Below are 71,508 nucleotides of genomic sequence, written 5' to 3'. Positions count from 1 at the left end.
GAGGTGGAGCGTGAGGGGTGGTTCCCTATTTTTTATTTATTTATTTTTGTTGTTGCTGGGAGTTGGAACCCTATTAGTTAGGTTGCTTAATATTTATGCTAAGTACTCTTTAAAATACCAGAATAGGGAGGATGGTGTAGGTTTAAGTTTATTAGATTGATCAGTATTGCTGAACTATGAAATATATATTTTTTTGCATACAGGTATAACAGAATAGCTTTAGTGTAGTTGTTGTTTTAAACTTGAGTATGAACTTATACAAAATGCAGCAAGATATTTAAAAAACAGTTTTGTTGATTAAAAAACACTATATCGGATTCATATCGGTATCGGCAGATATCCAAATTTATGATATCGGTATCGGACATAAAAAAGTGGTATCGTGCCATCTCTAGTCCTTATACCTGTCACAAAAACAATGAGGAAAGCCACCAAAGGCAGACGGCAGTGGAAACACTGGACTGATGCAGCAGCTTTACTCCTGTGCTGTTCTCCTCTGTCTTGTGGCCGACAAACTATTTTTTGCACTGGCACAAATAATTTGTGGGGCACCTTATTGTGACAACTAATTGTTCTCTAATTTTAGTGTTAGTAGTATTTTTAAATAGCTGTACAAAAAAATGCCAGATGTATTATTTTTAGGTAAATGGTTAAATATAACTTTATTTCTACCTTAATCTACAATTTATATTTGCATTTCAAGTTATGAAAATAATTCAATAAACATGTCTGTGGTTTTTACAGTAAAAATAGAACTTTCTCCTACTCGGTTTTTATATTTTTATGTGATTTCAGATCAATTGTGTTAGTACAGTATGTCAATGAAAACATTACTGTAAGTTCAGACGTGAGATTGTGCTGAAAAGAATGATGCCACAGAAGGCACGAGAAGAAAATTTAAAGGTGAAATACAAAGTAGTGAAAAGTGGCCAATGGTACCCTGGACCCCAGAGGCTTAACCTGAAAAGTCAGGTTTCTGTTGATGACAGCGCAGATTTAGAGGTAACTTTGGGTTCCCTCTTGTTCCTCTAGCACAAAGTGCAGTTAGCTGCAACATCTTTCTAAATTCTTCTTTTACTGTCATTTTCTTAAACTGACAGCCCATCAAATACGTGTGTCTACTGTCCATTTTTATAGTTGCATACTATCCTAATAACAGTTCCAAAGTTATTTCTACAGAGAATTTACTGAAAATTAGAAGCTCTATTGTGCCACATCAAACCTACAAAGGCAAAGTCATTCATTACTCTGTTAAAGACTCGTACTGGGAGACATGGTCAGTGCAGTTTAATGTCAGAGAGATATTCCTGAAACTGCTGGATAAACAGACACTCACTCAAGAACGAGTAGCACAGTTGAGGTCATAAAGGGCAGGAAGTTAAACATCACTATACCATCTGACATGCTGGGGAGGGGAACAGAAACAAGGGAATGTCTTCGATCATGCTGTTTAGGACAAGGCTTACAACTTGAAGCACAACAATGGCAACATTTAATGAAATCACTCTAAAATATAAGACATTGTAACAAAAAAGAAACATTGATGAAGCGTCCAAAAAGCCCCATGGTGAGTAAAATCCCAGAGAGAGCGCAGCTTTCACACCTGATCAGCGTGCTTGTATGAGCGAGGCTTGTTGTGTAAAGCACTTTGATTTCTCCTGGAGAGTAGAAAAGTGCTGCATAAGAGTCAGTCCATTTACCATTAAAAGATGTATGGATGTTCTGCTTTGTCATTTCATAGACTTGGTCACTGGTACTTTCTTATTATAAGGATGCTCCTGCTCTGCTCCCATTCTACCTGCTGGCTCTTTAAAACGTGTGGGAAGTTTTGTCTTTGGTTCCAAGATTTCTTCCTTCTGTCTGTCCCCAGAGTTGGAAAAAGAGCAGTGAGATTTGCAGGCCTGCCCTCGTGCAGCATCAAATAAAACTTAATGAGCTAGTCTTACAAAAAGAATTGTACAGATTTATTTAACAAAGCTTGTTTATTTCACAAATTAATAGTAAGACACAGAAACTCAGTATTGATATGGATTAAACCTGCGAGAGCGAGTTACTCACAGCATGCATTACAAAGCGAGCACCTCATTGTTGATGCTGCTTTGTTTGGTGACCCTGTGTTTGGTTGGTGAGTAGGTCTGTAGGCCTTTAGACTGCAGGGTGACTCAGGGGAGAACCACTGATAACGCGTGTTTGCATTAGGACTCCAGCTGCATTTGTTGTTCTGTTTTTACATTTTGTTATCTTTAAAAAGTAACCTCATTGGTTTTTGTGCTGTAATTAGTAATGTGAGTATTTGGTAACAGAAACAGAACTAATGCAAAGTGAAGCTTTTTATTGATGAGAATGCACCATGAGATGTGTGTGTGTGTGTGTGTGTGTGTGTGTGTGTGTGTGTGTGTGTGTGTGTGTGTGTGTGTGTGTGTGTGTGTGTGTGTGTGTGTGTGTGTGCGCTGGTTTGGACACACACTGTGACTGTGAGCACTAATGGCTCTGCAAGGCTTAGTGCTGTGAACTGACAGAGCAGCAGTTTCCTGACTGCAGGGATTTACCCATGCTAGCAGGGCTTTAGGGGTCTCGTTCTCTCACCCTCTCTCTCACACACACACACACAAATATCTATATCCAGTTTGTATTTCCTGAGAAGGCGCCTTGATATTTTCTTGATGTGTCTCTTGCAGTCATGCTCCATTTTAGTTTTGACTGAAAGAAACAGGGGCTGCAAATTGATATGTTTCTTTTTTGGAGTTCCACAGGGTTCAGTGCTAGGACCAATTCTGTTTACATTATACATGCTTCCCTTAGGCAGCATCATTAGAAGACATAGCATACATTTTCACTGCTATGCAGATGACACCCAGCTCTATCTGTCCATGAAGCCAGATAACACACACCAATGAGTTGAACTGCAGGAATGTCTTAAAGACATAAAGACCTGGATGGCTGCTAACTTTCTGCTTCTTAATTCAGATCAAACTGAGGTTATTGTACTCGGCCCTGAAAAGCTTAGAAATATGGTATCTAAGCAGATTCTTACTCTGGATGGCATTACCTTGGCCTCCAGTAACGCTGTGAGGAACCTTGGAGTCATTGTTGACCAGGACATGTCCTTCAATGCACATATTAAACAAATATGTAAGACTGCTTTGTTCCTGTCTTCCTGACAGGGACTAGAAAGAGAGAGCAGATTTCTCCTGTTTTGGCTTCCTGTTAAATCCAGAATTCAAAATCCTGCTACTCACATACAAGGTCTTAAATAATCAGATGCCCTCACCCGTTGGTGCATTGATGGTTCTCGGTGTCCAGGGCTGGATGTTCGGGTTTGTACTGGCTGACTCCCGGGGGCTGCTTGGCGGGGCCTGGGGCTTTCCTCAGCTCTTTTCTGCTTTTAAGATTAGGCTTCAAACTTTCCTTTTTGCTAAAGCATATAGTTAGGGCTGGACCAGGTGACCCTGAATCCTCCCTTAGTTATGCTGCAATAGACGTAGGCTGCCGAGGATTCCCATGATGCATTGAGTTTTTCCTTTCCAGTCACCTTTCTCACTCACTATGTGTTAATAGACCTCTCTGCATTGAATCATATCTGTTATTAACCTCTGTCTCTCTTCCACAGCATGTCTTTATCCTGTCTTCCTTCTCTCACCCCAACCAATCACAGCAGATGGCCCCGCCCCTCCCTGAGCCTGGTTCTGCTGGAGGTTTCTTCCTGTTAAAAGGGAGTTTTTCCTTCCCACTGTTGCCAAAGTGCTGCTCATAGTCAAGTCAAGTCAAGTTTATTTATAGAGCACATTTAAAAACAACCAAGGCTGACCAAAGTGCTGTACAGTAAATACAGATAAAAATACAATAGAACACAATTTCGTAATAACACCTCGCTGATAAAAATAAAATAAAAATATATAAAACAAATTAATTAAACCTTTCTAAAAGCCAATGAAAAGAGGTGAGTTTTAAGAGCGGTTTTAAAAGTTTCTAGGCTTTTGGAGAATCTGACGTGAGGAGGTAAACTGTTCCACAGTCTGGGTGCAGCCACAGCAAACGCCCTCTCTCCCTTTGTCTTTAATTTATACCTGGGAACATCTAAAAGCATCAGGTCGGCTGACCTCAAAGATCTCCTGGGGCGATAAGTACTAAGGAGTTCTGACAGGTAAGAAGGTGCAGTGCCATTTAAAACCTTAAAAGCCAGCAATAAGATTTTAAAATCAATCCTAAAGGCAACTGGGAGCCAGTGGAGAGAGCAGAGAACCGGAGTGATGTGGTCTCTTTTTTTTGAACCGGTCAACAGGCGAGCGGCAGCGTTCTGCACCAGTTGAAGGCGATGTAGACAGGAACGATCTAGGCCAGCATAGAGGGAATTGCAGTAGTCTAGCCGTGAAGTAATAAAAGCATGGACCACCCTTTCTAGATCGTTCCTGCAAAGGTAAGACTTGACTTTGGCTAAAATCCGCAAATGATAAAAAGATCCCTTGACTACGGAGCTGATTTGTTTATCAAGTTTAAAAGCATTGTCAAAAATAACACCAAGACTCTTAATGGAAGAAGTGCAATCGGAGGTTAGGGGTCCCAAAAAGTCAAGAGAGAAGTTGGGATCTTTAGGAAGCCCAAACACAATGACTTCAGTTTTGCTTTCATTAAGGTGTAAGAAGTTAAGAGTCATCCAAGTCTTAATGTCAGACAAGCAGGAGAGTAGCGGCTGCAAAGAAACATTGCAGTTCAACCTCAGAGGGAGGTAGATCTGAATATCATTGGCAAAGATGTGGAAGGACACATTATGTTTACGGAGCACATCGCCCAGAGGGAGCAAGTACAGAATAAACAACAGGGGGCCTAGTATGGACCCCTGAGGTACGCCACAGGTTAAAGGAGCTCTGGGAGATGACAGTTCACCAAGGTGAACAGAAAAACTCCTATTATTCAAATAGGACTGGAAAAACTTTAAGACAGTGCCCTTTAAACCGACACAATGTTGAAGGCGGGATAGCAGTATGTTGTGATCAACAGTGTCGAAGGCTGCTGTCAGGTCCAGGGTTACTAAGACAGCAGCACAACCAGAGTCAACAGTTAAAAGCAAATCATTAAAAACTCTCAGAAGGGCGGTTTCTGTGCTATGCCGAGCTCTAAAACCAGACTGGAACTTCTCATAGAGATTGTTATTGTCAAGAAATAGCTGGAGCTGCGTGAGGGCGGCTCGTTCCAGTACTTTAGACAGAAAAGGGAGGTTGGAAATGGGCCTATAGTTAGAGAGTAGGGATGGATCTAGATTAGGCTTTTTAAGGAGAGGTTGAACAACAGCGTGCTTGAAGGGTGTTGGAAAACAACCAGAACTGAGGCAGGCATTGATCAGGACCAGAAGGAAAGGTCCGACTGAGTCCAGAACCTGCTTCAGAAGCCGAGAGGGGATAGCATCGGTGGAACAGTTGGTAGTCTTAACCTTGCAGACTATTTCATGCAGCTGAGAGAGAGAGATTGGTTCGAACTGATTAAAGGCAGAATGGCACAAAGAAAAAACACAGGGATTGGAAGGTGGAGATGGAATGACAGACTGCAGGGAGGAAATCTTGTTTACAAAGAACTTTAGAAAGTCATTACAGAGGGTGGCAGAAGGTGTGAGGCTGGTGGATGTGTAAGGATTTACAATGGAATTTAAAACACGAAACAGAGTCTGAGGTTTATGGACACTACTGCTAACCAGGTTTGATATGTAGGAGGACTTGGCCTCTTTAACGGCTTTCTGATAGGTTGAAAGAGAGTCTCTGAGGATATTAAAAGAAATGTGCAGCTTGTCCTTTTTCCATTTTCTCTCAGCACACCTACAGGTGCGCCTGAGAGCACGAACAGAGTCTGTAATCCAGGGTTCAGCGTGAGCTTTGGGACGGAGTGTTTTTAGGGGAGCGATGAGGTCCAAAATAGAAGTACATGTTGAGTTGAAAAGAGCAGTTAAATCTTCTGCACACAAGGAATCAATCCAGTCCACCGTGGAGAGCTCAGAGTTGCTAAAAGCAGCAGAAAACTGAGATGGTACATGGGTATTGATGATCCGGTGACGGCGTGAAGGAGGTTTAACTGCAGCATCAGAACAATGTGCAGTGGCAGAAAATAGAACAGGAAAATGATCGGAGATACACGCACTCTCACAAATTTCAGAGATGTGGATACCCAAGCCGTGAGACATGACAAGGTCCAAAGTGTGACCCTTCTCATGTGTGGAGCCAGACACACACTGAGTAAGGTTGAAGGAATCCAACAGTGAAACAAAGTCTCTAACCAGGGGTTTAGATGGACAGCACACATGAATATTCAGGTCACCAACAATAAGAAAATGATCGAAATCTACTGAAAGCCCTGAAAGGAATTCCCCAAACTCACTGATAAAGTCCTTGTTAAATTTGGGAGGACGATATACCACTGCAATCAGTAACGGAGTGGATGAGTTTAGTTTAAAAAGCTGTAGTTCAAAGCTGGAAAAAGAGGAAAAAGAAATCTGATGGCAGTCATAAACAGATTTAAAAACACAAGCGAGGCCTCCGCCTTTGCCAGAGGACCTGGGAGTGTTTAAAAAACAACAGCCTGGAGGAAGAAGCTCAGAGAAAGCCACAGTCTCACCAGCGCGTAACCAGGTCTCCGTCAGGAACATAAAATCCAAGTCGTAAGAAGAGAAAAAATCCTTGAGCAGAAACGTCTTATTGGAGAGGGATCGAGTGTTGATCAAAGCCATAGATAAGGTGAGATCAGTAGCTGTCATCGGGGTTGATATGCGGGTGAGTGGGCGTAGGTTAGAGTTTGTAGCACCAAATCTGCGGATCCGTGGCTGTAGGAGAGCCGATGACCGAGGACCCGGAACGGAAACAGCGAGCGACGGACCCGGAGAGTCACGCAGGAAGGGAGCAAACACCAGGCGTGGGCCGGAGATGGCAGAGAGTCGCCTACCAGAGGAGAACGCCGCCGCCGGCATGGCGAGGAGTGAGCCAGATGACCGAGGGAGGCGCGGGCCAAGAAGCGGGCCTACCGGTAAAGCCGGAGCAACAGCAGGGGGGGTCATATGATTGTTGGGTTTTTCTCAGTATGTGTTATTGTAGGGTTTACTGTACAATATAAAGCACCTTGAAGCGACTGTTGTTGTGATTTGGCGCTGTGTAAATAAAGTTGAATGAAACTGAAAACTTTTTTATATATGAGGCTGTTTGTATTCCTTGCTTTTTTATACTTTCCCAGAAGTTCTCTAGTTTATTGTTTGAGTTTTGTATGTTGTTTCCTATTGCAGTTGCATTTTTATTCTGTTCCCTCAGCACTCCCTATTTAATGCTTTTGTCTCATTTCCCTGTTTAGGTCATGCTGTATCTTAAAAGCCTCTGTTTGGATGTGTTCCTTGTTGTGTTGCGCTGTGTGTTCCAAGTGTTTTTCCCGATATTCCCAGCCATGGAGGGCCCACAAGCCTATATATTCTAAGGGGGAGTGGTCAGTGATGATTGGAGCAGACTTCAATGGACTGGTGAAGAGAGCAGAGATGAAGAGGCATTGTATCAAGGACAAGAAATGCAAAAGGACAGATGGAGTGAGTGGAATTGCATCTGCGATCTGGGAGAGGCAGTTCAGAACACAAGTCATGATCAGTAAGCAGCAGTATGGCTTCATGCTGAGAAAGAACACTACAGATAGTAGAACAATATGAAGAACCATACGTATGAACCCCTTTACTCTACACAGGCCTCTGGGCTTCAGTGTCAGACGTTGCATCACTTGTAAAAGGCCTCATCGGTTCATGCTCCTCGTTAAAGTCTCGTACTTACCTCAGTTTCTTTGTGCTTTTAGTCACCTCGTCCTACCATCACCACTCACCTGCAGCTCAAGATCCTCTGAATGCTGGTGTCCACAGCAGGGCTCTGGTTTTGTTGCTGATTCTTCACCTCTCAGGTTCACACCATTCACCATTTCCACCTGCATGTCCTCCTGACACCGTCTCTTGTGGATCTCTGGAAAAACAAGGATGGAATCTTCTCACTTGCTCAGCACTCTAGGAGCTCACCTGGCTATTCACCTGCCCCAGAGCCTTTTACGCTTCACCTGCCAAGTAAGACTCCAATATCACCTCTCCAGTCTAGCTCCCCCTGCATCATCTCTAACCACACTCTCCCTCTGTTCACAGCTTACCACGCTCACTCCCTCGCCCTGTGTTTGAGTGAATAAAACTAGTTGAAGGTCCGTAGAAGCAAGACAGAATACATGAGAGGGAGACAGATGTACCAGCAAAGAGCACAGGTAGTGAATAATTTGAATACGTTTAAAAGCCTGAGATAATCCAAAGCAACAGACAGTGCACAAGAGACGTGAATAAGGGAACGTAGGCAGGGTGGAGTGGGTGGAGATGGCTAAAGGATAGCAGCAAGAAGGAAAGGGAAGGTAAGAGGCGGGAGTGAGCATGATGGATAGGATTAGAAATGAGTCCATCAGAGGGACAGCTCAGGTTGAGATATTTCGAGGCAAAGTTAGAATGGCGAGGCTGAGATAGTTTGGACGTGTGAAGAGGGGGGAGAGGGGGTACATCAGACAAAGGATGATGAAGATGGAGCTGCTAGGCAGGAAGAAAATCTCAGATAAGACTCATGGATGTAATGAAGGAGGACATTCAGAGGGCTGGTGTGACAGAGGATGCTGGGATAGGGTGAGATGGTGGCAGATGACCTGTTCGTGACACCTAAAGGATTTACGGCAGTAGGACAGCAGCTGAAATACAAGTAAGCAAACTGTTTCCTTCATTACACTGTCTTATTAAAAGTTATATGAGGTTCTTAGAGTCAGTTAAAAAACAGCTGCAATTATCAACAGAATGTGAAGAAATATGAGAAATCCTATAAAGACTTGTGTTTTGACTGAGAGCAGACTGGGAGTATGTGGTGAGTCTGACAGAAAGCTGAGCAGACACACAAATGGCCTCTTTCTTCACTTTTAAAGCATATTGAGATACATTAACAACACAAAGCTGGGCACTGTGTGACATGGCTAACTGTAAAAAAGTGGATGATTCAAAATATTAATTCAAAATGAAGGTGGTATATTAGCACAAACGCTGGTTAAAGGCAGTGGCGTACATTCAGTCGGTCGAGTGATTTGTCATAGAGGCTAATCTGGAAGCGCTGCTACAGGCGTCCCTGCTCACCTTTGTCTGTGTGAGTAAACAGGAGTGCCCGTCTCCATCATCAAGGCTTTCTTTGTTAATGTGCTAAACAAATAAAGTTTTTACACTGCACTGTCACTCCTCTACATCACACATGTTGGCCAAGGCTAATACGTAAACTTTGGCTACAGTGAAGCTTGTTTCTTTGCTAATGCTAGTCCTGTTTGCACACAAAGCACAGATAATAACTGATCTCAGAGCTGTGAAAGTAGAGCCAGTGCCAGCTTGTCATGCACTGCACAGTAGTCTCCCATCAGCCCCTGTCAGAGACCAGAGGATTACAAACCAAAGTCAGCTTGAGAAGCTTCACAGACGCAGCTTTACTTCTAAGCACTGCTTGCAGCCACAAGATGGCAGTAAAGTAAAAGATGGATGCAAATTGGTGTGTAGCTTTGAGGTGAAAGGAAAGAGACTTTCACTGTTGTATGTTTAAAATGAGAGCTGAGTAGCTTTAGTTTGAGAGGGCCATCTGCTGCTCAGGAGGTTGGCAGTTCAATCCTTGGCTGCATCAGTTGGCCTGCCAAAGTATCCTTGGGCAAGTGTAGAGGTGGGAAGTGATGAAGTACAAATACTTTGTTACTGTACAGTCAAATTTTCAGGTATCTGTACTTTTCTTAAGTGTACAGATACATTTACTCCCCACATTTTAACACAAATATCTATCATTTCTACTCCAAACATGCTCGTTACCTTTGCTTTGACACATTCGAGAGGAGTCATTATTCCAAGTCACATCAATCTAAGCCTAAAAGGTAACATGTGAAAGGCAGTCCTAAAAGTGCATCAATCACCAGGTGTTATTGCATACAAAGTGATGAAAGAGGCAAAAACATGTCATTTATGCAGCACCACCAGTGCCTTTTTGGCACAACACCAGTACGAATGTAGATGTCCATAAGCTGTCACAGCACTGCAGCTTGCCCCACAGAGGAGGAGCATAAAGGGAGTAAGGGAGTCACAGTTTATATTACCATTTACTAATATAGTCTCATCACATTAATAAAACACATATTTGTCATTGTGTTGCTATGTTGCCTGATGTGCTAATCTGATGCTGATCATTACACTAATGGAGACAGGAGGAATGTTTACAGAGAGGACCACATATTTAAGGGCAGGGTGGAGTTACCTGGTTCCCAACAGACTATTTGAATAATGCGAAGCAGCAAAGGGTGGAGCAGAGTTTTGAAGTGCTTCAGTGTGTCTGTGACAATAGGAATAGATGTGTAAGTGAGCATGTTTGCTTAAACCTGAAAAGTGGCACACCCCTGTCCCTGATGAGCTGTAGCTGCACACGCCCATCACTGTGTGTGTGTGTGTGTGTGTGTGTGTGTGTGTGTGTGTGTGTGTGTGTGTGTGTGTGTGTCAGAGACAGCAGACAGCAGAAAGTGTCACAAAGTTTCTCTGTCTGTGTCCCATTCTGGAATTCAGATGGGTGTGGTTTCATCTCTCTGAGTATCGGGACAGGGTGAGGTCCCACTTTTTGCACTTTTATTTCATTTTTGATGCATTTGTAACCCCTGATATGATTTAATAAAAAGTTTACTTAACTGGTGTATGTATGTGTATATATATATATATATATATATAGGGAGTACAGAGTTGGGAGTTTGCCTCGGAAGGTTGCTGGTTCGAGCCCCAGCTTGGACAGTCTTGGTCGTTGTGTCCTTGTCCTTGTGTCGTTGGGTCCTTGTCCTTGTCCACTTCACCCATTCTTATTCTTATAACAGTTGATGGGTACATGCTACTTCGGTAGTGCTGTCACGGTCTGTGGATGCAGACTGTGTGGAGGTGAGATGGAATCTAATAAGGCTGGTAGAAAAAAATACAAAACAAAGTGCAAAGGCAAAACTAAACAAAACCCTAAAGTGGATAAACTAAAATTAAACACAGAAACACCCTGAATGTGAATCCTGGACCTGAGACACGGACTCCTGGAACATTAGTCATGGGAAACACACAACCTGACATTGAGAGACAGAGGACTTAAATAGACAGAAGGGAAACGAGGGAAGTGAAAACACATGGGGAACACAGCTGACACCGTGTTGGTCAAGTTACTTGAAAAAAATAATCAGTAACTAATTACCGATTACTCCCCCCAAAAAGTAATCCCATTACTTTACTGATTACTTATTTTCAAAAGTAATTAATTACTTAGTTACTTCGTTACTTTTTAAAAACATGATTTACAACCTGAATAGGTGATAAAGCGATAGATCTTTCAGCCCAATTCTACTTTTTCTACATAATCCATCATACAAAATGTAATCAAATGGAAAAGTCTCTTTTTAAAACTTTTATAGTTTTATTAATTTTAATCTTTTAACTTTATGCATCAAGCAAAAATTTAATTATATGCAACATTCTCTGATTGGAAGAAGTTTGTTTAACATTTAAACCTATTTTCTGCACATTCCAGCACATAAAATAAAATATTTTGTGTGTTTACACTCAGTCTTTCAAATAGATGCAAGTAAAACACAGCAGAAAATAAAGTCAAAGACTCAGCGGTCCTGTTGCTCTATTTTCACCTGTAAAGCAGGAGTGGGGTAGGCGGAGGTTTACCCTGGTGCAGGTGTGCCGCGGTCAGTGGAAGAATCCGCGAGTTTCTCTGTGAGTTTCCCATTACGTCATAGCTACTCGGTGCTTGTTTGGAAGTTTAGGGGTTTTTTCGCTGTAAAAATAAGTTTTCTTCCCACGCACAGCGGACACTAATGTTTTTGTCACTTTTTATGGAATCAAACTCAAAGTAAGGTCAGTACTTCCATGCTTTAAACGCTGCACGCTCATACTCTCTCTGCACTCGATATATGATCCATTGCTGATCTGCACACAGCTGTTGTCACTAACGGCGCACTCGCTTACGTCACTGTCGTGAGACATTCTCGCAAAAAAAATCACGGTTTTAGTAACGCAGTAACGCAGCGTTCCTACGGGAAAGTAACGGTAATCTAATTACCGTTTTTGTAATAGTAATCCTTTACTTTACTCGTTACCTGAAAAAAGTAATCAGATTACAGTAACGCGTTACAAGTAACGCGTTACTGCCCATCTCTGGCTGACACAAATCAACACAACACCACAGGGAAGCAAAACTAAACACACTGAACATGGAACACGAGACTGTCAAAATAAAACAGGAAACGCAGTGAGACGTAGACTGTGACAACACGAGGTTGACAGAGGGGTCGAGGGGACACGGGAGACAAAGACACGACTAAGACACACAAAGAACGAGGGAGACTTAAGCACGACAGACACGACCGACTCACACACTGAAGACATGGCATAGACAACAACAAGCTAAACCGACAAGAACTAAACAGGGAAACCAAACTTAAACACAGAGCTAACTGAATCCTAAGATATGTAATTATATAAATTAGAACATAATACAAAAAAGGCACAAAACTCTAAATATTGGCTCAAAATGACCCAGAACCATGACAAGTGCACCCTTCAGTATAGAAAACACAATGACCATAAAAGGTCCTTCTCCTAGATCTGTGACAACAGGGCTCAGATTAAAAAGCTCCCAAAGCAGGTGTTACATGAAGGCAAACACGGTGATTGTTTTCAAATGTTCTGCTTTATCATTATTATGTGAAACCAAACCTTGACAGTGGTGGAAATATTGACATGAGTACAGAGAAAACATTTGCCTTTTACTGTAATGTGCTGACTACTACCAATTTACCAACATTACCAGAATTTATCACCATTTCTCTACTGTGCTGTGTTCTCGATCCGTCTGTGTTTTCCACACCTGAGTTGTGACGTACTTCTGAAGTAACACCCACACCCTCAGTTTACAGGTTCCTGACTGAAAAAGCCTCCTGGTTATCCGTGCAGGGTGGAAGCTGAAGTAGCCAGGTGCCTGGACCCTAGACCCCAGGGTGCTCCCAGAAGACACAGGTTCACCGCCATCCACTGGTTTATTTCAGTGGAATTGTTTTAGGAATGAATTCATTCATTTGCACTACTACGAGTGGTGAGTCCAACTTTATTACCCATGTCGTTGTCCACGGGAAGACAGCAGGACTCATGAGACGCAGGGTTGGGCCCCAAGGACAACTTCACCTGTGCTGCTGGCTCCGTCATGATCGCCATCTACCTCTGAGCAGCAAAGCACTGATGTCATAATGAAAAAAGCAAATAAACAATAAAATATACAACAAATAATTTATAAAGCAGCCTTTAAAAACTATCAAAATGATAAAACCACAGTCTACACTTCTTAAAAAGAACACCTCACCACTGCATGGCACCACACCTGGCTTCACCCACGCATTTGAAACTCTGTTGGTGTCATACCTGTCATTCCAGCAGAGCACCACCCTTCCTGAATGTGACAGCCATACACACCTGAAAGTGTCACACCTCTCTGGGGAATGTGGACTGTGGGCCTGACAAAGGCATGGATGTTTTTCCTCCTCATACCTGCAGTGCAGTGTGACTGCAATATAAACTGTTTTATCATTCAGCGGGTCAGGTTTCTGCTTTCTTCTCAAATCTCACTTGACTTAACCATGCATGCTTTGTCATCTTGGTTTGTCATGCTCATTTAATAAGGCCTGGCCCTCCTCTGTCTGTTACAGCAGTGTTGAAGAGCATTCAGTTCTATGTAGCAGCATAGTTGGGCTCATGACTTAAACTGGTCACAGAAATGCAGGTGTATTTATTCCTGTACATGGACACATCCTCTTTTTCCTCGCTATAGTCAGCAGAACTGAACCAAATGTCTTTATATATGCAAGACGTATGTATTAGAATCCTGTGAGTCAGGTTGTGCTGTGTGAGGCAGCAGGGTAGGACCCGCAATACAAACAGATGCAGGGCTGAACTCACTGCAGCTTTGTTGCTAAACTTCCAGAATAATATAGAACTAAAGCTGCAGACAATATATGCACACAGGAAATCAGGGCAGAGAGGAAACGCCAGGGGAACACGGCTGGACATAATCTAACTGATGAGACAGCAGAAGCAAAACAGCATGATGCACAGAGGACAAATGGCTATCAGAATAAAACAGGAAGTACGAGAAACACACACTGAGACTCAGACACACGACTTTACGTGGGAAGACAATAGCACATTTGGCAGACCGAGCCAAGAGACCGAGAGCAGTAAGAGAAAGTGAGGGACAGGAAGAGAACGACAGAGGCAGACACGAAAAGGAAGCAAAACAAACATGAGACAGAGAGGGAATAAACAGAGCAAACAAATGAACCATTAACAGGACACTAGACACAGGAGGACAGCGAGCACTGAGGGAAGATATATGTCTGTGTATAACAGAAAAAGACTACGACAAACCATCCAAACACCAACCAGCTGTAGAATTCATAATAAAAAAACTGCACTACAGCGGTCCCTCGCCACAGTTATGTTCTCAAAGTAACCTGCGATAGCTGAAACCTGCACAGTAGACAACGTTTTTTTTTACAACTATTATAGATGTTTTAGGCTGTAAAACCCCTCACTACACACTTTATACACTTTTCTCAGACAGGCGTGAACATTTTCACACTTTTCTCTCTTGTTTAAACTCTTAAAGTTCAAACCGTTGTAGAAAAATAAGTCCAGTATTATAGAATGAAAGCAAAGGCATGAGCTGATGCCTTTGACGGTGCAAAACTTTTGGTCAACATTGTTGTTTGTTGGGGAGGAAACATACAAACATACGGTGCAGCACTTCAGAGTCACACTGCTGGAGATCGAAGCTTGAATGAAGACTGGCGACGGAAACGGAGACCCTCAGGCGGCTGGTATATTTACTTTGTGCTTTCAGTGTTTATATACCATTTGCATTACTTTTAATGAGACTTTTGATGAGACTCCATATATTAAAAAGCTTCAGTTTTTACTTCTGCTCTCTCAATAAATGGTAAAGAGTCCCAAACTAGCTTCTCGTCCTCAGCAGACTTGGACGAGAGCTGCTCTCTCGCAGCCGGCCTGAGATGAGGAACCGTACAAACATCTGTCACCTGGCTGAGGTGGCGACAGAAAAGCAGGATGGATGGAGGACACTGTGTGGACTGCTCTGTAGAATATGAGAGAAGCAGCTGTTTTATTCTCTCCTTCCTCACAAAGGTCAAAGGTCAGATAATCAGGTGATTCAGTAGTCAGAAACCTGATGTAGCTGAAAACCTGCTGGCATGGGGGTGTGGTCTCTTTCCTCACCTAGCCTTTAATAATAATAATAATGGATTGGATTTATATAGCGCTTTTCAAGGCACCCAAAGCGCTTTACAATGCCACTATTCATTCACTCTCACATTCATACACTGGTGGAGGCAGCTACAGTTGTAGCCACAGCTGCCCTGGGGCAGACTGACAGAAGCGAGGCTGCCATATCGCGCCATCGGCCCCTCTGGCCAACACCGGTAGGCAAGTAGGGTAAAGTGTCTTGCCCAAGGACACAACGACCAGGACAGAGAGCCCAGGGATCGAACCAGCGACCTTCCGGTTACAGATGCGATTCCCAACCCCCTGAGCCACGGGGGCGACCGTGGCTCAGGGGGTGACCGTGGCTCAGGGGGCGACCCCCGTTTAGCAGCTAAGCAAATACATGCGGCTAAGCTGACCCTGAAGCTTAGTGTTTCCCCGGTGCTCAGTCACACGTCTCTCCTGACTCATGCCTGTGCATATGATCAGAATGCCGTTGTCCCAGTCCAGCAGCTTAGACAGACATTCCAGTCGTGGGATACTACAGCATTACGCCCTGCTGGGATCCTGCAACTCTTTGGATACTTTAGCAAAAGCTACGGGACGTACGGTGAACATAATCAAACCACGACAGAAATAAAGGACGAGACCTCTGAAATAAGATGTGTAATGCTGCACAGATGCTCGTTAACAAAACACACCTGATAACAACACAATGCATCACGTGTCAATGCTTTTACAAGCAAACTATGAAAATTGCAACTTCAGAACTGTTACTCTATCATTTATCTTTCAAACATCTCTGAAGAGAACATTTACATTTTTACTTCACTTCCCAAGGCTGGGGAGACCTGCTGCTGTGTGCCATGACATCAGCACGAGACCAGAATAACTAACTGAGAAACATGGAGCCCGGGAGAAAGATCAGGGAGACAGAAACAACCATACATGATGGACCACGCAGACTGGAATGAACAAGACCTCACAACCAGGAATGATGAAACCAGGAAGAACAAGCAAACTAAACAATACTAAGAAACGTAGAAACATTCGGATGAATCGTTGATTGACTCTTGGAGTCATCTTGTTAGTCCGGACTTCGCTGAAGAGGTCCACCACTGTCCCAACTTTTCTTCTTGTGTGGATAACGGCTCTCCTGTGGTTTCCTGGATTCTTAAAGCTTTACAAAGGGCTTTGTAATTCTTTCTACCCTTACAGATGTCAGTCACTTTATTCTAGACTTTTCTTCAGATAGTGGCATGATGTGCTGCTTTTAGAAATCTTTTAGCCTTTTAGGTCTATTTAGGTGATTTCATGATTCATCTGGCAGGAATCTGGCCTGGGTGTGACTGAATTTAGCTTTCCAAAAAAATGTGGTTAATCTCACACAATTCATGATTTAACAAATGGGGGAATTCTTTGTTCCACACAGGACAGGAGGTTTGTGTGGGACAAGCTTCTGTCCCTTAATGAATGACATCATTAATTTGGGTTGTCTTTGTGCAACGATGATCCCAAACATGTAAGTTTGACAGATATGCAAAAAGCCATGCTGAAGGTCACATTCTGATAAAGAAAAAAGATCAAATGAACTGGACAGACTGGCCTAACAGCTGAAGGCTCTGCCTTGTCTAGGAACCACAAATAAACCAGCAGTCTGAGAGAGAAGGGCTCTGTTTTAGATAATATGGTACTATGAGGTCTTTGAGATATGACAGGAGCAGGACTGTGGTCTTGGACATACTAATTCTCATTCCTGCTGCTTCACACTCAGCCCTGAACTGGAGGATGGTGGTGAAAATGGAAACTTTCCATCTAGGAAATCTGTCATAAGTCATGAAAAGTGACACTGTAAGGGTTTTTTTTTTTTTTACAAAGAAACTTTAACAAAACACACTGAACATTTCAAGAACAATAAAATCAAACTGAAATGAAAGTGAAAAAAGAAACAAAAAGAAACCAAATAAACTCAGCAAAAATTAATGAAAAATTTAATTACTGAAGGGAAGACTGAAGATACTGTGAGTTCAACTCATACTCCCAAAGTTATGAATATGGCTCTTATTTTACATTAATCAGTGCAACTCTTAATCTGTGTCTCGGAGTCAACAGGCATATGTCCTTCAATGTGCGTAAGGCAAATATGTTTGTGCGATGTCTCTAATAAGGAATATCCTCTCACAGCGAGCTCAGAAAACTAGTTCATTTACTTCGAGGCTGCACTGCTGTCATTTGTTACTCTCAAGATGTCCTAAACACTCCTCTTATCCACTGCATGTCCTTGTCCTGTTGTCCTCCCTTCATGCCCAACTGCAGCAGATGGCCCCGCCCCTCCCTGAGCCTGGTTCTGCCGGAGGTTTCTTCCAGTTAAAAGGGAGTTTTTCCTTCCCACTGTCACCAAAGTGCTTGCTCTTGTTGGTGCTTTCTCTATATTGTAGGGTTTACCTTACAATGAGGCACCTTGAGGTGGATATTGGTGTGATTTAGCTCTACATAAATAAAACTGAATTGAATCTTTGAGAATTTGAGCCTCCTTCAGTCAAAGCATCCTTTAAACTGAGGCTCATTTTATGGAAGAACAAGAACTCACATGATGGCAAATCTGGCAAAGTCACAGTATAACAAAGTCACAGTATAACTCATTTTCAGTCTCACACTGGGGGTTAAATTCACACACAGGAAAAAGGTCAAAATACATTTGCTTCTAGTCAAATTGCTGACCCGACTCGCCATCTTCTACTTGGAACCCTCTACGACTGAAACCTGAAAACTGCTGGTCTTTATCTGAAGACTCTGAGAGAAGCTATGCAAGTGTGGTGGGGACCCAGGGCGCTGGTGGGAAATGGACTACTGGCCATCAATTCCATCATCTCACGCCCAAGACGCCGATCGACATTGCAGCGTGGAATGTCAGAACTGGTCACCATGTTGGGCAGAAGGAGATCATCGCCCGTGAACTTTCAAAACTCAACGTCTCAATAACGGCCCTATCGGAACTTCGGCTGACTGGAACTGGCACTGTCTCCTTCGAAGTGCCAGCCATGGACGAAAAGATGACGTTGTATTACTCGGGCGGCGACAAAAGAGAAACCGGAGTCGGCTTCATGGTACACCATCGGTTCTCTGCGAGCGTCGTGGCCTTCCAACCCATATCTGACCGTATCGCCGTCCTAACTGTCAACGGTACAATCAAGCTACTCCGAAATGAACTCCGACGCATCTAAAGATGATTTCTATGATCGCCTGCAAGACGTCCTGGACTCCCTACCTCAAACCGGCATGATCATGATCGCCGGCGACATGAACGCCCACGTCGGAGAAGACCGCACTGGCTGGAAATCGACGATGGGAAAGTTCGGCCATGCAAAAATGAACAACAAAGGGCTACGATTGCTGTCATTCGCCGCCACCAACAGACTGGTCCTCGGGAGCACGCTATTCCAACACTCGCTCAAGTACCGTCTGACATGGCGCAACCCAAGAGGAAACGACTCGGCGCTACTCGACTATGTGCTCATCAACACCCGGTTCCGATCATCCTTGCAAGATGTCCGGGCGATGCGCGGACCCGACTGCGGCTCTGATCACTATCTTGTCCGTGCCAGAGTGCGCCTGAAGCTCCAACGAGCGAAGAAGCCGACACCCAAACTGCCCAGGCTGGGCTGGCATCACCTCAACAACAATGACCGCTGTCAAGAATTCCAGATCGCATTATCGAACCGCTTCGCCCTCCTCCCCCTGAGCGACGATGCCAACAAAGAAGAGCAAACAATATCGGAAGCCATCTTGGACTGCGCCAAGCCGCTGTGCCCACCCGCCCGGCGTCGCACACAACCGTGGATCTCGGACAAGTGTCTCGACCTGGTCGTTGAATGCAAGAAGGCCAAGCTAACTAACTTTGAAAAGTATCATCGGCTAAACTGTGAGGTGCGGCTGAAGATGAAAGCAGACCGTGAGGCGTACTGGAACAAAGTCACCGAGGAACTTGAAAATACGGCTGAACGACAAGACTACAGGGTGTTGTACCAGACAATACGTAGTCTCAGTGGCAAGTGCAAGACGATGAATGATAACATCAGGAAGGTGGATGGCTCGTTTGTAAAGTCAACTGCAACGGTGGAAAGAATACTTCAATGAACTCTACAATCAAGATCCGCCCCAAGGTCCGGCTGCAGCGCCGCCCATCATCAACCCTCCTAAGGTGCCGATGTCTGATGCAGAACCAACGGTAGAAGAAGTCAAACTCGCAATCCATTCGCTAAAGAACAACAAGGCCGCTGGCCTTGATCATGTGGCGGCAGAAGCCCTCAAAGCTGGAGTAGAAGTCCTCGTCATACATCTACACTCGTTATTCAAACTGATCTGGACATCAAATATGATACCAGCAAATTGGAAGAAGGCGGCTGTCATTCCTATCCTAAAGAAAGGCGACAACCGAGAATGTAAAAACTACCGGGCATCAGCTTACTGTCCATCGTCGGCAAGGTCCTTATGAAAATAATTCAATCACGCCTTCAAAAGCACTGTGAGATGACCAGCCGGGAAGAACAGGCCGGGTTCCGACCCGGACGAGGCTGCAGCAACCAGATCTTCACCCTACGTCGACTCATGGAGGAACGGATCAGATGTGGACGCCGAACAGTCATCATCTTCATTGATTTCAAGTCTGCGTTTGATTGCATCGACCGGCCAGCCTTGTGGAGGGCTTTGGCAGCCGAACACATACCCGTGAAGATCATCGAGCTACTACAAACCGCCTACGATGGCTCGACCAGCCAGGTACGTATTCATGACGAAGTGTCCGAAGAATTCCCCATCATGACAGGGGTCCGGCAGGGCGATGTGGTGTCACCACTGTTGTTCAACATCATCATCAATGCGATAATGCGCAAAGCATTCAAGGGCCGCCGCGGAGTCCAAGCCTCGACCGATCGATTTATCACCGATCTAATGTTCACTGACGATAGCGCCATTTTTGCCGAAGATGACACCGAGGCAACTCACATCCTCTATGACATCGCCCGGCACTCCAAACTGTACGGCCTCAAGGTTAACGCCGAGAAGACCAAAGTCCTGACCACCGACAGCTCACCAACGATTGTCCACCTCGACGTTGTGCAGATCAAACAAGTCCAACAATTTCAATATCTGGGGTCCTTCGTCGAGGAGAAGAAAGTGGCATCATCAGTAGAGATACACTCCAGAATTGGGCAGGCGGCGGCAGCATTCGCTTCCCTGCGCTGGTGCGTTTGGAAGAAGAACAACATCTCATTGGCGACAAAGATCCACCTTTACCAAACCCTGATCCTGCCCATTCTACTTTACAGCGCAGAAACGTGGACAATGCTCAAACACGACCTGAGCAAGCTCGAAGTTTTCCAAATGCGTTGCCTTAGATGCATTCTCGGCGTTTCCCTTCGTGACCGTCATTCGAATGATACCATCCTCACCAGCTGCGGCAGCCAACCGACGATCGGCGACCTAATCCAGCACTGTCAACTCCGTTGGTTTGGCCACATTTGTCGAATGGACCCGAGCCGCTACCCCCATGGCCTACTCTGGTTGACCCGCCCCACCGATTGGAGGGTGCATCGAAATGCACCAAAGAAGACATGGATGAAACAAATCCAGGATGATTTGAAGGCCCTTCGACTTGACCTCGAGCAGGCAAGAACCATCGCCTTAGATCGAAAAGCTTGGAAGATAATCGTTGGTCAAGCAAGAGAACCTACGGCACCTACAGCAGCGTAGTGGTTGCGCGGCAGACCACCGCCGCTGGTCGCCCGCTAAGGACAAGAAGAAGAAACTCTTACTGGAGCATCTGAAATAATGCCAAGTGTGGTCGTTCACCCTTTTTCTTGGTTTACAATAAAACATGCTCAGAAGGCTGCTTGAAATGGACAAATTAATGAGATCCACCCAGCTGTCAGAGTGCTTCCAGGTTGCATTTTGCACTAGAGGTGTAGTTGCAGGAAGAGCTTGACATGTTGTTCATGTTTAAGCGTCTCTGTCTCTAACTCTCACCCTGTCAGCAGAGGAATGCTGTGGTGACGGGGTGTCAGACGGGTTAGTTAGTAGTTAGTTAGTCAGGTGTGGAGGAAGTTGTCAGAGGGTGGGGAGCCAGTGAGTTGGTGAGGTCCCAGACAGGAAATGGGCTCACAGGAGTAACATAGAGCAGACAGTCTGGTCAAAACTGAGTCCTGGAGCTGTCCTTACGTACTGGCTGCTGCTGAGGATGGTGAGGTGCAGGTGGTCTGACTGAAATGTGGGAGGTCCAGGCTCCACCCAGGGGTGGGGCAATCCCTGCTGGACTAAAAATGTTCACACCTCAGTAACATCATTATGAAATTACAGCCATAGCCATGAATGAGGTCATACATTTTTGTTACACATGTAATCTACCTGGCATTGAGCGACTGAAAAGAAACTACAGTGCAAGAAAGACAATGGGTCACGCAGAAATAAATAATCTAGGGAAGGTTCAAATGATAACTTTGCATCTAACAAATGATATTACAAAACATGTAGCAGTACTGCCCCGTAGCATGAAGGCTCTGCCTTTGCACCTGATGCTCATGCTTGTCATTTATGGAGCGAGGGTGATGGGTCTCTCTGTGTTAGCCCTGTGAAAATACTGGATGGAAACTGATAAGTAATTCATGATTAATTTCATCTGTAACATGAGTGGAGGTGAAAAGAGGAAAAAAAGGCTGTAAAACATCAAGAGTCAAGAAAATATGATTGTAAACATACAAATGATTTCATCTTACTTGAAGTATTCTGGAACTGGAACTCCGAGTTTATGTAAAATAGAATAGAATAGAATAACCCTTTATTGTCACTATACCTGTACAAGGAAATTGTGGGCACTCCACACCAACTGTACAGGAATAAGCTATAAATAGTAAGACAGCAGGAATATATACAAAACACGGGGAATATGTACAAAACAAGAGAAAGGCCCACAATAGAAGAACAGGTTGAAAGGATTTGGTCTGAGGCAAGTCTATGTGTGAGTGGCCTGAATGATAGGGGTTACTGAGGCCATGGCTCAGACTCATGGGTGGGCAGCGGTGGGCTGTGGGGCCATCGTGTTTGTTAAGAATCTAAACGGCCCTGCTTGTGAGTGTGTGGTGTGGGGCCTGATTATGAGGGTGGGGTCCATTATGAGTTCTTTTGTTTTAAGGATTGTGGGACTGATGCTGGAGAGAGAGAGGAGGTGTGTCGGGTCATGTTTACTGTCCAGTGGATTTCCCAACATGTCAGTGTGACACCTGTGGGTCATTTGCCACATCAAGAGAAATTTGGCAGTTTTCATGAAAGGGAAGAAGTGTTGAGGAAAATGACACACACACACACACACCTACACACACACACACCTACACACACACACACACACACACACACACACACACACACACACACACACACACACACACACACACACACACACACACACACACTTGTTTAGGACCACATACTCATTTTTATTGATAACAGCTTTTATTTTCCAGCCCAGCAGAGGAACGACACGTCTTGATTCCAGAAGGATGGAAACACCGACTGTGTTTGAACACTGTGCAATCCTTACAAAGCTTTAAACAGGAAAAGACTAAAGTGACAGTGTTAACACAGGCCAGGACTACATTCAGCTGATCTTCACAAGGCAGACTGTCCATAATCCCAGGTAAAATAATACTTGCTATTTCAGGTGAGTTACTGCAGGTTCTAGATCACATGTGTAAGTGAAAGCAAACGTCTTTTGCTCTCTGGGTGCAAACTGTAATGTACTAAAAAGGTGCATGTTACTGATGAGCTGATAAAGCTTTCCATCTGAGAACACCTTTGGTTCAGTGGCCAGTGAAACTTGAATCAATGTAAAGGCTAAGGCCATGCTAATGTTCCTGTTACCACACAAAAGTTACAAACTTACACTACAACAGATGAGAACACGTTATCAAACCTCTGAGCTTTTACAGCCAAACTATGAAGGGAACGATACTTTGTTTCAAATAATCCTGCACAAACCATTACAGCTACTTTACTGGCTCTTTTGAACATGTAATGCAAAGCAGAACTATGCTAAAGACTAAGACAACATTGTACTGGTTCTTAATGATCACTTTTCTACTCTGAGCACTCAAAGCACTTTACACAACATGCCTCAATCACACAAGAGCTGTCATCTATAGTGCTTCCTATCTCACATTCACACACACTCATAGCACGATGGATGCATCAGGGAGAAACGTGGGTTAGCACCTTGCCCACGGATATTTGGCACGCAGACTGGAGCAGACAGGGATCGACCCACCAACTTTCCAATTAGTAGGTGACCTGCTCTTACACCTGAGCACACCTCCCACATTGTACTCCATTATTAAGGAGTATTATTATTATTAAGGGTCAAAACTGCTGCTTCAGCCTTTTCCAGGTTTTCAGTTATTTTAATCTTTCACTTAACTCCCAGAACTTTATTGTAGTGCAATTGAATATTAGCTTCAGCCACAGAGTGCATCTGGGGTGGTTGTGCCTCAGTGGGTTGTCTACTGACAGATAGATAAGTTGCTTAAGTGTAGAAAAAGCACTTGTATGTATGCGTGTGATTGGTACTTTGAGCGCTCAGTTAGGGTACAAACGTATCGTCCATGTACACAGTGGTAACACTCTGGGAACATCTAGCATCTGTCTTGTTGGGTTAGTTCAGTTTTCCAAAAAACGAGCCAAATGTACAGTCACGTAAAAAGAAAGTACAGGACATAATGACAACCCTTTATTCCTTAGTGGGCTTTACAATGACGCAACATCAAATGAACAACAGCACCTTAACAGCGACTTTTACTTTTAACCACTTTAAGGCAAAACGAGTGTGTGAAAAACTAAGGCTGTACAATGCTCGGAGAAAAGGCCAAAATCCAAAAGCTGCATGTCACAGTCTTAATGCCTAAAGGTTAAAGTTCATGACAGTATGATTAGAAAGATACCAAACAAGTACGGCTGTTTGGAAGGGCTTCCAGGAAAAAGCCTCTTCCCTCTGAAAGGTGGCAGCAGGATTACCTTTGCTATGCACAAACCTGGACACCAAAGTGGAATAGTTAGTCTCTGATGCACAGAGAGAAACTCAGACTGCTTCACTGGTTGCCCATAGAAACCAGGATCAACTTTAAAATCTTAGTTCTCACGTTTGCATCCATAACCTTGGCCCTCTATCTCCGCTGTTTCCTGCTCTCTCAAGTCTTTCACTCATCTTGTTGTTCCTTCTGCTCATCTCGTCACTGTGGGGCGCCGAGCTCTCACTCGCTTTGCTCCTCGGCTGGAGCTCGCTTCCTTCAGTCTTAAGAAATATAGATTCCCTTATTTAAGTCACAGCTCAAAACCTACTTGTTTAAACTGGCTTACTCGCTTTAATACAGATCGTACTCGCTGTCAAATCTTGTTTATTTGTTTTTTTCTTTTTAATTTGTTGTTTTTTGTATTTTAATGTATTAGAATCTATTTTAATCTACTGATTTATTGATGTCTTTTTCTCTTTGTAAGGTGACCTTGGGGTTTTTGAAAGGCACCCTCAAATAAAATGTATTATTATTATTACCTAACACCACCTGTCACCATGATGGAGGAGGTGCAGCCACAGGACCTGGGAAAGCAGTAACTGAGTGGACCATGAACTCCTCTGTATAACAAAGTATTCTGTCCCACAGCCAAAGCTCGGACCAACCTAGGTCACCAACAGGACGACGATCCTGAGCTCAACAGCAAACCGACTGAAAAAAGTCAGGGTTTGGCAGCAGTCCAGACGTCAAGCTGACTGCAGACAGCTGTCCATAAATAAACACCTACAAACCTCCAACAACTCACTGGAGGTTGTATTCAGGAAAAGGGAAAGGTGCACTTTTTTCTATAAAACTGGATGTCAAACAGAAAACAAACTAACAAATAAAGTGAGCTGAATCAAAAAGTCGAAAACTAAAGTGTGGATGTTGAAATGCCTTTACTCTGTATCTGAATTCCTGCAGTCACACTGTCACTGTCGCACACACAAACACAACACAGCAATCACACAGAGCACAGTGTCAAGTCTGACTGGTTCAGCCAGAGCTGTCCTAGCTGCCACACCCAGAGCCAGTCATGCACACAGGACAGGTTGTATTTTCAGATACATACTCTGCAGGAAAAGGCAGTGAACAGAGATCCAGCTGTCTGAAACTGGCTCTGATTCGCAGTGACCCCAATACTAAGGTCACTGAAACGACCTGTAGCAGCTGGGGCCAATGATCAAACCTGCACATGCCACTTGGCCAGAGATCTGCAGAATATGAAGAAACACCTTCAACTTTGATGTTCCACAAAGTATTTCCAAATAGTTTTTGCTTTATAAAAGGGAACATTGTGCTGCTAACAGAGGTCACTCCCCTAACACCCAAGCGTGGCTGCTATGAGTCAAAGCTAAGATTTCCCAGCACTTTAAATAACTTGTGGGTGTGCCAGGCCTGCAGGTGTGCTGCTGATGTTTATATGAAAGAAAGAAATGAGAAACCTGACCAGGACACCCCGCTTTTACACAGGCCCGTGCTGCAGTGGCCATTCTGCAGCTGGCACTAAGCTTTGATACAGCAGCTGGTCTGCTGCATACCTGAGGCAGCCGTGCTGGTGTTACAGGTGCAGCACACAAACTGCTGATTACTCCCAACTGAAACTTTGAAACGGACGCGCCTCGTTTTACTGTAGAATTCATTCACTTTTTCAGTGGAACACACAACGTGTTTGCGTGGGTGTGAGAGGGGAAGGCTATGAAGGCGGGGCCTCGCTCTTTGGACCCTCCCACCCCTGGCTGCTGACAGGTAGAAGGTCAGGCTGGAAGCGCTGACTTCATTGGCTCTGGTACTCTGAGCTGGGACGGCACGCTCTGATAGTGAGAAGGGCGCGTGGACATATCTGACTTTGACACACAGCGACGCAGCGAGCGAGCGCAGCCGAGACTCACCTGTACTGCTGGGTCTGTTTCTGTGGAAAGCCGCTGACAGGTGACCTTCATCATGCTGAAGAAGAAGACCAAGTCCACCACGATAACGCAGCCGAAACAGGCGTAAGTAGGAGCTTGTTCCTCTGCGCTCGAGCCCTTCAGAGCGGCTCGCGAGCTTCATCTGTCCTAACTTGTAGTGATTTCTACACGATCAGCGGACTCACGCCACATCTCAGACAAAAGGATGGTTAAATGATCACACCGGGGTGAGCCCGGCTGTGCTGAAGCTCGGAGTTTATATGCGCGTATCGTATTACTTGTTTGTGCACACAGAGCGGTCTTAGCGCAGCGCTGTGCGCTAAACCAGCAGCAGATGGAAAGAACGCGGAGCTGTCCGTCCAGGCGCTTTAACACAGGCTCGGATCATTGTGTCCTGATGGATCGCGGGATGTAAACGTTCTGGTGGTGTCTGTATGAGCTACAGTCAGACGGGCAGGGCCGAAACTCGGCGTTAGACTACATAGTTTGTGCATTAACTGGAGAGTGGGTGTGGCCGATAAGCCCTGGTTAGTTTGCGGTAACTGGTTCGATAAGTTTTCTGCTGCCCTCCTTAGAAACACAATGTGAGAGGAATTCCTTGCAGCCTCGCCCATAATGTCACTGCACCAGGGCCAGTCACTTCAGCTGTTGTACTGGCGTGGTCCAGGGTACATGCCGTGGTGAAAGTGAGAAAGTGAGCGTGTTAAATCATTACAGAGCGCTGGCTTAGAAACAGCACAGCCAAGCAGCAGGTATCGGTGAGAGATGTTTGTCCTGCTGCCACACCTGCGCCAACAGCAAAGGAGTCTTTGTTTTGGTGTTGTGGCGTCATGTTCGTGTGAAGCATGTGTTTACACCAGCACAGTGATTCGTCCGTCTTAGTGCATATCGTTCATTATAGTCACTCGTGCCCTGTGATAACCACCAACAGATTGCAATGGAATCTGAGTAATGCAGCTCCACCCCTCTTCATGCTGCTCTTCTTGTTCAGGTGTAGGTGTGCGTGTGTGAAGGATGAGCCAGGTTTTAAGCCAAAGCCCAGCAAACAGAGACGACTGTAAAGGCGAGGCGGCGGAGCTGGGGCTCAGACCACCGACCTTCCAGTTGGTTAACAACATGCTCAGCACATCTCAGTGTACACACAGAGAGGAAAGGGCTCGGGGTTTGCAGCGATGCTTTAGTGTTAGCAGCAGGCTTCCACACCCTGTGTGACCTAATGCTGGAGCGTTCTGGTTCTGATTTAACCAGCTCCCTGTGGAAACACGTGAGTTGTGTTTGTTGAGCGCCAGATCCTTTTCAGAACTAACACAGCCTCAGTGAGAACACTGTGTTAAAGCCAGCGACCTCCCCAGGACCCAGAAACACACAAAACAAAGCAGAGCAGCTTAAACTGTTGGAGCATTGCAGATCAGCACAGCACTGCTTCTTGTTTGGTGATCTGACACTGTGCACTCTTTGGTGACCACAGCAGGGTGAGCTCACATCTGTTCTGGATTCACAATGAAAACAACGCTCCACTTTTACACAAGTTTTATGCAACAAGTGGTGCCAATCATGCAGGAGCACAGTACAGACAGTACAGGCGTTCATGTTCCTGTGTTCTCACGTATTTGGTGTTGTGATGTTTAGAAGACGAGTGTGTAAAGTTGTAGATGAGACGTCTTCTTCATGTTTGTCACTACAGTCAGAAATCCCCCTCAGTCTGTTGGGTGTTGTTTTGGATGAGCTTGCCCAGAACAGCTCGACAGTGCGCACCAGTTCAGACTTGTTTGTGTTAAAGTAAAAATCAGCTCAGGTTTGAAAGTACTGCATCGAGCATTATGTAACGTGTGCGTGTGTGTGTAACAAAAACTCGCTGGGCTAGTTTCCCCCATTTTAGGGAATATGTCAGCTACCTAATGGCAACTTATCCACTGAGATCGGAGATTCACAGCATTCACAGTCAGACTCATGAGCTCTGATGTTATCAATCAACACACTTTATTAATCCCTCAGGAAACGATGTGACTATAGTTGCTCCAAGACAACAGCAGTAACAGACTGGACTAAATTAAATAATACAACTTATTACAAAGTTACAAGTATGAGAAGTGGCTCTAATATATGAACAAACGGCTCAATTATAAGCATCCAGAGTATTGAAGAGATTAACTTTATACGACTGACGTTTTACTCTGAACTGTAAAACTTTCTTATTTTGGTGTTTTCACCGTAGACGATGTACAAACAGGTGTAACTATCGCACTGTGTGCTACAGTGATGGATGCCTCAGATGGAGGAGCTGTGCAGGGAGATGACCACAGGACTGATTTCCTGTGTTGTTCAGTGGTGGCTAACGTTTGCGCCGTACTGTAGTGAGTTGTGCTCATTTTCACCCAAATTGTCACTGGTCATTGATTGCTGTCTGACACCAGGTGTGATGGAAACATGCAGTGAGATGATGACTCGTTATCACTCTGTGTAATGAACAGCACAGGTACTGTACAGAGTACTCGCTGCTTTCCACTTAAATCCACAATTAAATCTATCGAGAAGGTCAGCTGGGTCCTGGATCACCTGTACGAGTAACACGATGTCAGTTTCTGTACAAACGTGTCGCTGTTGAAACTAACAGTGCACAGCAAAGAAGTCCAGTACATTTATCCTGCATTTGTTGCCCCATTCAGAACTCTGACACTGACTACATTTGAACTCTTTACATGCCTTGGCACTCTTTGCTACTCGTGATGGGTTCCCAGTTTGTCAGATCTGCTGGTTTAGTTTTAAACCACGTGCTCTGCACTTCTCTGATGCCTCGTTAAAGTACTAACCCTGGAGTAGTACTTTAGTGATGGGGCTTGCAGTGCTGAACACTGACTGATCAGTTCTTGGTGTTTTGTATTTCTGAAAGCGTCGAGCTGCTGTTCTGCGGCTCATAATCGAAGGGGTTGAGCTTGTTACGAAGCCGCTATTTTCAGCTTCTGCAATTATGATATATGTTCCATCGAGTGTTACAGAGTTGCTTCACAGGGATCCAGAAAAGCCTGTGTGTGACGTCATTAAGGATGTCTCTGTGTGTCGTCTCTCAGTGCTCCCAGCACAGAACTCGCCACACTGATCGAGAAGCTGCAGAAGAATGCTGACAAAGTGGAGAAGAATATCTACGATGTGGAGCAGAACCTCAACAAGGTAGAGTGCTGCAGCAACGCTCATGTCTCCAGTCAGTCCAATCAGCTTCATGTGTGCTGTCGGCTATAATTACATATGTATCAGCCTCTTTGAGAAATAGACCACAGCTTATTTCAACATGGAGCATGTTAGCCGTCATATAAAAACCACCGCAGCCACACGTTAGTGCCCATCTGAGCTCAGAGCCACAGCACTGTCATGATACACTTTCAGCTTCTGTCTATTCAGCTGAAAGGCTGGCAGTGTTTGGCTAACTCCACATGACTGACTCTTTCCTCACAGGATGTGAGCAAGATCAATGAGGGGAAGCAGCCCCTGTATCAAGAAGACACCAACAAGAGACTCCTCAATTCTCTGGAGCTGCTGAGTGGCCTGGATGAAGACGTCGTCAACGCCAGACGCCTTCAGCATCCGCAGGCTGAGATGATAGCACAGGAGTGAGTGAACGCTATTTCACGCTACGCAAACCACCTTAGTTGTGCCTGCTAGTGCATGATGCACACAAAAGCTTAATGTTAAGTCATGAATATTCACGAAGACCTGAGGAAGACCTGGTTACTGTTACCTGCTGGCTCTGTTACCTAAAATGTTGTGTTCGCGTTTCTGTGTGTATTCAGCATGAAGCAACTGCGTGACAGAGTGACGAAGCTGAAAGAGGAGCACGGCCACATCTACCACCTGGTCCGCACTGAGGGCAAGCCCAGCATCAACTGGGGCAACATGATGGATGAAAAGCTGGTAAACAAAAACCCAGCAAACATGAATTCAAGCCACAGTGTGCAGCACTCGCTGCTAGGTCCAGCACGGTGTTACAGAGGAACGCCTCGTTAGGTCTTTATGTCAGTGCAACAACTGAGAAACTTTCAGTTACTGAGGGAACACAAGCACGCCTTAGCTGTGTGTGCACATGGTGCTTACATGCAGCAGGTGGCTCGCACGCTGCAGATCACTGTCACTGTGGGTTAGCAGGAGTCCTGCTTAAACAATGGAGTCAGGTATTTGTTTGTACAGTGCACAGGTGAACACAATAAAAGTATTCCATGTCTGCATGGCAGAAATTTCACATCACATGTCTGCAGAGGGTGTTAGACATAGGTCGCTTTTTAGACGTTTCATTTCAGAAAAGTGGAATTCATTCATGATGCACACCATGTGTCTCTGCTCAGGACAACCTGCAAAACAAGGGCTTTGGCCAGGACCTGCCCTCTGTGGAGAACGAGGTGGAGGAACACAACATCTTCCACAGTGAGGTGGAGGCTCTGGCTCCTCACATCTCTGCCAGTGGAGACAAGGTGACATGATGTCAGAATCAAAGGTTTGCACAGTTGGACGTCCTGCGTCGGTTCCTCGCTGACCCTCTGTGTGTCTGCTCTGCTTTGTTCTGCAGGAATACGTCAGCAGCCTTCAGTCAAAGTACAACAAACTGCTGGTAAGTGTTCGTTTCTGTGTGTATGATATATGTGCGCTTTTGTGTAGTTTCACTGTGATCCATGGTGAGTGCGGTGTATGCACACAGCATCCAGCCGGCTGACAGTAGGGCTGGGTATCGTCACTGATTTCTAGAATCGATTCGATTCGGGAAGATTTTGCCTCAGGCAGTCAGAAATATTATAATTCTGATCACTTATCAGTACATATCTATATTTTTATATCTATAAAAAGAAACCTGACACTTGTGAGACTTTATCAGAGGTGTGAGCATCACAGCAGAGGCCTTTGTGTCAAAGTAACTGAGGATGAAACGCAGAACAACATGAAGGCATTTTTCCTGGTCTGTGTTTTTATAGCAGATGACCTTAAAAATATTGTGCAGTCAAAAACAAAGCGAAGCAGAGCAAAGTAACAGAGGTTTGATTGGAGACATCGCGAAGCATTTTGCAGTTTTGCATAATTTTAAAAAGTTTTAATTTGTTCAGTATTGAACAGCAGAAATGAGGCTTTCTTGTCGGAAGTAAGAAAAAACAACAACAACAAAAAGCAGCTGCCAACACCAGCAAAACAGCAAAGGTCAGAGTGAATTGGTAAATAAATGGTAAATGGCCTGTATTTGTATAGCGCTTTACTAGTCCCTAAGGACCCCAAAGCACTTTACATATCCAGTCAACCACCCATTCACACACATTCACACACTGGTGATGGCAGCTACATTGTAGCCACAGCCACCCTGGGGCGCACTGACAGAGGCGAGGCTGCCGAACACTGGCGCCACCGGGCCCTCTGACCACCACCAGTAGGCAACGGGTGAAGTGTCTTGCCCAAGGACACAACGACCGAGACTGTCCAAGCCGGGGCTCGAACCGGCAACCTTCCGATTACAAGGCGAACTCCCAACTCTTGAGCCACGATCGCCCTCATGACGACGTTTATGTGAAGCGTAGTTTGGATCTTTGGTCAATATTGTTTGGAGAGAGATAAACTAACAGCTTCAGAATCAGCGCAAAAACGACGTAAACACAAAACGCCGATGCTTCAGAGTCAGCGAGCTGTCGGCTTTCAGCCCCGACGGCGTGTCCCTGTGCGTGCCGTCGGGTGAGAAAGTCACATCTCACTGATTCTGATGCGTCGGCGTTTTGTGTTTACGTCTTTGTGCAGAAGCCGTGTTCCTGCTCTCATTTACTGTTTTGTTGGTGGTTGTTGAAATTTGGTGAGGTTTAACCTGAGATTCTGGCATTTTGGGCAAAATAAATTTATATTAAAAAATCGATTCAGGATTTTAATGACTCGATATCACGTTATCCAGACCAGAATCGATTTTACTCGATAAATCGATAATCAAAACCCAGCCCTAGCTGACAGTAGTGCTGCTGACACACCAGCCGGTTCTCCACTGAAGTGTTTTATCTTTAGCAAAAACATGAATTTGTTAAAAACTCAAGAACTTGATTTTACTACATGAAATCTTTTCAGCACCTAGTTTTTGAAAAGATTAATAACAAGTAAACTCTGATAACAACTTGTGCTACAGTCATTCATACAGGCTGGAAAGGCCACTTACAAAATCAAGCTCATCAGATTCATGCTAATTATATTAAAACACAGAATCATATCGTTTGAATTCAAACGCAAACAAAACTTTCCTTGACTCGTCCAGGCGCTTGTAAAAACCTCAAATAAAGCTGTTGGTGACTAAGCTTCCTGTTCCTTCGGCTAGGCTAACTCCAGCGCTCGACAGCGCAACCTGATGAGCCTGCGAGACTACATGCAGCGCTGCACCAACGAGCTGTACTGGATGGACCAGCAGGCAGAGGAGAGGATCAAATACGACTGGAGTGACAACAACCTGGACTACCCTGCCCGGCAGAGGCAGTACGAGGTAGCTGTGGAATTCACACACGTGCACGGCGAGTGAAACAAGCTCAGCTCGCTCAGCAAATTTGTCTCAACCAACAGAATTTCATCAGTAAATGTCTGGAGTCCAAGGAGGGCACCATCACCAAGCTGAACGATGATGGAGAAAAGCTGATTGCCTCCGACCATCCAGGGAAGAATGTTATGGAGGTACCCACCATCCGCACACTTTGACTCTTTCATAGTGCGTTTCTGCCTGGGCCCTGGGTCCACGGGAGTCTGCGGTAGAGCAGGGTCATGTTTTAAAGACAGCGGGGCTTCAAGGCGCTTTTCAGTCCTCACACAGCAGACGGATGATGCGCTTCTCGTTTTGTCTAAAAACACTGTTTGTGGGTTGGACCCAGTTGGCATACGAGCAGCTCAGGCAACAAATGAGCTGCTTCCACTTGTTATCTCACAGTCTGTTATGGGCAACGTAAGACGTTCATCCTTCAGATGGATGTAAAAAGGGGGGAAGAAGCCATACTGGTGCTTCTTATTGTCTCATTATTAACTCTGTTGCCGCACATCTCTATAATGTTACGCATAAACCACGTTGTTGTCAGGCTCATATGGAAGCAGTCCACGCTGACTGGAAGGAACACCTGAACCTGCTCATCTGTGAGGAGAACCACCTCAAACACATGGATGAGTACCACAAGGTCAGTGTGACAGGTGACATGCACAGAGACGCATTTAAAGAGTGAAGCTCATCTGTACGTGTGTGTCTGCATGCAGTTCCACAAGGAGGCGCGCGACACTCAGGACCTGCTGAAGCGTCTGGACACGGAGATCAGCCAGAAGTACAACCCCGAGTTCAAAGACATGTATCAGATGGAGGGCCTGATCAGGGAGCTGGACGTGAGTTCTTTTATCTGCACATAGACCGTAGCTGATAGCATCACTGACTGCGTACGGTGACGACACGCTTGTGCGTTTCTTGTGTGCAGGATGAAGCCAAGGCCATCGAGAACTTTGACGAGCGGGTTAAGGCCCTTCAGAAGCGCAGCCTTCAGGTGTTGCCTCTGAAGTACCGCAGGGAAACACCCCAGAAGCTGATCCCTGTCGAGGCTCTGTGCGAATTTGACACCGATGACGTACGTACTGCGTCCTTCACACGTAATACTGAGACGATAGCGGCGTGATCCAGTGACGCGTTCTGTTTCCCCGTGTAGGGTCAGATCGTGCGGGGGGAGAGGTACACTCTCCTGCGGCAAAATGGTTCCAAATGGGACGTGAAGGATGCGGCCGGACACAAGATCACTGCCCCGGGCATCTGCTTCATGTTCCCCCCCACCGACCCGGAGGCTGTGGCCATCGCCGACAAGTGAGTGTGTACAAAGGGCTTTCTAAACTCCTTCGGCCGATGAGGGCATCTACAGCTGTAACAGTATGTCGTGTGTGTGCTGCAGCCTGACCGGACAGCAGAAAGCTATCAAACAGAAGATGGCAGCCACCAAGGGAAGTCTGCAGAAACGCTTGGACGAGCTGAAGAAGACGAGCGGAACTGCAACCGCTACAGGTACGCATGACGCACAATAATATATTAGCACCACGATTAGCCAAGTTAGTTGGTTATGACAGACCAGCTGATTTCTAGTATAACCTTCCAGTGTGCTGGTGCCTCTGACTCACACTGTTTGCTGCCAGTACACTCAAATATATGCAACTGCTCTGCCTTCCCTCCAGGTGAAAGGCTGCCCTGGTTCTTAGAGTTAATGACGTTGCTCTGTTTGTCACAATAATCCTCACACTAGGAAACTCGCATAACCGCAACATGCTCTGTTTTTCTCATCTATTCAAGCAACTATGTTAGTGAAACCTTCACCAAAAATATGTTGAGTTTTTCTCAAATAATAAGATGACGTTGAGCCTTTGTTTCTTCATAATTAGGACATAGGATCATGAGGAACGTGCAAACAGACAGTTTGTAGAAATATTTGGTGTGAGCACCGCTGAGCACAGCCTGAACTCTCAGCTTTCTATCCAAGCATCTTCAGGAACACTTCTCCAGGCTTCCTCAAGCTGTTCTCTCTCCTCTCTACATACAATAATAATTTAATCACTGCACTAGAGCTGACTGATGTTTCAGTCCAGTTCTCTGCAAATTTGGATGATTTCTTGCTCAGAACACCAGGACAGAGTGGGGCAATCCAGATGTGGTTTACCGTCTGCTTTTGTGTTCGCCTTGTTTCTTCTATGACACATTTGTTTTTCTCACACACAGTAAATCTGAGCAGGCTACATACAAAAAGGACACACACAGAATAGACATGTTGCCTTCATGACACAGTGATATAAACTGTTGTTTCTGCCACTTCTTTTCCATCTGTTAGTCGAAACTTTGGGTTCTTGAGTTACTCAGAAGTAACTCAAAACTTCAAGTTGCTCATTAAGTTGAAATTTTGAGTTTCATAACCATGAAGCATGAAAAGAAGCTACTATAAATCTAAACGTGCTGCTGGCTGGAAGATTTCAGATCAAGTGTGCGTGTGATGAATATGTTTCCTGCCCTCTCACACTGCTGCATGTAGCCTCAGACAAACAGGAACAGCAGTGCCGCCAGCTGATGGCTGGTCTGGATAAGGTTGTCAGTGACCTGGACAAACAGGAGAAATCCATCTATGCTCGAGTGCGCCCTCCGCTGGAACAGAACAGGACACTGCAGGACAGTACTGACCGCCTGCAGGACATGAAAGTAAGAACGTCGGCTTTGTTCTTTGGTTTGATATTAAAGCTGCTTCTCTCTGCTCGGTTTAGCCCACCAAGCAAAGAGTGTGTTTTTGCACTGTGCAACTCACCAGTACACGTTTCTCTCCAGGACATTGCTGCTGCTGTCAGAAGGATTGAACCAGAGAAGTCTTCTAAAGTGCAGGAAGCACAGAGCTTCTTGGTCTCAAACCCAAATTGTGCCAGCACATCTCAACTTCACAGCAAGGTGGATGAGGCCAACAAGAAGTACACCAAGGTGGAGCAGCTTCTTCAGTGCTCTCAGGAGAAGTATGTGACCTGGTTATTGCTTTCAAAGTGCCATCAGTGCAGCAGCATGCCTCTGCTTTTTCTGTTTTCAGTGTGCTCAGTGACAGGCATTTTTGAACTTTGCTTTAGGCTGAAGAATTCCAACCAGCTGGAGTCATCTCTGCAAAATGGAAAAACCTTACTCTCCACCTACGAGAACAAGCTGGCCAGGGAGGAGGTTGCTCCTGCTGACGTCTCTTCAATGGAGAAAACCCAGCGGGAACTTGCAGTAAGATGGTCTTATATCAGAACAGAATTTATTCACTTTTATATGAACTGAACTGAAAATTGTTGTTACTGTTTCAGTTTATGTTCCTTCATGTCCAAACTGCCACACGTTCACAGACAGGTGACGTGACTGTTTACTGTAGGTTGTCTCAAGCAGTTTGTCTTTTGCTGCCCTGGCAGGATATCGGAGCGGACCTGCGGTCACAGAGGACACTGGTCTCTGACACAGAGCAGAACCTGCGTCTGGCCAAGAGCAGCTGTGAGAACATGGCCAACAAGTTCCAAGAGCACTGCCCTGACATCGAGAGGCAGGAAGCTGATGTCCAGAAACTCAACAAGAGATACAACAACCTCAACCAGCAGACTGACTCGAGGTAAGTTGGGCAGGAAAGCACGTCAGTAATATGTAAAGCAAATACAGCGCAGGACGTCATCGACAGCCAGAAATGTCTAGCACAACATCACCTGCCCAAGGTGCATGGAGATAGCGTGAAGAAGCACTACAGAACAACTGTATTACCTGACCGACGCTCTGGCTTGTGACCATCAGGGTCCCTGAAGCACAGACGGTCATTTCATATGTAAAGACAATCTCTGATGATATGTTTTGTTTTGTTTGTGCAGGGCTCAAAGCTTGCAGAGAGCCAAGATGGCGTACAAAAACTACTGCAATGATTATGACAATTTGAACAGCTGGCTCTCTCGTGTTCCAAATTACGAGCCCCGTGACACTGATGACCCAAAACAAGTGGAAACGAAGCTGAGAAATCAGAGGGTATGAATGCTGAGCAATAACTCTGCATATTTCTCGTTACACATGAATGTTAGTGGCACTTAACTCTGCTCTTTTCTACAGAACCTGTTATCTGATATAGCGAGAAAGGAGTCTGATTTAAACAATGTCTCCAAAAATGCCCAGCTGTACCAGCAAGCTGTCAAAGTCAGTTTTTCTCCATTGATTTTTTTTCTTTATCATATGATCTTTTAGAAAAGTTAAAGGTTTGATGTTGGTTTACTGATTTACTCTTCAGGACTATGAGACTGAAGCTGAGAAGTTCAAATCTATCCTTGATCTTGAGGATGGACTTGTACCTCAGACATACAAGAGGAGCAGATTGGAATCACCTGCAGCAACAGTCAAGGCAGAGGTAAGGCACAGCATGCACGGTGAAGTGAAAATACACAGCACAGTTTAAACTTGTGTTGCTAACTGCTATGACCAACACAAGTCTTCTAGCTCAGAGCTCATTTTCAGCTGGGATACAAATTAAAACAATGAATAACCAAAAGCAAGAGAACCTGATATATCCTGAAAGAATCGTGACCTCAGAAATGTTCCAGTCTTTTATTGGATGCATTTCAAACTACAGTTTTCTCTGGTACTCTCAAACAAGCGCTGAGATTACCCTGATGACGCAGTTATCGGGTTGTTTAGACAAGCTGAGTTCGGACACAAACATGGTCAAAACAACAGTTAGTGGGGATAGGTTAACTGATTAATCCAAATTGTCCATCGGTGTGAATGCGGGACTGAATGGTTGTCTGCCTCTATGTGTTAGCCCTGCGACAGACTGGCGACCTGTCCAGGGTGTACCCCGCCTCTCGCCCAATGACAGCTGGGATAGGCTCCAGCAGCCCCCACGACCCTGAAAAGGATAAGTGGAAGCGAATGGATGGATGGCATCACAAAACAAGGAGCTGGTGATAGACTTGCAGTTGTGCAGCACCTGTGACGATGCTAAAGCAGCTTAAATAATGTGCCCTGTAATAAATTTGAATTGAATCCCAGCCTACAGCATGAGCTGAGCTGTAGGCCTGCATTAAGATCAGCTGATCTGCTGGCATTGTGTTATTAAATACTAGAAAACACAGATTTACCAATAACAAACACTACACAGTAGCCTGCACAATCTGAAATGTTCAGGATTAGAGAACGGTAAGATGGGTACGATTAACATCAAAGTGTTCCACTTACCTGGATTATATCCATCCATCTATTCTCCTCTGTTAGGGTCGTGGGAGGTTGGAGCCTGTCCCAGCTACCATAGGGCGAGAGGCAGGATAGACCCTGGACAGGTCGCCGGTCTATCACAGGGCTAACACACAGAGACAGACAACCATTCGCACTCACATTCACACCTACGGGCAATTTAGAATTACCAATTAACCAAACCCCACTAACTGCATGTTTTTGGACTGTGGGAGCACCCTTATCTTTATAGGCTACTCTGTAGTGTCTGTAATTAGTAATGTTTTCTGGTAAAGGTTATTTAGGGCGGGGGGGGGGGTGTATTTACAGTGGGAGCCAAGATGTTTTACACTGGGACTTGAATGCATTTTCCATTTGTGGATCTGGCAGCGTTCAACTTGTCTCAAAACCCCAAGTTGGCATGCGATGTGATCTGTGTACGCATAGCAAGGTTATCGAAAAGTAAAATCATCTGATTCAAGACGCTGTGCGTAAATGATCTGAATGTATTTGTTTGTATGTACGCATTTGTAAAATTGTTCGATGTTTGGTCAAACGTAGCACACTCATGCGAGTCCTCAAAAGGTTCACAAAATTATTGTACACATTTGCAACCCCTTTGAGGAACATTTCTCTCCGTGTAGACAGTATTGCCATTGCTGCTGTGACATCCATTGGTTTCCTCAAGATGAATTTTTTCACTATTGCCATCTTGGTTTAAAGAAAAAAAAAAAAAAAAAAAAAAAAAAAGACAGATGTGATAAGGAGGGTCATGTCTGACTGAGAATCCATTTCCTCATTGACATGTCAATCACAAGCTGTACAGATAATCATCCATTCTGAAATGCGGTGTGGCCAATATTTACGCACAAATATAAATTGTTGAGGCACTTTGACACCGGCCAGAAGCAACATCAATATTTATACTGTCTATGGGCAAAAGGTATCTACAGGAAAAGAGATGCTTCTTGACACAAACAGACTCGTGCAAATTAACAACCACAATCCTCAGCTTAAGGGCATAAGCCAAAAACCCCTACAGAAGTTACTGTATATGATTTTCATTACATGTTATTTTATCGTTTGCAGGAAGCAGCTATTGAGGCAAAGTTTACTGAGGTGAATGCTGTAAATAAGCAAAGACTGCAGAATCTGGAGTTTGCCAACAGTCTTCTGAGCCAGGTAAACTATTTTACATATCATTGCTACATAAACATAAAAACTACAGTAATAATAATGATTATTTTCTTTCTATAGCAATCTGAGACTATCCAAGTTACAAATGTCAAGTCGGTCCAAGCCAATGCCCCTGGTGAAGAGCCGTGGAGAATAAGAAAACAGCTAGACGATGAGATCCATAGGCGGGAGCAACTAGAAAAAGAAATAGAGACCATTCAGACTGACATTTATATGCTTGAAGGACAAAAGCCCCAGGATACAATTGTTAAGAAGGAGCTAATTAAAAAGGTTCCAGACCCCCAGCTGGATGAAGAAGTCTACAAAGTCCAGCAGAAGTTGTCAGAGGAGCGCCGCACTACCCATGTCCTGGAGAATGACCTTGAGGTACTAAAGTTGAAGCTGCGTGGCCTTGAGACAGAGGTCAAAGAAGGGGCACAGCAGTACACAGTGAAGGAGGTCTTGCGTATAGAAAGAGACCGTGGTCAGGAGGAGGCGGTCCGAAAGCTTCGGGAGGAGCTGGAAGAGCTAAAAAGGCAGAGGCTGATGAAAGACAACGAGCTCATTGAGATCCAAAAACATGTGACACTCCTGGCTGAGGAGAAGAACAAGGAACAGGAGGTAATCACTGAAGAGGAGGTGATCAAAGTCCAGAATGACCCCCAACTTGAAAGTGAGTACAGGGTGCTGCTTGACAGGAAAGAGAAGGAAATAGAAAGCAGAAGGCAGCTGGAGGATGAGTTGCAATTTCTTCAAGAAAAGCTTCGAAGACTGGAGAAGGAGAAATCAATGGCTGAGGAAAAGATTTCCATCAAGGAAGTGCTGAAAGTTGAGAAGGATACTGCCTTTGAGAGAGAGGTAGAAAACCTTAGGAGGCAGTTCGAAGATGAGAAGGCCAAAAGAAGATCATCACAGCGGGAAAAGACTGACCTCCAGAGGAAAATTGCAAGCCTGGAGGAGGAGAAGTCTAAGGTTGTGATTCAAGAGAAAGTACGAGAGATTGTCCGGCCCGATCCCAAGGCTGAGAATGAAGTGGCCAATCTCCGTCTTGAACTTGTAGAGCAACAGAGGCGGTATAAAGATGCAGAGCTCCAGTTGAGATCTCTGCAGGATGAGCTGACCATGCTCAAGAACAGAGGGCCTCAAGTGGAAGTTAAAGAGATCATCAAAGAAGTAATCAAATATAAGATAGATCCACAAACTGAAAGAGAGCTGGAGAGACTTCGCAATGAAATTGTAGATAAAAGCCACCAGACTGAGAAATCTGAGCTAGAAATCCGCCAGCTTCGAGATGAAATCGAAAGATGGAAGAATACCAAACCCCAAGTGCAGACCAAAGAGGTTGTCAATGAAGTGCTGCAGTACAGAGAAGATCCAAAGACTAAGGAAGAAATTGAAATGCTAAAGAGGAAGCTGGCTGATGAACAGCAGAAACGCCTGGACCTTGAGAGAGAACGGACAGAACAAGAAGAAAAAATTAGACTAAGAAAGATGGATTTGTCTCAGGTTCGTGAGAAGATTGTTCAGCAAGAAGTGGTCAAGCTGGAAGAGGATCCTCTCCTTAAGTCAGAATGTCACAGCTTCTTACAGAACATCAACAATGAGCAAAAACAGAAGGAGAGCCTAAAAACAGAGCTCTACCAATTGCAGAGACAGAAGACTGACCTGGACATGCAGCTGGAAGAACTGGAGCGTGAGCGCAGGGCAAGGCGTGATGCAGAACTAGAGATCCAGCGGCTTCGGGTTAGACTTAATGAGCTAGAGATCCGTGACAAAGAAAATCGTGAAAAGGTGACAGTCAAACAAAAGGTGGTTCTGCAGCAGGATCCTCAACAGGAGAAGGAACACTCCATTCTCAAACTACAACTTGATGAAGAGCGTCACAAACGCACCCTCCTTGAGAAAGAGTTGAATGTCCTTATTCAGCAGCAGATCACCCTGGAAAAGGTAGATGTGAAGGAAAGGGTTGTCCGCACTGAGAAAGTCCAAGTTGAACGGGATCCAGAGGCAGAGATTGAGATTGAGAACCTAAAGAGAACTCTGGAAGAGGAGAAAAGGAGAAGGCGAGAACTTGACCAAGAACTATCCACCCTCAATTCCAGGCTCTCTGATATGGAGTTTTCTAACACCAAGTCTACCAAAGAATTGGACTACATCCGTGATGAAAGTAGCCGATTGCAGCAGGAAAACCAAAGGCTGCAAAATGAGATTCGCAAGCTTCGGTCAGAGATTGAGATCACAAGCAAAGAGACTCGGCTAATTACAGAGTCTGCGCCAAGAGAGGATTCAAAGAACTTGGAGTTGAGGCTTGATTCATTACAGAAGGAATTGGCAGAGCTGAGGGCTGTAACAAACCAGAAGGATGAGGAGATAGAGAAGCTTAAAAAGAACCTGGCAGCTGTGAGGATGAAGAGGGAACAGAGGGAAAGCCATCTCCGCAGGTCTATTGTCGTCATCGACCCAGATACAGGCAAGGAGATGCGACCAGAGGAAGCCTACAAACTAGGGCTGATCGACTGGAAGATGTTTGTCAACCTGCAGAGCCAGGAGTGTGACTGGGAAGAGATCTCAGTCAAAGGGCCGCAGGGAGAATCCTCTGTGCTTCATGACAGAAAGTCAGGAAAAAAGTTTTCCATCGATGATGCACTGCGCCTTGGACACATCACAAATCGCCAGCTTCAGCAGTACTTAAATAAAGAAATCTCCATCCAGGAGTTTGGTGCATTGGTATCGGGCAAGAACAGGGGGCTTTAAAAGATACGCTTTTGATTTTCATTCTAAAAAAATCTGTTTTGACTGGTCTTCCTAGCTTTTAATATATACTTATATTCTCACTTTAATATTGTGGTACGAGTCCCAACTACACCATGTATTAATTTTCTTATGCATATCTGGCATGAATACATGGACTCATATTACCATCATCACAGCCAGCCACAGAAATCTTTGATGCTGAAAAGTTCGATCTTTAATTTCTTTAACTTGGTGGCAGGGTTAAGAATGTATCTTTGAAATATTGTCACTAAAACTCACAAGAGTACTAAGTGTTTCATTTATTTATGGGCTTTAAACAGGGTTGTCGGCTGTGTGCTTTCAATAAAAAATTCAAACAAAATGTAATGTCTTGTGGGGTATTTTATTGTGGAAAACGTATGGAATTTATGGTATCAATATTCAATTTTATTTATGTATCACTGAATTACAACAATTGCCTCGAGGCAGTTTATATTGTAAAAAGTAAAGACCCTACAATAATACAGGAAAAACAAACAACAATCGGATGCTCCCCCACCCCCTATGAGCAAGCACTTTGGTGACAGTGGGAAGGAAAAACTCCCTTTTAACAGGAAGAAACCTCCAGCAGAACCAGGCTCAGGGAGGGGCGGGGCCATCTGCTGCATGCAATTGGAGAGGAGGGAGGAAGACAGAACAAAGACATGCTGTGGAAGCGACCCAGAGATTAATAATAACTAATAATTAAATGCAGAGAGGTGTATAAACATACGAGTTAATGGCATTACAGGAAGCTCCCAGCAGCCTACACCTATTACACTGTAAATATGGAAGGGAATCGTTACTAGTTAAGGTTAAAGGGATGGTTGCCTCAACAGAGCTCTAACTTTCTGTCAGCCTGTCTACAGTGCTGAAGAGAAACCTGGGGTTGTTCTTACTATGCAGGCTCCTTCTGCACCTTGCACAGTTATCCAAGGGGAGTGCAAAGAAGGAAGACAGTCCTGCGGCACTCATTACTGTGTCTAACAGGTTTGAGGTGCTAGGTCCAGAAGCCACAGGTCCCGAGGAAAGTCCCCGGTACCACCTCAGAGCCCATAAGATTTCACACATGACAGCTCTCATTACTGGTGACTCAAAAATGAGAAACGGTAAAACAAGCTCAGCATGTCAAAGATTCTTGGGCAAGATACGGAATTCAGAGTCACTCCTGATACGTTCATCGGAGTATGAATGTGTGAATGTTAGACAGAAAGATGTCCTTGAATGATGAATAAGACGTGTAAAGCAGGGGTGATTCTAGGATCAGAGGTTTGGGGGTGCTGAGCACCCAGAGCTGCTCAGCCAGGCAAGATCAACTTTACTCGTCACGATGAGACTTCTTCTTCCTTAAATGTCTCCAGTTGTCCCGAGTTCCCTCTGACTGTCTCCTTGGTGCATTTAAACCTGTTCCTCCCTGTCCTCGTCTCCATTATCAGTCATCATAATTTTACCATCTCTGTGCAAGTCTGCAAATTTCTTTATTAAATCATAAGATTCTTAAATTCATCAAGTCTCTCTGTGCCTGGGTCCTCGTCACAAAACATGACATCACTGCTTTGTACATTTTAACCCAATTTAATCCCACATTTGTGAAAGAAAAGCAAAATACTGCAACAGTCTGTAACAAAACCATCAAATCAGATAAAGGTTATTTAAATGCTGCAAAAGAAGAATGGATTGGAATAAAAAAAAAAAAAACACATCCTAAACTTAATTACTTTACTGGGGGAAAATGATGAATGGGGATCATAGTGAGTATTAAGTAAACAGAGTGCATTTTTTGGACAGAGATTCACTTTTAAGGTGTGTGTGTGTAATACAATACAGATACATGAAAATAGACTCCAAAAATAGAGTCATTGAAATGTACAAATTATTGATAAAAATAAATAAATTATAAAATTGGAGGCAACTTTGCCTATGGTACAATGTATGAAAGTATCTTTACTGCAGATACTACTATGGCTCTGCAGATTTATTCCTTTCATTTTAACCTGTGTCGCCTCACCTTGAAGTTGGAAAATACTTTTGGTGGTCAACTCTCTCAAGCAGTTTAACAGTTTCTGTTGTGCCTGTCACTGCTCCCTCTCTGTGTCCTTACCTGGTTCTTCCTGACCTTGCACTTTCTCCTCACGTTCCCCTCTTTCCTCGCTCCCTCTTTGGACTGATAATCATACACAAATAGATTGTATTCAATTAGATTAAAAAATTACATTAATATGAAAAAAAATATTAAGATCAATAATAAAAAAAAGTCCTCTCTCAGTGTACTTTCAACCAAAAGGCAAATAACCAAACCACATGAACATCTAATAAAAGATATAAACATTGAAGCACTGATCCAACATTATCCTTTATTGACGGATCCTTTGTTCTTACACTTTTACCTGAATGTGGCTCCTGGGTTTAATCTTGGCACATATGACAAAATAAGCAGCTTCTCTCACTCCATTTCAAACAGGACAGTGGTAACAACAGCAGGCTACGGACAATTTTAAGTTTTAGATTTTAAACAGCCTGTATACATTTCAATGGGAGCAACAGGACAGTCAAATGTCGCTGATTTTACTACAGAGCAGGACGGATTGTAGAGTAGCAAACATCGTCGGGAAACACGTTTCAACACTGCAGGTTACCTGGTGTAATGTTTTTCAGCTAAAAAGAAACATGGCCTGACTCCTACCAACTATATAAAGAGTAACTGAAGGTTAAATGCAGCTAATATGTCCTGTTTTAAGCCAGGCACTCACACCTCCGCTCCGCTACGTCTCAGCCACCATCGCTCTGGCAGAAAGAGCGCTAGAGCCAGAGCAGGGGAGAGCTGGAACAAACCATTTTGGGAGGGGGTGGGGGGGGGGTATGTATACTTTTGTTGTTAAAATATTACGTCTCAACCAAGTACTGTATGTTTTTTATATTTTTAGTAGTGTATCACACAAACAGCAAGTGTTGTCAAAAAAAGTAAGAAATCTTTGGGGGTGCTTTGATTCATTTTGCTGAAGCACCCCCAAAAATGGGCTAAAATCGCCCCTGGTGTAAAGTGCTTTGAGTGCTCACGTAACGTAGAAGCAGTTACTGTCACCGCACACCTGTGTAGAACAACTTGAATCCACCTGCAGTGCTCCTGCTCTCCCTCCACACACCCACACCCAGCGCCTCTCTCCCACCCTCCCTCCTTCTTGTGTGTCTTCAGGCAGCAGCAGAGTTGGCCGACCCTATGTGGAAAGCGCATTTTTGTAATAATGGCCGTTTGATTCGGCCGAGGCTTTGTGGCGGATCCCCTTCCCGATGTAACCTTCCCCGTTTCTGCCGGCCTGGGACCAGCGTGTGGCTCCCCGTGGCTGAGTCATTATTGTGGGTTTATATCGTTATGTATGGAAGATATGCTGTAGATATTGTGCACGCTGCTGTTGCTGCTGCTTGAAATGTGTAGTAAACAACAGAGCGACGGATGTGACGTACGAGAAAGGGGTGGGGCTGGCCTCACATGTGATTAGTGGGTGTGTGTTGTCTTTTCCTCTCATTCAGTGCGACGTTTTATTAAAGTTGTAAGATGGCGACGGTGCATCTGAGGATCGGGGATCTAGTGTGGTGAGTAACCTTTAGACAAGGTTGAGTGCTCCGGTTCCTGTCTGCGGGCCATAGAGCAGCGCTGCATTAGGACGTGTGGCAGTGATGTTTCTCCGTGCCGTAAACCAGGTGTAATCCTTGCAAGTGTTTCCCGTGCTGGGTTAGTGGATAGCCGACCCAAACAAATCGCTAACCGAGCTGACTCAGCCTGCAGCCGACGCTAGCTGCTGGCTAGCAAACAAGCTACAGTAACGGTTTAGACCCAAACTAGGCAGCTGTTTTTCCCCATGCAAACTTGTCTTTGGAGATCATTTTATTCCCCGTCGTGTGTGTGTGCGTGCAGACCTACGTTACACGGGCTCAGTGCCTCGGCTCGTGGAAATGTTGTGGTCTGCGACGATCTTTGCTAGCAGCGGAGCCTGAGCGGATGTCTGCGCTCGGCTTCCGTGTTACTGCGGGCGGGCACATTTGCAAGTTTTTCGTAAAGGCTTGATTTCCACACATTTGCGCATTTGTTTGTTGAGACCGTTACAAATGCACCGCGGGAAGGGTGGCAGACGACGCAGTTAGCAATCTGAGTGAAACCGGGCCGAACAAGTGCTGAGAAGGCGAGGGCAGTGTGCGGAGGCACGGCGACAAATCCCACCGAGCGCCGCGAGCTGAGCACGGGTACTGATCAGTACCAGCCGTCTGCGAATCCTGCTGTTAGCGCTCAGACTGCTGGCTCAATACTTTAGTACCGAATCAACACCGCGGGGGGTTGAGGCGGGCAGCTGATGCCACACAGACCTGGGAGTGATCCGCGCTTGGCCCAGTTTCTCTTTATCTGACAGTTCATGGAGTCTGACTTTCACTGATAATGTTAGCTGATGTATCGCGTCGCCAAAGCTCATTGTGGGACTGCTGAGCAGAGAGAGTACAGTGAACTGTGAAGATCGCGGGCTCGGTGCTGACTGTGTGGTCTTATTTCAGGGGGAAGCTCGGTCGTTACCCACCATGGCCAGGAAAGGTAAGGAGCCGCAGCTTGTCCATGCCTCTGTTAAATTAAGAAAATGACGGTAACGTTACACCAAAACACTCTCGTTTCAGATAGTGAGCCCCCCCAAGGACCTGAAAAAGCCCAGGGGCAAGAAATGCCACTTTGTGAAGTTCTTTGGAACAGAGGACCAGTAAGTATGGATCATCAGCTTCATGTTCTGGCCAAGCATGCTGTGCCTTCTCCAGCTGATGCGGGAGAGTTGTGTGTCTGTGTGTCTCCAGTGCCTGGATCAAAGTAGAACAGCTGAAGCCGTACCATGCCCACAAAGAAGAGATGATCAAGATAAATAAAGGAAAGCGCTTCCAGCAAGCTGTTGATGCAGTGGAGGACTTCTTAAAGAAAGCAAAGGGGAAAGAACAGGTGAAGCACGACACCTAACACCGAGAAGATGCAGAAAAATCACAGTCTGCTTAGATGTAACCCTGTACGTGATGACTGGAGGTTTTAAATTCATAGCAAGCGGCACCACAGTAATTTGCCTAATTAATGCTGAGCCTTTTGCTCAGTGTCTTTATTCACATAGACTGTCACAAACAGGTGTTTGTTTTTCTTTGTTTTATTTCTTTTTCTTAATCAAGAACATTAAAAGGGACTCGTGTGCTGTTAATGGTCAGAGAAGTCTGTGGCCACGTCCCCACAGAGCCCAGGACCCACAGCTGTGGTGCTGCGTGCTTTTTATAAAACTGAGTTTGTATGTGGAAATCTTCACATGCTGATGATGACGATGGGGCCTAGTAATCACACTAAAACAACAGGAGCAGCAGGAGTTCAGTGCAGCCTGCTGCCCTGCAGGTTGCTGTTTACAGAGCATAAACCTGTAGCTACAGAATGCAGTGGTCACACAGGACAGTGAACGCATCGCTGGTCCTGGTCCCGCCTCCTCCTTACCCAGGTTTATGGAGATGAATCAGTCTGTTAGATACGATGCTCCTCTGGATATCCAGTGTACCTGCCGTTCTCACCCTCGCGAACCGTGTTGCGCATCACGTCGACTGGCTCGAGCAGTTCTTTGGGATTCCTGCTAGCTTTTTCCAAGAGAAGGTTTTACCAGTGATACAGGAAAGATGCTACAGACATTTTCTTTTACTTGCCCTGAGCTCACCGTCTCAACAGCTCTGACTGTTTGCTTGTATGGGAGTTACTCGTCCTCTTTGCATGCAGCCTCTGTGTTGGTCTGTTGATGATGTGGATGCCCAGGTTCTTGGACTTCTCCACCACATCATCATCCCACAGGTGGTGTATCCTTCCTCTTCCTTTTGAAGTCAGTCAGCATCTCTTTTGTCTGATTCACATCCAGAAGGAGATTCCTCCCGTAGTCCAGCACTAGTACATCCAACCACTGCAGCTTTGTCACAGTGTCTGTAGGTGGCGTGACCCAGAGCTGTACTGAGAGTCTGAGGTGTGCACGATGAACCGCTGTCAGTAATCCACAGGATGTAGGGCTGTAGCTTCTCCGCTGAGAAATCAAAGGTGATCATCACCATGGAGATGGGAGTGCACTCTGTGTGTTATGTATGATTACATCATTTCCTCTGACATTTGTTTTTGTGTCTTTGTGAGCAAAGACTAGTCTCTACATCACCTTCATCACATGAGATGTGAGGGTCGGTGGATGACGTTTGGGCTGGTGTGGCTTGTAAATGCCCGATGCACTGAACAGCAGGTCTACTGCTCTTCTGTCTACAGCTGAAATGTTGTTGGCAGGTTGCTAATGTTTTATTCGGTGACATGCGATTAATGTTGCTGGTAATAACAATAAAGCATTAGGCTGCCATGTAGCAGGGGTGCTACTGTGGAGTGTGCAATGTCACATGCTCCCTCTGCATAGCTGCTGAGTGTAGATGTATCTCATGGGTCATGGATGTGTAAATGGAGCAGAGGTTGGTGCCTCATAGATTCAAATCTAAACAGTGTTTGAAACTCAAAACTGAAGTGCTGCAGAACGTACTGCACACTGTTCTCATCATTTCCTTCTTCAGTGTAACAAATACCAACATGGAGCACGTATGGAGAAAAATGAGCCTCAGTGGTTACAGCACGAGCCACGTGCAGTGAGTTGTGTGTAACCTTTGAGCACATGCTTCAATCCACACACAAATATGAAGCCATCTGACCACACGTAAAACTATCCGATCGTTCAGTCTGACGTCACTAGCCGTGTCTGGGCCTAAACTCCGCTGCAGGTCCATATATCAAACGATCACTGTGCATTACTGAGAGTTGAAAAACTGTCTAAAGTCTTTCATCTTTAATAAAATGATCAGCGTTCCGCTCTACCAGGTGTAACAATTGAGTTTAACATCCAGGCATCCATGAAAACGGAATTTATGACATTTAACGGAGTTAGAAGTTAGCAGGGAGTTAGCTCGCTAGCTTCTATCTAAATACAATATAGCATGTCCTGACTGCGGGGTTTTGGAAACAAATTAAAACGTACAGCTCTGTTATCACTTCCAGCATAAATGAAGACAGAAAACTAAACAGCAGTGACGTTTGTAGGGTTACTGAAGTTTGGCTAGCTGGTATATAATGATGTGCTACGTGACCGCTAGCGACACAGCTATGTTAGCATAATATAAACAAGCTAACTTTTTTTCCACTGGATAAAAGTTAACGTGAGTGTTCTCGGTGGTCAGGAACAAATGTAATCGCATGGCAGGATGCTGTAAAAGGACCAAACTTCAGCCAGGAGAACAACTGAGATAATCCATCCACAATACGAGGTTAGTCATTCATATACTGCTGCATGGGCTGGGCTGTAGTTACATCCTAAGGTTTTAAAAACTGAGCTTAAATAAATGATTAGTGGTAATAAAAGCCGAGGGAGGTCAACAGTGATCACTGACTGTTTTAGGAGCTTTTTGAGATCAAATAGAAGAAAATACATAACATTAAACATGTTAACAACACAAAAGCCATATTAAACGCAGACTACTTTAGGCCCGGAAGTAGGATTCGTCGCGTCATCCCTGAACAACCGGATATGCTGATCATTTACGCACAGTTTAGGAAGTTCAGCTTCACAAATGGGATGCGTTTGTCTTTCTCTGCATCCAGCTGTCTACTGCATGCAACGTTCCTCTCCATCACTTACAAACCCTAAAATATGAGTGCACCAATCGGCTGATCCGCACAGATCACATGCCTGCGTCGGATTCTGAGACAAATTTCATGCTGCCAGCTTCACACAGATCCACAAATGTAAGCTGTGTTCTTGTCCCAGTTCTGGGCTTCTTCTAAAGCTTTTAAGTTCCTATTTGGATCGATTCACCACAGATCGCCGTGACTCGACTCGGATCGACTGGTTTTCCGTTACAATCTGGTTCTACTAACGTGCGTGGTTGTCATCATAGCAACGTGGCCGAGCATCCCGTGGTGAAATTGATATGTGACATGGATTCCACAAAAAAGGTGGACATCGTTGTTGTTGTGCTTGTTACCAGTTTCAGACACTGTAAAAGATATTTGATTCGAATCTTACTGTTATCTAATAACAGCAGGCTAACACTAATATTAGCTTAATGACTAACCCTGAACATGTTAGCGTGTAGCAGCAGCTTATTTAAACCATAAGCTAACCTTCACAGAGTACTGTGTGGTGTCTGTAACCATAAATCTGTCCTTTGGTCGTTCTGTTCGTTTAGAAGAAGCCCAGATGTCCCAGTTTTACACTGGGTCTTGAATGCAGCTTACATTTGTGGATGTGTGTGAAGCTGGCAGCATGAAATCTGTCTCCCCACGCTGCCATGTGATCTGTGCATAACAGGCAGTTGGTGCACAGAGAAATGTTGCATGTGGCAGACATTTGTACGCACAGAGAGAGTTTTGAATGAGGAAACTGTCCGGACCTGAACTGAAGAAGTGATCAGTGTGTACGCCTTTGTATAGTAATAGTTTTACTGGTAGATACAGTTTGGAGCTGAGCTTCCACACAACACATGGATCCTCGTGGTGTGGTGCAGAGGGGGGTTCGTGGTGGATTAGGTTGGGGCTGCAGCTATCGAAGGTTTTAGTAATCGAGTAATCTGTCCTCGGTTCCATCGATAAATCAAGTAGAAGAATCCTTTAATTGTCACTAGGGCTGAGCCATATTATACAGTTTACGGTAATACCGGTACAATGTTAGGCAACGATGAGAAAATGAAATATCGCGATAGAATTTGGGTAAAACGCGCATGTGCAGTGCCTTTGTTGTCATATGCACATGGCCGAAAAAGCATGGCAGATTGAGTAAAACGGATGAACCAGAATTGGTTTGTAAAAATGGTGCCACTTGGAACTGGTTTGGTGTTTGTCCGGCAGATACACAACAAAGCACAGTTTTTTTGTTTGTTTTTTTGTTTGTTTTTTTGTAGAACATGCAGGCGGCCGTCGTTATTGCCGTATTTGTCGCACTAAGGTGCTCGTAAATCAGATTAATCTGGGTCCTAAACTCCGTCCTTTCAGGTCCCAAAGTCAAACAACACTGCAGCATCGCTGAGAGTTAAAAACTGTCTAAATTCTTTCATCTTTAATAAAACGATCAGCGTTGCTGCTTTACCAGGTGTAACTATGAAGTTTAACATCCAGGCATCCATGAAAACAGGATTTATTACATTTATCAGAGTTAGAAGTTAGCAGGAAGCTAGCGGAAGTTAGCTCGCTAGTTTCGCTAGTTACCTAAGCATGATATAGCATGTTCTGACTGAGAGATTTCTGAAAACATTCAAACGTACAGCTCTGCTATCACTTCCAACATAAATGAAGACAGGAAACTAAACAGCAGTGACGTTTGTAGGGTTACTGAAGTTGGGCTAGCTGGTATATAATGATGTGCTACGTGATCGCTAGCGACACAGCTATGTTAGCATAGCATAAACAGTGAAGCTGGAGGACGAACACTAACACTTTTCCCCTCAAAAGTTAACGTGAAGGTTCTTCATGGTTAGAGACAAATGCAATCGCATGGCAGGATGCTGTAAACGGACCAAACTTCAGTCAGGAGAACAACTGAGATAATCCATCCACAATACGAGGTTAGTCATTAATATACTGCAACAACATGGGAATAGAGCAGCTGTGATAGAATACAGCATTAATGAATCGATGGGACAGAAGTGGAGGAAGCAAGAAGAATGAGTTGAATAAAGTTTGATTTATCTGACTGCTTTGTTTCTTGTGCCTTATAATCCCGTGCACCTTATGGTCCGAGAAATACATATTTGACTTTTTTATTTGGCACACTGCAGTTTAATGTTGCAAAGCTCCTCTTTTTAACTTCAGTGGATATTATACATGGTTATGCTCAGGATATGTCAGCCCATTTCTACTGGAAATGCCTTTTGGTTAAACTTTCAGCAAGGAATTTGCATTTGCACTGTTAAATTTTTATAAAGCTTTAATGCACATAAAAACAGCTGCTTGTTTAAGTGAAAATAAATGGATGGGTTTTTTTTGTGCTAGTAAAGTTGTTCATGTTTGAGTTTGTGTGTAAGCCTCTAACACGGTGGCTGCAGTGAAGAAGCCAGCGTGTGCTTGTGTTAATTCAGTGGCTCAGAGTTTTACTGGTACATTTTATTGGCTTGTGAAAAATCTGAATCTAATTTAACGAACTCAGCATTTGATATTATTTCACGTTGAGTCTGAAACACGGAGCAGCTACAGAGGTTGCTTTTCCTCACGTCGGAGTTTGTTGATCAGCTGTTGGGATGAAGGACTCGCGCTAGCTTTTTCCGGCTGTTTTGGAAAACACATTTTCTTTTGGCTCCGCCTCTTTGCGTTGAAATGTCCCAGTGTCACCATCACTGCTGCTGTTGGGTCTGCGTGGGCTCGTTGTTGTCACTCTGTATTGGTTTGCTGCTACCAACTATGTTTCCACTGCACGTCTGTTTGTCGTGGCAAATGTGCACTCACGTTTCCATGGTGACAGTGGTGAGAGCCGCGTGTTAAACAAAGCATCGAGTCGAATTTTTCATTTACAGAATTACTGGATGAACGGCTGCAGCCCTGTTTGTTACTATTTTCAGGCAGATTTCTCTCCATAAACGTAAACACGTCTCATCACTGAGACTTTTCTCACGACATGTGAATAAACACGTTCAGTTTGGCAGCTCAGTGACACTGTGTGTGTTTTTGAAAGAACTCAGATGGCAAAGGAGACTCAAAAGGAAAGAAGACGCCCAACAAGCCACTAAAAATTCTGGATGAGGATGATGAGGACCTCAGTGCCCTAAAGGACCCCTCTGAGAAGGTCAGTTCAGACGCTAACACCACTGTGAAGATGACTGTATTTTATTGTAAAGGTTAAAAACGGTTCCCTTCCTGTCAGTGCTTGTCTAAAATATCAGAATCAAACCTGCTTGGACTGTTTTTGAAATATTATTATAAAACAACACCTGAGTTACATTTTGTAGCCACAGAAACAAAGAGTGTGGAGGACTAGTGAGTCAAAGTGAACCACATCCAGCTTCCATTGCTGTTCACAATTCATCTGTTTCCTGTTAAGAATGTGTGATGGTTTAAACAAACCAAAGTAAAAATAATCCAGTCGAGTCTCCTGCACATGATAGAGACAGCGCCCCCTGCAGCAGACGCTGACCTCTGCAGATTTCTCACTGATTTAAAGGTGAATATGTGTCTTTTTTCCTCCTTAAGGACTTAGCTGACTCTGACCCCGAGCCATCCACTATTGAGAGGCTGGGGGCTGGACCGGGCTCAGGATTCAAATGGGAAAGCAGCGTAGGTGAACGCCCCCTCCCACCAAGCCTTGTCTTGACTTCTACCTGACCTTAATCTTTGGCTTTAATTCACCAGCAACTGCAGACCTTTCCCTTCTGGCTTGTTTGGTGCTCTCTGTGACTGCTCAGATTGTTTGCTGTGATCTTGAAATGGTCAGCAAGCCTGCGTGCAGGGCTCAGTGCCACATGGAGCTTTGATTAGGGCTGGGCGTTTTGACTGAGAAATATTATAATTCAGATCATTTATCAGCACTGACACCACAGCAGAGGCCTTTGTGTCAAAGTAAGTGAGCATAAAACAGAAAAACATGAAGCAGATTTTCCTGGCCCGACTTTTTACAGCAGCCTTAAAAATATTCTGCAGTAGAACAAAAACTGAAGAAAACCACGAATCAGCATCTGAACATGACCTGATGCTGCTGAAGTCACAGAGGTTTGATTAGAGACACAGCTGAGAGTTTTGTAAAAGTTGACATTTCTTCAGTATTGACAGCAGAAATGAGGCTTTCTCGTCCAGAGTCGTTTTTGAAGTTTTGCTGTACAAATAATGCAGAAAACAGAGATCTGAGACTGGAAGCTGTTCCTGAAGTACACAGAGAGACAGAGCTGCGCAGGAAGTGAGATCTTATTGTGGCGGAAGCTAAACAGCCAAAGTCCGAGTGAATTAATGACGATGTTGATCAAACATGTAGTTTGATCTTCTTTTGCTGCTGGTTCAGTGAATTTTGGTCCGAGTGATGAAACCTGCAGCATCAGAGTCTGTGAGGTGTCGGCGTTCAGCAGCGACGTGTCTGCACACGTGCTGTCGGGGCTCCATCCACGCTCCGTGTTTACATCTTTGTGCACAATCCGTCTTCCTGCTCTCATTTACTGCTTTAGCTGTTTGGTGGCGGTGAAATAGTTTCGTGAGCTTTAATCCAAGTTTCTGGCAAAATACATTTATATTTAAAAATGGATTTAGGATTGAATGAATCGATGTGGCTTTATTCAAGCTAAACTCGATTTGAAACCGAAAATCAATTTTTTAAACCCTCCGTAGTTTTAGTTTAGTTGGCTGCCTGCTCCCTGACCTTCACTGACAGGTTAGGAAGCAGGCAGCCTCGGAGGTGTCATGAGGACCGAGCTGGTCCTTGGTTACGGGATGTGACCGCGCTGAATGAAATGCCCTTTGACAGGTTTGTATGTGTACGTATGCAAACGGCTCACCCACCAAAACAATGCAGACAGTAACAGTTTTTATTTGTCAGTAAACATTTGGGTGGGTGAAGGTGTCCAAACGTCAGCCTGCTACTGCACGTTACAGCTAATTATTGTCCCAGGAAGCAGTTCAAGCCCCCGTGTTAGTGCAGTGAGAGCCAGCGGCTCCTCAGGCTGCTTCATCACGCTTCCTTGTTTTAGTTTCCGGTCTATGCAAAACATCCATTTCCTCTTTGTCCGTCGTGTTAGGCAGAAATAACTGCACGTTCCTTTAGTCATGTAAAGCTCGTTCAATCAGTTTTTGGCTAAAATGGAGCCGTGAACCAGTCTGTAACTGGGGCCTCGTCACTGGTTTCTACTTTTATAGAGAAGGACAGTGAACTTGTGGGGTCACCTCATTTTAATAGAAGTATCAGAGTTCAATCTGCACTTTGTGGCGCAAACTAACACACATTTCCATGTTAACGTTATCCTGCTTTGTAACTCCAGTATGCTAACGTTCACAGACAGAAGAGCTGCATCGTCCTCTCGTAATTAACCAAAGTTATGAGCGCCAGCTAGATGCATGCAGCATGCAGCACTTGTTACAGATCTGAATCTTATATTTCTATTCATTTCAGATGGTGTGTTTTCTTTTTACCCCTTTAATAAGCCGTACCAAGGGCCACCTTAAAAACCAGGGCCACGTGTATGTTTGCATCACAGATCCGCTGACGGCTGCCTCCATAATAACAATTACAGCACTGTGCAAAAGTCTGGAGCCACCCTTTATTTCTTTAGATTTTACTACTGAGGAGCCTTTTCAGAGCTGTTCGCCCCTCGGCTGGCTGATAAGGTTTTGTTGTCACCCTGTCGGTTGTGCAACGGCGACTCCTTGTTCCTAGAGTATTTCAAAGTAGAATGGGAGGCAGAGCCTTCAGTTTTCAGGCCCCTCTTCTGTGGAACCAGCTTCCAGTTTGGATTCAGGAGACAGACACTATCTCTACTTTCAAGATTAGGCTTCAAACTTTCCTTTTTGCTAAAGCATATAGTTAGGGCTGGACCAGGTGACCCTGAATCCTCCCTTAGTTATGCTGCAATAGACGTAGGCTGCCGGGGATTCCCATGATGCATTGAGTTTTTCCTTTCCAGTCACCTTTCTCACTCAGCATGTGTTAACAGACCTCTCTGCACTGAATCGTTAGTTATTATTAACCCCTGTCTCTCTTCCACAGCATGTCTTCATCCTGTCTTCCTTCTCTCACCCCAACCAATCACAGCAGATGGCCCCGCCCCTCCCTGAGCCTGGTTCTGCCGGAGGTTTCTTCCTGTTAAAAGGGAGTTTTTCCTTCCCACTGTTGCCAAAGTGCTTGCTCACAGGGGGTCATCATCGTTGGCGTTCTGTGTTATTGTAGGGTCGACCTTACAGGATAACGCACCATGAGCCGGTTGTTGTTGTCATTTAATGCTGTATAAATAAAATTGAATTGAACCAAATATTCTCTTTCAGGCTCATTAGAGTAGTACAAACTTACATACTGTACTTCATGTCTGTTTACAGCTGTTACACCTACTTCTCATTTTCCTAAGATAAAATGAAGGAAATAAGGTGTGGCTTTAGACTCATTGCTGCTTCCCCAATTAAGCCCGAAATTCATAAAATCATAAAACTGGTGCTCTGCAAGAGTGTATCTCTAAAATGTCCATGTGTGAGAGGCTGCAGGTGAGATCATTACAGGCGTGGCTGTGGGAAGATGGCATGATGCAAACACCACCGCGCCTTAATGTGCTGTGTTGATGTTTACCTCGAATGTTTTCTTTTAAAACACTGTAGAGTGCAGACAGGCTGCCAACATTAGCTTTTAATGCAGGAGCTTTAGAACATGATTGAGTGGCTCTAACACTGTAACCTGTCAGATCACTGCACGTCTGTATGAACACTCATCCACTGCACTCTGTGTTGTAGCCTGTGAAGGATGATCCACATTTTCACCACTTTCTGCTCAGCCAGTCTGAAAAGGTAAGCAGGAACATGTGGTCAGAGGTTTCCATATACTCCGCATAGGCATGAATGACAGCTCATTTAAGTTTCTAATGTTTTTTACAACAACAAACAGGAATATGGTTTCCATTTATCTAGAATGTTCTCTGATTCGCACACCTGCACCAACACCAACATTTGGTTGCATGCTCTGGAGCCATCAGCACTCCGGAGTTCGGTTAAATTGGTTGGTTTGGTTTCTTGGCATGGACCAGTGTTTAATAGGTCTGAGGTCGGGCCTTTGGGAAGGACATTAGGCTGCTTTTCAAAACCAGTTTGTGGTATGTTTGGGATCATTGTCCTGTTGGAAAACCCAATCGTGTCGGAGGTTGAGGTTTTTTATTCCATTCACTCTGTGCAGTGTGCCAGTGTCGATGCTGCCTCCACCGTGTTTGACAGGTGGTACCGTGTTCTTCATTTTGAAGGCCTTAGATCTTTGTCTCATCTGGACTTTAAAGTTTGTACAACAGCAAACATGAGTTTAGCTTGAAGGTCAGTTTTGGATCAGGGGCTTCTGTCCATGGTGACTCGCTGGGACTCCACAGTTGTTGGCATTAAGATGTTAGTAGGACATAATCTCCACTGGAGAAGAGTTGTTTTTAACATCTCCAACACTTCAAACCTGATGAAATTCAATATCTGGTGTAAGATTTGTTTCACTGACACATTGTTTCTTATTGCAGCAACCACCAGTTAGTCTGCAACACAAACTTCACTTCTACACTCACATGTTTTCATGTCTAAGTTGGTCCTCTAATAATTCAGTTAATTAGATGAATTAAAAATGATGAAGTGTGTTTATAAAGCTTGCTGTAGTGGCAGCTGGTGACACTGTCAGTTATGTACCAGTTACTTGATGGCGTATGATGATTCCCGGTTCTGTAAGGAATGTGATGCAGATTATCTCCTCAGTCTGTCCACTTTGCTGCTTTTAGCACTAACTGATTATCGATTGGTGTGAAATGAAAACATGTTGTATGAATTACAGCTCGTTAAAAACGACTCGTTTTAAATATAAGTTGCATTGTTTTTACTTTGTCACCTCTGCGCCCACAGCCAGCTTCGTCAATGGAGCCCATTAGCAAACGCCTGAAGATCATTGAAGAGGTAAAAGCAATAATGTAGGCTGCTTTGATTTGCTTGAAATGATTGTTCATTGGCAGGAACAGAGACTTGCATGTGTGCACGGTGCATACCAGGCAAAGGACATGTGATTAATTTTTTCATTTAGTTCCCGTGAGTGTGATTTCTATAGATTTGCCTCTGATTGTGCAGGTCACAGGGTCAACATCTATCCAAGCAGCAGACAGCACAGCGATCAACGGCAGCATCACACCCACAGATAAGCGGTATGGCACATCCTCGTCACAGGGTTACACAACACTGTTGCTAAATTGATCACAGGGCTCGTTTTCATGCTTTGATCTGTATGTTCTCGGCTTCTGCTCTTCAGAATAGGCTTCCTGGGTCTGGGGCTGATGGGTAGCGGCATTGTTTCCAACCTGTTGAAAATGGGTCATGTCGTGACAGTGTGGAACCGCACTGCAGAAAAGGTAAACGCACTCATGGTCAGCCAGTGGCTGCTGTCTCTAACACGATCACATTCAGTCAGATTATAGGTTCAGCAGTATTAAAGCGCCCAACGTGGACGTGGTTGGTTGAAAGGGGGTGTGGCTTGCTGCTGATTCCTCCCTGCTATGTTTCAGTGTGACCTGTTCATCCAGGAGGGGGCACGGTTAGGCCGCACTCCTGCAGAAGTGGCCTCCATGTGTGACATCACCTTCTCCTGTGTGTCTGACCCTAAGGCTGCCAGAGACGTGAGTACGCTGCACCGTGGCATGTTCAACACCAGTCTGCAAATAACAAGCTAACGACAGAATAAACGTGAAGAAAAATCAAATGGATCCATGATTTCATGCATTCATCAAGTGCACAGAGATTTCCAGTCAGAGACTGAGTGGGTGGGGATTGTCATGGGTGAAGTGGGCGGGGCTATAAATGAACAGAAAGGTGCTCTGACTTTTTGAGTCACTGGCGCCAGCTGGTGTTTCACTGTAAGGAACATGGGTGTGAACGCGGCTCTTTGATGGATGTGACAAAGTTGTTCATTGAACAGGTCGTTGATATTTATTTAACTCTGAATCACACCAACAGTTATCGTGTGAGGCAAAGACACTAATGCAGATCAATCACATAGCTCTATATTCACATTTCTGTCTTTTATGAAGTTGGTGTTGGGACCCAGTGGAGTCCTACAAGGAATCAGACCGGGCAAATGCTACGTAGAGATGTCTACAGTCGATCCAGAGACCATCACAGAGCTCTCACAGGTAAACACCAGCATGATCCAGTAAATAAAATGATTTTAAAACTGTCTCATGCTGCCTTCATCTCGGTTAGAAGTACCTACAGTAGGAGCAGCTGAGTGTATCAATGAATTCTTATTCAGTATTTGAATGTCAGGTGATCACGTCACGCGGCGGCCGCTTCCTGGAAGCTCCGGTGGCAGGAAGCCAGCAGCTGTCCAACGACGGGATGCTGGTCATCCTGGCAGCTGGCGACAGGACGGTCTATGAGGACTGCAGCAGCTGCTTCCAGGCCATGGGCAAGACCTCGTTTTTTCTGGGTACGGAAAGATCGGCGTCCAGTACACTCAGCAAGGCCCACGCAGAAGACGGATGAAGTGTTGGGCTTTAGACATCCGAGGGGACACACATGCAGCAAAAGGAACTTGAGTTATTTGTGTGCCTTTGTCTATCAGTCTGCACCAGCCCATATCAACAAGATGAAAACATGAGAACTGCTCCTTTGTTATTAATCCGTGGCTGTCTTCCTCAGTGTCTCTCTCCCATCTCTCGCCCCTCACCCCAACCCATCGCCCCTCCCTCAGCCTGCTTCTGTGGGAGGTTTCTTCTTTCCTTCCTTTAGCACCTTGTTGTGATCTGGTGCTATGTAAATAAAAATTGTAGTGAATCATTGTAGCCAGTGCAGACTGATGGCACAGAGGATTTGGGCCAGATTATAACTGTGTGTGTGTGTGTGTGTGTGTGTGTGTGTGTGTGTGTGTTTAAGGTGAGGCAGGGAATGCTGCAAGGATGATGCTAATCCTCAACATGGTTCAAGGCAGCTTCATGGCCACTATTGCAGAGGGGCTAACATTGGCACAGGCCACGGGCCAATCACAGCAGACCTTCCTGGACATCCTGTGCCAGGGTCAGATGGCTAGCACCTTTGTGGACCAGAAATGCCAGAGTAAGTCAACACAGAGTGTGACGTCACTGCTCACTTTGATTTGTTGTCATTAGGGCTGCCATGATTAGTCGACTAGTCACGATTACGTCGACTATCAAACTCGTCGATGACTGATTTAATAGTCGACGCGTTGTTTGAAGCTTTGTAAGATCCCAAAAGACGCAGGAATAAGTAGCAGGATTTAAGAGTGTAATAACGGACTGAAACAGAAGATGGCAGCACTGCATGTACAAGGATGCCAGCTGCCGTTAAACAACAAGAAGAAGAAGAAGCAGCTGTGTCCGGTATCGTAGCTGTGTCCAAATTCAGGAACTGCATCCTCCTGTGCCCGCATTAGTAGGCCAGTTACGTTACAGCGACACGACGAAGACGGTCCAAATTTGAAGACTCCGACAAATGAGCCCTTCATGTCCCCAGATTTGAAGGATGGGTGGGGTGTATACTTCGTGGCCCAACCTATCCCAGAATTCATAGCGCAGCCCAGCTCAGTTTCCAACAATGGCGGCAGCTAGTTAGTTTTAATATTACTCTTATTATTCTTTCTGGGTCACAAAATAAACGTTTAACATATTTTCAGGCGAGAATGTAGCTGTGTAAACCTCAAATATCGGCTCAGTTTATCAAGACACCACATATTTTCAAAAGCGCTCCGACGTTTTCGGAGACGTCTGTTACCCACTAGCTCGATAGCGAGCCGGGGGCTAGGCACTTTTTTCAGTATTTTATTTGTTCCTGAGTAAATCGGTTTGGCTGAGATTAAAGTTTTTACACAGCTGAATAAACATCAAGCAGACAGCTGATTATCAGAAGTGTGAGATGCTCGAGGATTTACTTTATATTTTAGATAGCAAGAAGTTTATTAAACTTCACCAAAACAATCTGCAGATTTCATTAAAATTTAATAAACTATCATCTTGTCTTTATTTTTAATTAGCACAGACCTTGAACACTTCAAGCTGTAAGCTAATGATAGTTATATAAGAGCAGAGCTGCTGGTGCAATAAGCTGTACGTTTTACACCCAATGGATGATGATCTGATTAGTCGACTATCAAAATAACCGTTTGTGGCAGCCCTAGTTGTCATAGTGTAGTGGCTTCGCCTAACAGTCAAAGATCCGTGGTTGAACTGGGGAACGTGCCAAATCGAGACTGCAGCTTATTTTTTCTTCTTCTTTTTTTAGTCTTAACTGGGACAAAAACAAGTCCCATGAATATCAGGAGGTCCTACTGTAACCTAGCCTGTAATGACCGTCTTCCTGCCCCTTCCAGATATTTTACAGGGCAACTTTAAACCAGACTACTATTTGAAACACATTCAGAAGGACCTAAGGCTAGCCATCTCCATGGGCGACATGGCCAACCATCCAACCCCGATGGCTGCAGCTGCCAACGAGGTACAGCTCTCACAGCTTTCTCCTCTAAATTTCTGTAATTCTTTGTGGTAAAACTTTTCTTCTCAGAAATGAAGTGTTTCCTGCTCATGTTGCTTGTCCTCTAACATATGAGCCTTGGGGCAGCAGAAACGTTTTTTCTCCGTTGTCCAGCCGTTGTTTTCTGTTTTGCAGGTTTATAAGCGGGCCAAGGCACTGGACCAGTCGGACAATGACATTTCAGCAGTTTACAGAGCCTACATTCACTAGAGCGAGGTGTGGCCTGGCCTGTGGACCACACAGTCTTTGATCCCTCTTTTTCTCCCTTTGTCATTAAAGGTTTTTTGTTTTTAATTTGAAACTTTTATTTTATTTTTCACCCCAGTGCCAGCCGCGTTACCTGCCCGCAATTCCGGGACTGTAATTCCGTGTTTTAGAGGCAACATTAAGCATTGCACTGACTGTACTGTGGGAATTTTATGCTGTAAGAGTGCCAGGAACGAGGCTGAACTACTGCACTGCTGCAGTTTGCCGTCAGAGGGGCGCTTTGCCTCGTTCCTGACATCGTTGTTATAAAACAGTATGAGTAATGCTGGGCGCTACTGTCAAGCTAAACAAATTGCCATGTGGAATCAGAACCCTAACATATTTGAGTTTTCCCCCTTTTGTTTAATTATCTGTGTGAGCTCTGCTCCAGAAATCCATGAGAGTAAGCAACAGAACATGCCACTGCATTGCCTTAATATTGTAACCCCTCGGGTCCTTCGACAATACACGTATTTATTTATGCCTCTTTTAAGGTCTTCTTTGTGCAGTTGGCTTCTTCCCGTGTGTAACCACAGAATTTAGGCTTTTCCATTAGTGTGATTTTGTTTGAAACAAGTGGAGGACAAAGCTGCAGATGTGCCGAGGCCTTAAAATGCAGATGTTTCTCCTCATGGTTTGAGATTTCCACTTTTGAAACGCTTCGGCCTTTCTCGTGGAAGACTTTGTTTTTCCTCTTTAAATATATGAACCTAGATCGATCCCGTTTGAGCTGACAGCTCAGTGTTGAATCGTTGTTAGGCGCTAGCGTTAGAGCCAAGCTAAGGCCAGAGTGACACTTAAACTGTAGGCCCTGTAGACTTTAGTCAAAGCAGACCAACACACAGGTCGTTTTAGACACTATTTGTTACATGACTGTGTTCACTCAGTCTGAGTCTCAATGCTTGATATTGATTTGGTCGGCTGGCCTCAATAAAATTACGAGCAAACAAAGTGGGCGGAGGTTTGACTGTAAAGGTCATCACAGGCTGGCACAACACAACTGATCAGTGAGGTTTGTGGCCCAGCTTGTGACAGATGATCATTAAAATGAAATCCCAAAGAGATGTTGGAGGTCTCAGTTATAGTAGTTTATCTACAATATGTTACTGAGTGTTTCATGTATTTAATGTTTGGACTCAGATCTTTGTGATTGCAGCATTGGCTGTGTGTGTTGGCCCTGACAGGCTCCAGCCACCCAGATAAAGACAATTACTGAGATGGTGAGGGAACAACACGGCCCAACACTGTATGAATCCATCACAGGCCCCGTGGGCCAAGCTTTGACTTCCCAACATGATATGAAGCCAGCTCACTGGTGTCCTCACAGGGCTTAGTGATTTTAGTCTTATTGGTACCCATGAAGACCTCTGCTATGTAGCATCAAACGTACCTGCTATCAGTAAGACAGCGTATGCAAGTACAAATGTGGCACAGTAGTGAGGTTTTCTTCTTCTCTGCTTCAAACTCAAAGATGCGACATATCTTCTAAGACTGACAGGGCTCGGCCACCAGTCAACCAAGGGGATTATTCTGATACTTTAGGGTGTCGGCGGCGTCGTGTTTGAAGTCGTTAGTCCAAGTTTATTCTGTCCCATATGTTCAGGAAGTGCTGCGGCAGGCCTACAAACATGTGAGGGTCATTTTTATTTTCAGATTGAACATTGAAACCAAATGGCTTTTGAAAACGTGCGTCTGCACCACCAGGTTGGTCTACTGTATCTTATCCAGTATGACATGAAGAAACCAAAACGGGCCGATCACCCACCAGTTCATGGTTTTATCATCTGAGGCTACACGTTTGTCGAAACGTAGTTACCAAGCGATCTGTGAGAAACATTTTGTTAGCCAAGGTTAAGTTTTTAATTTTGGTTTGTCAGACACGCTCTAGACTTCAAAGAGCTGTTTTTAGAAGATGTAAATAGCACATTAGGATAAGTAGGGTTCCTTTTCTATCTGCGGTAATCAGGATTAATGAAGAAGCTACTTTTGGTTTTGACTCTACAGAGCGAATGTCTAACATCTGTGTCTTAATACTGTAGATTGCTCAGTTCAAATGTAAATGGTTTATAAATATATGGCTTATATAATCTGGCTTATTGTGATGGAATAATGACTGGGATCCCATTGATGCAAGGTGGGAGGAACTTTGGGGCTATTTATGATTTTGTGTACATGTGAAAATATCAAGACTTTTGTGCTGTTTAATAAATCCTAAACTCCTAATTGCTGATGTGTACGTGTGCACTGACTGTTTATCTCCTGCTAGTAATATCACACTGTTCATTTGAATATGCTTTGAGCAGTCTGAGAGGCCAGAAAGCACAGCTAATGGTTATGACCACAGTGTGACATCGCTGGATGGTAGGGTAACACACCGTGTCACACAGGTCCTCTCACACTGGTTTGTTGAACCTGGCACTGTTCACTGTACTCACATGGCATCCAGTCATCAGATCTCAGCCCAAAGGAGCACCTTTAGCCACTGGGGATTCATTCCCCTAAAACTAGGTTTGTATTGAGAGGTGCTGGGGTTTCAGTTGGGACTTGGATGCCCTAAAAACATCAAAAACATCTTAGTTGAAACAGTTGGACTCTGTGTATGAACTGCTGAATCTCCGACTCTTCTCCAGTCCCAATCTTATCAAAAGTAACTATAGTAATCACAGTATGCAAATCCTGTATAGCAGCTAGCCTAACACCTCAGAGCATCAAATCCTCATAAATATGAAAACTACAGCTGTTCCTCTGTAATAGCCACTGAATTCTGACACATCATCTAAAACTCTAAAAATACATTTTTGTGGTCATTTCACTTCATCAGGCCTCAAACAGGTTTTGAGCCACCAGAGGATGAACTTGTCCTTTCAGAGCTAAATGTAACTGATGTGGGCACATCCATCCATCATCTTCTGCTTATCTGGGACCGGGTCGCGGGGGCAGCAGCCCAAGCAGAGAATCCCGCTCGCCAGCCACCTCCTCCAGATGCCCGAACCACCTCAACTGGCTCCTTTCGATGTGGAGAAGCAGCGGCTCTACTCTGAGCCCCTCCCGAATGGCCGAACTTCTCACCCTATCTCTAAGGGAGAGGCCAGCCACCCTTCGGAGGAAGCTCATTTCCACCGCTTGTATCCGCGATCTCGTTCTTTCGGTCACTACCCACAGCTCGTGGCCATAGGTGAGGGCAGGGACGTAGATTGACCAGTAAATTGAGAGCTGCATCACTGCAGCCGCAGCACCAATCCGTCTGTCGATCTCCGGCTCCCTTCTCCCATCACTTGTGAACAAGACCCTGAGATACTTAAACTCCTCCACTTGGGGCAGGAACTCATCCCCAACCCAGAGTGGGCACTCCACCCTTTTCCAGCTGAGGACCATGGCCTCAGATTTGGAGGTGCTGATTCTCATTCCCACTGCTTCACACTCGGCTGCAAACCGTTCCAAGGCAAGCTGGTGGCCATCACCTGATGAAGCCAACAGAACCACATCATCTGCAAAAAGCAGAGATGAGATCCTGAGACCACCAAAGTGAAAGCCCTCCGCCACTTGGCTACGCCTAGAAATTCTGTCCATAAAAATTATGAACAGAATTGGTGACAAAGGGGCAGCCCTGGCGGAGCCCATCACCCACACCCATACTCCCGGAGCACCCCCCACAAGACCCCCCCCCCCCCGAGGGACACGGTCGAATGCCTTCTCCAAGTCCACAAAGCACATGTAGACTGGATGGGCAAACTCCCATGCGCCCTCGAGTATCCTCGAGAGGATAAAGAGCTGGTCCAGTGTTCCACGAAGGGAGTTGTTTAACTGCCTCAGTGACCTCGCCCCCAGAGATTGGCGGGTCATCCCCTTCGTCCCCAGACTCTGCTTCCGCCACGGAAGACGTGCCAGTGGGATTGATGAGATCCTCTTAGTATTCCTTCCACCGTCCGACGATTTTCTGAGTCGAAGTCAGCAGCACTCCACCCGCACTATACACAGTGCAGGTAGAACACTGCTTTCCCCTCCACAGTCGCCTGACAGTTTGCCAGAATCTCTTCGAGGCGTCTGAAAGTCTTTTTCCATGGCCTCTCCGAATTCCTCCCACACCCGAGTTTTTCGTATTCCGCTTGGCCTGTCGGTACCTATCAGCTGCCTCCGGAGTCCCACAGACTAACCAAGCCCGTTAGGACTCCTTCTTCTTTCGGCAATGGAGGTGCTGAACATGGTCCATTCGGACTCAATGTCCCCAGTCTCCCTCGGAATGCTGTTGAAGCTCTGCCGGAGGTGTGAGTTGAAGATCTCGCGGACCAGGGCCTCTGCTAGACATTCCCCGTCACCTGATCCCACTCACCACCAGATGGTGAGCAGTTGACAGCTCAGCCCCTCTCTTTACCCGAGTGTCCAAAACATATGGCCTCAGGTCTGGTGATACGATTCCAAAATCGATCATCGACCTGTGGACTAGAGCGTCCTGGTGCCACGTGCACTTATGGACACTCTTATGTTCGAACATGGTGTTCGTTATGGCCAAACTGTGGTTTGCACAGAAGTCCAATAACAAAACACCGCTCGCATTCAGATCCGGGAGGCTGTTCCTCCCAATCACACCCTTCCAGGTCTCACTGTCGTTGCCCACGTGAGCGTTGAAGTCTCCCAGCAGGACAACAGAGTCTCCAGGGGGAGCACCCTCCAGTGCCCCACCCAGGGACTCTAAGAAGGCTGGGTACTCTGAACTGCCACTCAGCGCATAAGCACAGACGACAGTCAGGTACTGTTCCCTGACCCGAAGGCGAAGGGAACAAACCCTCTCGTCCACTGGGAGAAACCCCAACATACCAGCAGCAAGCCGAGGGGATACCAAGATACCCTCTCACCAGGGGCAACTCCAGACTGAGACAGAGTCCAGCCCCTCTCCAGGAGACTGGTTCCAGAGCCCAAGCCATGCGTTGAGGTGAGCCCGACTATATCTAGCCGGTACCTCTCAACCTCATGCACTAGCTCAGGCTCCTTCCCCACCAGAGAGGTGACATTCCATGTCCCAATCGCTTGTCTTGGTAGCCGGGGATCGCTTCGCCAAGGCCTCCACTCCTGGCCGCCGCCCGGCTCACTTTGCACCCGACAATGTGCAATGTGATGTGGGCACAGTGAATGCTAAATATCTTTGAACCTGCTATTGTTATTGATGCTGTCATATCAAACTCATTACTCTCTTGCAGTAAAACTGACAAAAGACTGACCCTCTGTCACTCAGCTGCAAATCCAGATCCTGTGTGGAAATGCATGGCTGCTTCTGCTTTTACCTCACACTTGGAAAGGCACTAGGATCAGAGTTAAATTATGGAATGTTGGATTCATTTATCCACAGGTTCAAAGGAGGCTGACTCCAAATTGTTGCCACAGCCTCGAAGGATCGCTGATGAGTATAAAACACCCAATCACACTGGTGCAGGATTCACACTGTGGCTTCGTTCTTTGAACATGATAGAAAATGATAAAAACACAGAGTGAATAAATAACATTTTATTATGTCTCCAAAAGTTGATTCTGTTCATCTGGACGTAGCGTTTTGTGGGAGAAACATTTCGTCACTCATCCAAGTGACTTCTTCAGTCTCAGCTGACTGCAGGTTTCAATCTTATGAACAATACATTTGCATAATGACTGAAACCAGCCCACTGAAAGAACAATGGGCTGGGAGGTCAGTCCCTTAATCTTAATTATGCAAATTCTCATGACCATTGATCAAAACCCACTGATCAAAGCCCACTGATCAAAGCCCACTGATCAATAACCATGAGTCCCATTCACAGAGAGGTGGGGAATGGCTGCAATCACAGCATTGTAAGATGGTGACAGATGTACCCTTAGGCCCCCTCCTCGATTCAGAGATGGTCTTTCCCTTTTCACGTAAATGGCCTCCTTGACTCCGTCCTCAAACCAGCGTTCCTCCCTGTCCAGGATGTTACATCCTCATCATTGAAAGAGTGTCCACTGGCCTGTAGGTGTAAACAGACTGCAGAGTCCTGGCCTGACGAGGAGGCTCTTCTGTGTTGTGCCATCCGCTTCGCCAGAGGTTGTTTGGTTTCCCCGATGTATAAATCCTGGCAATCCTCCTGCACTGAACAGCGTACACTATGTTACTCTGTTTGTGTCGGGGACCCGATCCTTGGGGTGGACCAAGTTTTGGGATTTAAAAGCCACAGAGACCCGGTGTTTAGAAAAAATGCGTCTCAACTGCTCCGATACTCCTGACATGTACGGGATCACTACAGGTGGGCAGCGGTTGTCCTTCCCTCCTGGATCGGCTGGAGCTTTCTTTAGGAGCCTTTCCTGCTTTGACAAAAGTCCAGCTGGGATAACCACATTTACTCAGGGCCTTCCTGATGTTCTTCTGCCTCCCTGGCTGCTGTGTCAGTAGGGATGGTGTTCGCTCTGTGTTGTAGCGTCCTGATGACGCCCAGTTTGTGCTCCAGTGGATGATGAGAGTCAAACCTTAAATACTGATCTGTATGTGTAGGTTTACGGTACACGTCAGCTTTTAGATGTCCCCCATTACTGATGGAAATCTCACAGTCTAAGAAGGCTAACCTGCCACTTTTCATATCCTCCCTGGTGAATTTGATGTGTTGGTCCACTGAGTTAATGTGATCCGTGAAATGTGGAACGTCCTGAGATTTGATTTTCACCCAGGTGTCATCCACATGTCTGAACCAATGGATTGGTGGTGTTCCAGGGTAGGATAGCAAAGCCCTCTTTTCCACTTCTTCCATGTACAAATTGGCCACAGTGGGTGAAACTGGGGAGCCCACGGCACACCCATGTTTCTGCCTGTAGAACTGACCCTTGTATGTGAAGTAGGTGGAATGAAGACACAGTTCCAAAAGCAAACACACTTGGTCAATGCTGAAACATTTATTATGATTCTACTAGACATGGACTTCAAGCTGTATGAGAGCAAATGGATGTGACGAGTCTCATGACGTGGCAAAACAGAATGGCATAAAAGCAGGCGTGTGTGTGATGTATGCGGTACCTTCATCCCTAACAATACTGCTGTAATGGCACTAAATTAGAAACACTGGTTGATTGATTTAAAGATAAAGTTTAATGAAGATGTGTCACACCTTAACAACAGCCCCTCACAAACAAACAGCTTCATTTAAATAAAGTTTTAAAGCTCCTTTTGCAGGTGAACAGCCAATGATATTTCATATTTCCAGGTTATGATGTTTCACTTAGACTCTAGTTGTGATCTGATATTTTTGGAAGTTTTCCCCTTATATTATTACTGCAGAATGTCATACTACAGGACTGATAATCAAAAGAGTGGAGACTCGGATGAAGCAGGTAGGTGGTGAGGATCCAGAGAAACGTAGAGACATCATTTGGGGACTAGGCAGCCCTGAGTATGCTTAAACATTTGAACTTCTTCTGCCTTTTATTGTAATTTTGTAACTGAGAAGATAACTGTCCAGATTTGTCCTGCCTGACAGGGAGACAGAGCACAGGCTTCCTGTCACACCTGGCTGGGAATCCTGGAAGGATGAGTCAGAGGATCTGCACGAATGGGATTGACACCTGACGGTGTGAACAGAGGGATTTGTTAGAAATACGTTTTTTGATCAAGTTTCTTTTAATATTAATTGCAATGTATGCTCATAATTACACTCCTCGTTAGAAGGATAAGCCCACAGTGTGAAGGGTTAACACAGAGAGTTGAGTGTTGAAGGTAAATTGCGACATGCTTACACAACACTATTTCAGACAAGGAGAGGCTGCCTTGGCCTCGTGTGGGGGTACAACATGCTGTTCCAGCCATGTCTGGTAACAGCTGTAAGGTAGGAGGCGTGTTCTCACACAGAGCCCTGACTGGAGGTCAAAGACCATCAGGACAACAAATCAGAGAGAGCATCTCCCCACCAACAGCCAATAACAAATATTTCCTGTGTTCATATGTCTGATATATGCTTTGAGTGATGAATTGTACTTCCCTTGTCCATGTGCACTGCTGTGCAGCCCGAGTCTTTGCCTGATAATAAAATAGTGTGAACTGCTCGAGTGTGTCCTGAATGTCTGTCCTGATTCAGTCTTTTCAGACACAAGATTCAGGTCAGGCTTGTGAACGCCAGGATCTCTCTATATATTTGGTAAAAATGAAATGTGATCATTTTTAATCCAAAACAGAAACACACTGTATTATTTCAGACAAATCTGGAATGTTGTCTGCTAAAGGGCAGAAGGCTGAGCATTGTCTCATAGACCAGCTTGAACCAGGACACAAATGCTATGCGTGAGGCAGTGATGGGTGCGTCTTAAATGTCATGGTGTGAGATCAGTTTGCAGAGGCTAATATTAGCAGTGCTGACAGACGATGTTAGAGCATCTTTAAAGCTGCAGAGAATCGACAAAATATGAACAATCAGTGGAAGCAATGTTACTTGTAACTAAAAATAAACTTCATTCCAGACAAAGTATTCACAAGAGCAACAACAGATCAGTTCAACCAAAAAATGCCACGACAGCCTGACGAAGCTAAGCTAACGTAGCCTAAGTCCAGTGGAAGCTTCTGGTATTCCCTTAAAGCAAAATGTGAGCTGGGGTCTCAGATCTGTCTGATGCTGGTTCTCTCACATTTAGCTTTCCTCAGTTTTTCCCTTTAGTCTCACGTGTTTCCATTGTTATGTTAAACATGTTAGCCTTGGTTAACAGTCTCAGTCAGTAGTAGAAACCAGTCACTCATGTCTTTCTTTTAAAACCTGCTGCATTTTACCACACACACACACACACACACACACACACACACACACACGCTTGTGAGCTCACCTCCAACTGCAGCCATGCAGAAGATCCAGGTCAGCATCTCATCCTGTCCATCGGGCTCGGCTCCATGTGCAAATGAACCTTTTTGTTGTGCAAAAAGAGACGATTTCTCCAGGCTGCCATCAAAACCAGCTAATGTAAATAATAATGTATTTGCAATCCACGTTTTACTTGTATATGTGATGTTTGATTGCAGTCAGTGAAACACTTGATGCATTGAAAACAGAGAAATACTTTCATCTCCACAGACCAGCTGCTCCTTCCTCCCTCCAGTCTTTGCAGCGTGCTTTCAAGATTGAAAGGTTTGGTTGGAAAGATGACACGATATCAGTGCTATTCTTAAAATCTGACTTTCCTCCTAAAATGTCAACACATTTTACATTGTGTCATACTCTGAACCTATGCTTTAGAAAATCCAAAAGAAAGATGTGCAACAAAGTTTTAATTTATTTATTGTTTTACTCATAAAAGTGTTTCAGTATCATCGTATGGTGCAGGTTTGAATCCTGTCATCTAAGGGTTATGTTGGATTTTGGTTTCCATCATAGTTACATCATTTTGTTCTCAACACTTTACACAATGTACAACTGTGATTGAACCGTTTGCCTCGTTTGGATCAGCACATTATGAAGTCGTACCTCTCTGTGTCACAAAGTACAGACAAGGGAAATGAGACTGACGTGAAAAAGCAGCCCTTAACTCAGCATGGGGGCAGGACGTCGGAGCATTTCTTAGCTATTCTGGGGGAGTCCTTTGCACGGCCTTGTCTTTGTCGTTCTTCTCTCTGGTCAAATATTGTGGCAGACAGCTCGAGGGCCACATGTATGTTATATGTTATAAGTGTGTGTGTAGGTTCTCAGTCCTCCAGGACATGGTAATCTAACGAGCGACTGGACTTCTTTAAATCTCTTGAAGACGTTTCATTCAAAAAGATTTCTCAGTTCTGAGACCAACTGGTGGACAGTCCCAGGTATGTGAGCCTTCGTGGGAGTAAGAGGGTCATTGACCCACTATTGATTATGTGCCTCATCGCATGAGCCGAGGTGCAAAATGAATCAGCAGAGGTTTGTCACATAGTGAATATATCACATATCGTGTGGCAGACAGCTGGTGTCTCACAGTGGTGTTCAAAGAGTGACCTTTGACCTTTAGATGCAGACTCATAGCAGAGTCCTGTGGAGGTGGCTCTTCTGTGTTGTGCCGTGTGTTTATAGAGTGGCTGTGTGTGCTCGGAGCAC

At 44.9% G+C, this 71,508-nt stretch overlaps 2 protein-coding genes across 5 annotated transcripts; both read left to right on the top strand.

The window, feature by feature from the left end:
- Positions 1-26,205: 26,205 nt before the first annotated feature.
- Positions 26,206-42,072, top strand: ppl (periplakin). Its single transcript, XM_080904548.1, has 22 exons — positions 26,206-26,426; positions 29,411-29,510; positions 29,793-29,947; positions 30,128-30,248; positions 30,677-30,802; positions 30,898-30,939; positions 32,662-32,823; positions 32,901-33,008; positions 33,404-33,499; positions 33,576-33,698; positions 33,788-33,934; positions 34,013-34,164; positions 34,250-34,359; positions 35,372-35,535; positions 35,659-35,837; positions 35,946-36,084; positions 36,264-36,457; positions 36,708-36,858; positions 36,940-37,023; positions 37,115-37,231; positions 39,142-39,234; positions 39,310-42,072. The coding sequence occupies exons 1-22, from the start codon at positions 26,377-26,379 to the stop codon at positions 41,980-41,982; spliced, it is 5,286 nt and encodes a 1,761-aa protein (XP_080760674.1). The 5' UTR covers positions 26,206-26,376; the 3' UTR covers positions 41,983-42,072.
- A 3,398-nt stretch (positions 42,073-45,470) lies between these two features.
- Positions 45,471-63,694, top strand: glyr1 (glyoxylate reductase 1 homolog (Arabidopsis)). Of its 4 annotated transcripts, XM_080904577.1 has the most exons (16): positions 45,471-45,591; positions 46,543-46,579; positions 46,660-46,739; positions 46,831-46,969; positions 52,728-52,838; positions 53,243-53,326; positions 56,468-56,521; positions 57,599-57,649; positions 57,818-57,891; positions 57,996-58,095; positions 58,249-58,359; positions 58,771-58,872; positions 59,006-59,168; positions 59,615-59,794; positions 61,065-61,189; positions 61,361-63,694. In XM_080904577.1, the coding sequence occupies exons 1-16, from the start codon at positions 45,554-45,556 to the stop codon at positions 61,433-61,435; spliced, it is 1,524 nt and encodes a 507-aa protein (XP_080760703.1). In that variant the 5' UTR covers positions 45,471-45,553; the 3' UTR covers positions 61,436-63,694. The 4 variants fall into 4 exon arrangements, with proteins under 4 accessions (XP_080760703.1, XP_080760705.1, XP_080760704.1 ...); XM_080904579.1 differs by lacking the exon at positions 53,243-53,326; XM_080904578.1 differs by lacking the exon at positions 56,468-56,521.
- The last annotated feature ends 7,814 nt before the right edge of the window (positions 63,695-71,508 follow it).

Source organism: Rhamphochromis sp. 'chilingali' (assembly GCF_963969265.1).
Source record: "Rhamphochromis sp. 'chilingali' genome assembly, chromosome: 15".
Taxonomy (NCBI): Eukaryota; Metazoa; Chordata; class Actinopteri; order Cichliformes; family Cichlidae; genus Rhamphochromis; species Rhamphochromis sp. 'chilingali'.
The sequence above is the reverse complement of the archived record's forward strand: the minus strand, read 5'-3'. Positions and strand labels throughout refer to the sequence as shown.

Excerpts from the sequence above, each read along its gene's own strand:
- ppl (XM_080904548.1), top strand. The coding sequence starts at position 26,377 with ATGCTGAAGAAGAAGACCAAGTCCACCACGATAACGCAGCCGAAACAG. Across the intron at positions 33,699-33,787 it reads GCCTGATCAGGGAGCTGGAC|GATGAAGCCAAGGCCATCGA; the intron begins GTGAGTTCTTTT and ends TCTTGTGTGCAG. Across the intron at positions 33,935-34,012 it reads GCGAATTTGACACCGATGAC|GGTCAGATCGTGCGGGGGGA; the intron begins GTACGTACTGCG and ends TTCCCCGTGTAG.
- glyr1 (XM_080904577.1), top strand. The coding sequence starts at position 45,554 with ATGGCGACGGTGCATCTGAGGATCGGGGATCTAGTGTG. Across the intron at positions 57,892-57,995 it reads ATCACACCCACAGATAAGCG|AATAGGCTTCCTGGGTCTGG; the intron begins GTATGGCACATC and ends TCTGCTCTTCAG. Across the intron at positions 61,190-61,360 it reads TGGCTGCAGCTGCCAACGAG|GTTTATAAGCGGGCCAAGGC; the intron begins GTACAGCTCTCA and ends TCTGTTTTGCAG.